This window comes from Trichosurus vulpecula, chromosome 1 (genome assembly GCF_011100635.1).
Source record: "Trichosurus vulpecula isolate mTriVul1 chromosome 1, mTriVul1.pri, whole genome shotgun sequence".
In the NCBI taxonomy this organism is placed as follows: Eukaryota; Metazoa; Chordata; class Mammalia; order Diprotodontia; family Phalangeridae; genus Trichosurus; species Trichosurus vulpecula.
Genome location: NC_050573.1, coordinates 213,281,671 through 213,353,759, shown reverse-complemented (window position 1 = coordinate 213,353,759; position 72,089 = coordinate 213,281,671). Strand labels below are relative to the sequence as shown.

The window sequence follows — 72,089 nt, the reverse complement described above, 5'->3', positions numbered from 1 at the left end:
TACGTGAGCCCATGTGGGAATTCTCAGTACCTCACACCACAGGCCATTGTATTTCAATTTAAAAATTGTTTCATGTCCGTATTATATACATATGCATTGTTAAAGTAACTCCCATAGACTTATTTTACCCTTTAAAATGCAAACATGTTCAAAATCTCTCATTTCTATTTGCCACACATTACTCTGGATGCATTTATGGGACACCATCTCCCCAAACTCATAATCACCCCCTTTGAAGAAGAGAACCATTTCCTCACAGTGGGCTGGCAGAGTTCTACACAATTTCCAAAGCCAGTGCAGCGTGACATTCGGCTGTTATGGTTCTGCATGGGGACGCCATCTGCACACAAAAAAGGCATTTCCTTATGTCATAAAAAATGAAAATAAAAATTGCCCATGCCTGAAAGCTAACACATAGGCTCAAATAGACATTATTCATTCAAAAGTTCTAATGCTACAAGCTAGATGATATTTCTCTTTCAAATGGGTTGGGTCATTTATGTTTGCCTGACATAAATTATTTGCTTTAAGCTTACTATCTGTGGGCTTTAAAGTTTATATAGAAGCTTAAAAGTCTCCTTTGAATAACTGGGATTAAAGGAAGCATCAGGATTCCAGAAATGAACATTTTTGTGGAAGAATACAGTATTTTCTCCCAAAACTGATTCAGGAGGAGTCATTTTCTTTCATTTGATTTTATTTGGGGGACAAAGAGGACAGTCAGTCACCTTGAAAGATGATCACATAGTAGTTTTCTTCTTGGTAAAAGCAATAAAGGGTGAATACAATATTAATAAGTATTCTTTTTCATTTAAAATAATCACTTAAAACTAGCTCCAGTAAGCCATCTCCTCCTTCTGACAGGATGATTAAGTACCTAAAAACCGAACCCTTAGCCTTTCATATTATGTGAAAATTGCTTCAAATTAATTTTTAGTTACTGAATGGTATAATGCTGGTGTGCTTAATAGATTTTATGTATAATAATTTTCATTAACAAAGGTGACTCCATTATTCACCCAGAGCTACTTTCTCAATCCCTTTCCTCTTTTTTTCTATCCATTTCCACTGTGTCCTTGCTGTCTTCCCGTGAGTAAAATGTTAGAATTACTGTAATGCCTTGTCATATTCTGTGGCAGAGAGAATAACTAATGTCTAATAAAATTTCAGTAGACCACATCCCTGTCACTCAGCCTACATAAAAAATAAAATATTGAGTGTTATTTCCATTAAAAAAAGGTGTGTGGGGGTGGAGATTGAGTGGAATATCATTATGGAGAGATTATTGTTAACCTGCCTTAAGTTTGATAAAATAACTTTTCAGTAATTACTTTTATTCAAATGATTAATGAATGGCAGTGGGCATGGTAAATAGACAGGATGGTTTAGGTTCAGATTCAACCTCTAACTCATACTTACTATGTGACTGTGGGCAAGGCAGGACCTCAGAGTACTCTTGGTAACTCTCTAAGACTTGAAGTTGCAGAGAAGTTGCCAAAATGTATATTGTAGAAGAATTTCCATGTGGGAGTTCTCTATATCAAGGAAATCATAGATCCAGCCAGTTGATGTCCCTGTGTTCTAAGACGCTGGGAATGAACATGATAAATTAAGAATGATCCAAGAACAAAATAAAAGTTTGAAACTTTGGGATTTAAAAAGGTTTGAGAGACATAATTTCTGGGTAATTTAAATATTTTATTATTAATTCCAGCATTTTAAAAAAAGGATGGCCATTTAGCCATCTCTCTCTTAGACTAAAGAGAATCCTGGAAGAGAGCTGATGGCTTATATGCACATTGGAAGAGGGGTGTTCCTGAGTGTGGCAATCAACTCTGATTGACTAACACAGTTCTGATTGGTTAACAATTAATAAGAGAATGAATATTACAATGAGGGAATGGATCTGAAATTTGATGGTATCACTTGCTTCTTAAGTTACCCCCATCCTTGGGCAACCTATTCAAAGAATTTATCCTCTACCCAAGCCTGAGCAGAAGGGAATTTCACTTTAGCTTAGAAGTCTGGTTCCAGTTGGGTAAAGTAGCAATACCCAGAATGAAGAGAATGTTCATCCTATCTTCCATCAGCCCTGTCCTTGAAAGACTGGACCAGGAAATAGGACAGGGAAAAAAAAGCTGGGGTCTCCACAATTTTAATAATAGGCTATTAATATGAGAAATAATTGTTTCTCAAAAGCTTATTTCATTCCACACCAGAGGGAGACTGAAAAAGTGCTTAGCAAACCTTAAATCCCTATATACATATGAATTATGATGAGGAAGTAATGGGACATGCAAAGATTACAATTAAACTCTACTTAATTATATTTTAAAAAATAAATATGCCCATTCAAATAGGTTACCATTGTTATTTTGTTTTGTCTCTACTTGTGTTTTTCTGAGAAGAAAATAAGTGTCTTCCTTTTATAAGTCATGGCTTGCTGCTTGACTGCTTTGAAACAGAAACTATAGATACTCATGGTGGATAATAAGACAAATGAATTTCTCAGCTCAAAGGTCCTTTGGGGTTTTGTGAGCAGTAATTATTAACAAGGTCATTGTGTCTTTGTCTTGTCTTGTGGAGAAGAGGATTTAAAGGAAATGCTTCTATCATTTTGTTGAAAACTGGCCCCAAGAATTTTGCAAGAGATATTCACATGAGTCATAAATGACAATGTGTGTGCCTGACTGGTAGAATGTGTGACATATTAATGTGTAAAGTAGAAGCATTGTTAGACTAAGATAACCTCTGATAATAAGAAAACTTTTTTGCTTCACTCTCCCACAACAACTCAGATCTTGCAAAATCCCAACCTTGGATAACTCCTGCCATTAAACTCCTCTGTTCCTATTCATCTGATGCTGAATGAAAACTGGAGAAAGCCACCCACAATGCTAATGAGGACCCCTACAAAGATGTGTTCTCTAATTTTAAATGAATGCTCTTAGTCTTATTGGTCCCCACTTTTACTCTTCCCTAATTCTTTCTCTTTCCTATTACTCACAGTAGCTCTTCTGCAAATTATCTTTCCCCTCAATGTTCCCACCCTACCATCTTCATCATGTTCATAGTTATAGACTTCAAGTCTTATTTTTTGAGTTCATTTGCATGAGTTTTTTCTTTTCTCCTTGTATCTCGTAACACCTACGTATCATACCCCACCTCTTTTACTCCAGAATCTGTTGAAGAGGTGGCTCTTTTTGCCAATGCTAAAGCTTCCTCATGTACCATTTATCCCACCACACTTCCTACACTTTCTCTGGCAAATTGCTTCTACCATCAGGCCATAATCTCTCTCCATTGTTTGCAACCTTTCCCTATCTATTTATTAGTACCTTCTCCATTCTCTACAAATGCACTCAAGTTTCTCCCATTCATTAAAAAAGCTCTCTATAGACCTTGCCCTACTCTCAATCTATCATAATATACCTGCCTGTCTTTTGTCATCCAAAATCCTAAAAAATAGTAGTCCACATTTGTTACCTCCACAGACAGATAGATGGCACAATGGATAGAACACTGGACTTGGAATCAGTAAGGTATCTTCCTTGTTCAAATCCAGCCTCCAATACTAGCTGTTTGACCCTGGGCAAATCACTTACCCCTATTTGCCACAATTCCTCATCTATAAAATTAGCTGGAGAAGGAAATGGCAAACCACTCCAGTATCTTTCCGAAGAAAACCCAAAATGGGGACATGAAGAGTTGGACATGATTGAAACGACTCAAAAGCAACAACACTTGTTGCCTCCACTTCTTCTTCTCACTCCTTTTTCATCTGTTTTTTGTCTGATTACCGATTTCATGTCTCAACTGGAACTACTCTCTTCAAGATAAGCAATGATCTATGAATTGTCAGATACCTTTTGCTCAGTCCTCACCTTTCTTAAACTCTCTGAAGCATGTGACACTATTGAACATCCTCTTTTCTTGATATGCTCTCCTCTTAGGGTTTTCATAACTCTTGGTTTTCCTCCCCCATGTCTCACCGGAAAGAGGCAGATGGTGGCATAGTAAATAGAGTGCTTGGCCTGGAGTGAGGAAGACCTGAGTTCAAATACAGCCTCCGACACTTAGTAGCTATATGATCCTAGGCAAGTTGCTTAACCTCTGTTTGCCTCAGTTTTCTCAACTATAAAATGGAGATAATAGTAACACATCTTCTAGGGTGGCATGAATTGTTGTGGCAACCAAATAAGGATAATATTTGTAATAAGGATTTTAGCATAGTACCTGTCACATAGTAGGCACTATATGAATACTTATTCCCTTCTTCATTCCTCACTCTCCTCCCTCCACTCACTACTACTTCTTGGACTCCTTTGCTAATTCATCATTCATTTATGACCAATAATTGTGACTGAACCCCTGCCCCAAGTTCCTAGGCCTTGTCTTCTTCCTCTACAATTCCCATGAAAATTTAACAATATCTGTTAAACTATATATCACCATAGCAAATAATCTCCAAGCTTATGTGGGAAGAAAAGCTTCCTAAAAAAAAAGATCTAACAAAGGAACCAAACTATATAGGAACAGGACAAGAGATGTTTCATTACCATATTCTTCTCTACTACAGCACTTGTACTAAAGATGCTTTCAGAGAGACTATAGAAAATGAACTTATATTTTAATATATTTATTTGGCTAAAAAAATTATCCAACTATAATAATCAGGAAACTGAAGGAAAAAAGAATAATAGAAAGATAGTAACTTCTCCCAGACCATCTATTTGAACTCCTTTGAAAGATATATATAAGCAGATGAATAATAATAATAGTTGCTGAGTACTACATAATGCTTTACGTTTGCAAATTGCTGGGGCAGCTAGGTGGCATGGTAGACAGGAGCCCAGCCCTGTAGTCAGGAGGACCTGAGTTCAGATCCTGCCTCAGGACACTAGCTGTATGACCCTGGCCTAGTCATTTAACTCTGCCTGATTTTCTCCAAAAAATGTTTTTGAATTGCTTTACATACATTATCAATGTTTAAAAAGATTTCTTTTTTATAAAGACATGCATAGATACCTGAAGCAAAAGCAAATTACTAAAAAAATTGTGGCTTGGACTCAAATTCAAAGGATTCAACTCCTTCCTCCCCCGCAGTCTACCCCGCTACAGTCTGAATAGCAATGGCAAAAATTGGCCAGACAGTCACTCCACAAAGTTAGGGAGGAAGATTATTGTACAAATCTATACACTTTTAGCATCAAAATTAAGAAATTTATTGTGCTCATATTAAAACGCCAAGGCAAATAAGCCAAAATATGCCTTACTTCTTGAACAATTGGGAAGATATTCATCTAAGTCACAAATGTATTTATGACTGGACAGTGCCACAGAACAAAGAATATATGACTGGTCTACTTTGTGCCCTTGTTTAAACATGAAATTGCACTGAACTGCAAAATATTAAATTAGAACTGCTTTCATTACTGCTGCCTCCTCTTCCACCCCAAACCTTGGAAAATCATTGTTTTTTATCTTAAAAAGAGAAGCCCCAAATCCTTGAACTATATTTTCCTTTAATCTGAATACCCCAAAGGGATTGTTTCTTACTTCCTGTTGTTTTCATTGATGAATTTCTTAATAATGAAATGTGGAAATGGCTTATCATAGGAGTAGTACCTGTTGTGCACCAGAAGATTGCCACTTTATAAATAAAGGAACTAAAACTGACAGCCCAAAAATGGATATTTTATTTTATTACACTTTAAAGTCAATGATAAGGATGGTAGCCTGTTATGAAATGTAATGTGCCTGTGAGCTGAAGCTTCCCTTATCTTCCCTCCATTCTGTCAGTAGGGTTGACATAAAATGAGAGCTATATCTTAGATGAAAATCTTCCCATTTATGCATAAAGCAGTGCATTGTTCAAATGCCTCAGTGTTTTAGTGCAATCACAGTAAATTTCTCAATCTTGGTGCTGAAATATAGGGGTTTATATGATTGACTCACTTTGGATGATTTTTTCCTTCCTTTTTATAACTGAATATTCTTAGTTCTTTTATTCTTAACAAACTGCTCTTCCTCTGTGCCCATCCCGCTAAAATTACTCTGGTAGTTGATGTCTAGTGATACATTTTGCTTATAGAAGAATGCAATGTTCTTTATTTCACATAAAGTAATTAATTTCTCCAAATCTTTTTGTCATTTCACTGTTTTTATATATCTCTTCAGGCTAGGAGGCTAGTCAATTCTTACATAAGCATTTTGAGGAGAAATTGTTGTTGTTTTAGGGATTGCTGGCACCTGTGACAGGTTACTTACTTTGAGGTCTTGGTCATTTAATTTCTCTGAGTTTGTTTCCATCTGTAAGATACAGATAGCTTCCAGCATATTTATTTCACAGGGTTACTGTGTGACTCAAATGATATAATGTATGTCAAGTGCATTGTAGAATTTCAAAGTATGGTAAAAAAAAATAGAGAGGTGGGGGAGGGGTGTGCTATATATATGGAATGTTTCATTCACCTTCAGATGAGGTCATTGCATTATTAATTTTACTTAATTGTTTTAATTTGTTACAAGACTGTCCACAAGGTGAGAATAATCTGTAATTGTAATGTAAAAACAAAATATCAATAAAGCTGGGAGTTTTTCTTTCTTTCTTCCTTCCTTTCTTTCTCTCTTCCTTCCTTCTATCCTTTCCTTTTCTTCTTCTTCTCTCTCTCTCCTCTCTCTCTCTCTTTCTTCTTCCTCTTTTTCCCAGTGAAAGTCCTAGACTTTTATATGGCTCCTTAATGACTGAAACTAACATGCTCCTGTGACCTGCCTTTTGCTACTGGCTATAATTACCCTAGCAAAACAACCTCTGTTCTTTCTGCTAGTCCCAGGAAAGGCCTTAACTTGTCTTTTTATTGAACCTTGATCATTTCTGCCACATTATTCCTCATTTACCTTAGAAACAGAAAAATCTTGGCTCCATATATCCTGTTTCCCTATGTCATGTCCATAAATATGATCATAACTTCAGCATGGTTGCTAGTGAAGAGAACTATATCAGAAGTGGCTGTGAGCCAGAAAGGAGTATTGATGCAGGGAACAATCTGAACCTGAGATGCCACACCTATGTTGTGACATGTGATAATCTCTGGGAAATATAATTCTTTAAAAATGATTTCTTTGTCTTTAATTGGTATGTTTAATTCATGGACAAAGATTTATAAACATAGAGAAAGAAAAGTGTCTCTGGATATTTGTGTTTAATTCTTCATTAAAAATACATAGCACATGGATTGAAAGTTGTGCAATTGCTTAAAAAGTTACTTAAAACAAATGAATTATTCTAGACTGCAAACATGTGGCAGAACCTTAATCTGTGACTTGCTAATCTCATCTTTCTGTTAAGGGCAATAGCAAATATATAACTTTCTGGATTTATTCATGCATTCATTCAATAATATGTATTTGGCATCTGCCATATTCAAGACACTTGTTAACTACTATGAATTTTCTATTATTTATACATTTTCTATATAGAAATGACTCAATTACTGGTCTTACTTTTAGGATCTGTTTTGTAAAGAATTCTTCAGTTTTTGCTTTTGTTTTCTGTTCTTGAAAGCTTGACTGCTTGGAAGCGGATTTATACACTTTTCTAAGAAATAATAGTGTTATTGATGATATAGTCCAATGTGTCCAAGATATTTCAGAGGTGAAAATAAGGCACTTAAAAAAGTTTTCACTATTTTCATTTTACAGTAAAATGACTTAACGTTTGTAAAAGAAAATCTCAACAACTATGTAAACATTTAAATAGCTATATCATGTTCAATTTCCTTTTTTTGTTGTGACATCAAAAAGCAAGGTAAAATTGCAGGACATACATTAGCTTTCTTGAAATACAAAGAAAACAGATTCTATTTCCATGTATCATTTTGGTCAAAACAACTATATCTCTGAAGATGGAGGTATTATCTTGATATATGGATACCAAAATGAAAGCTGAGATAAATAGAAGAAAGAGTGGGAAGAATATGAATGGTATTTTCTTCCTATGAAAGACAAGTCTTTTTCCTGTAATAATATGGTATGTAGATCATAAGATGGGCACCCAAAGACTTAGTATTTAATTATCATTGTCATTTCTTGTTAGAAATTGAAAAATGTGTAAGAAGCAAAAGAATTTATATATGTTGAGTTAATTGAGTTAATACAACTGGAGAGCATCAGGCCAAAATAGAGTATAGTTTCCTGTTATAGAAGGATTTTATTTGGAATATTCTTATGCTGTATTGTGTAGATACATTGATTAATCTTCTGTAGCTAGAAATACCTATAACACACAGTAAGTCTTTTCTTATTGTGGAACAACTGCTAACTTCTAACAGATTCCTGAAATGCCTTTTTTGCAAGTGATATAATACTGGGTGCTATATAAAATAATTATAATAATTAAATATTTAAATAATGGCATTGTCACTATTCTCTAAGAGTTTACTTTTCACGAAATAATTAGTATGAATAGACAATAAATTGTGTGGGGGGTGTGTGTGCATGTGTGTGTGTGTGAATTTGTTTTTTCCTGTCTGTACTCTAGAAAAAGCCTCCTATATGTTACTTGTGTCCAATGTCCAGATGTCCTTCTGTGAATCTTCCTCTTCTGTGTCACATTCCTTACATGTCTAACCTCCTAAAATAGGTCAAAATATTCTTCTGTCTCTTTAGATTTGTTATGCCCTACTTTTCTTTTGATCCCCTTCTACATTTTTAAGGTCCACTTTTTTCTTCCAGATAACCAGCAAAGAGAATAGTTTCCTCAAGTCCTCTCTATTCTCAGAGGCAGAAAACCGTGAGTTTTGAGCACAGAATTACTTGAAAGTGATAGAAAGAAAAAATGGTGTATTCTTTCAAGTTCACTACACAGTTCCCTACTACAAGAAAGGTCATCAGTCGTCTGCTCTTTCTGTTTGTAGCCAAGGCTTGAGTTGTATGATAAAACCAGCATTCCCCCTATTTCCCTACAACAGAGATTAGTTTTCCCTTCAAAACAGAAAAGCTGTCCCCAGAACCTGATTGGCCTCTGTCTCCCTTAACATAGCTTCCTAGTCACCTAGTGACAGAAAAAGTTCCTCCTACATGGAATTGTGGCCTCTTGGACTTGGTGGATACAGGTGAGTCAGCATATATTGTGCCTGGACAAACACATCTCTGTAAAGAGGCAAAGGAGGCCACATCTACTGAAGCTGAAGCTACATGCCATTACATCCTTGTTGAATATCCTTGCCTCATTATGGAAAAGTAAATCTCCTTTTGTTAACTGTTCAATGACTTACGTGTGTCTTATTTCATCACAAATTTTAACCTGAACTAACAGGGTACTGCTGTAATGCTAGCCCCATCAGGTAGAAATGCTGATATATTATTCCCAGTTATGATTTAGCATGTAGCCTTCTCTATTGTACTAATAAATTAACAGTAATTTCATAGACAAGATAAAAAGCTACTGCAGTAATTTGTATTTGAATTCATAATGGGCTGTCATCTCAAGGAAAGATTAGCTGAATGGTAAAGGTAATTCTATTGGGTAGTATTGGTTAAGTAATATTAACTGCAATAAGTCCACACAACAAATTGTCATGTTCCTTTAAATCTTCATGTTCAAAATGTGTATGTAGCAGAAAAAAATTATGAATAAAAGAGAAAACCACTGTATTCATGATCATATTGCCAGGAAGGAAGGAAAAAAAAGAAGGGACAGAGGGAGTGAGGGATTTATTAAGTATCTATTCTCCAGTTTGTATCTGCTATTCTACTTTCTACTACAATGAACAAAATGTCGCTCCCAGGATCAAGGCATCACTTCTCAACTCACCATCATGCCGCTAACTCAATTCTTGATACAGATCCCCTCCTTCAGCCTCTTCTCCACTCTGATTAGAAGGCTGGAGAGTAGAATACCAAACTCCTTCATTTACAGAGGGCAGAAATTGGACCGTCACCTTACTCTACTTTGTATCTGTTACATTGCCTAGTTTCCACTCCCTCTCCTCCTGTTCTAGCCCTGTTCTTTCCTGCTTCCTTTTGTGTGTTGTCACCCCCTTTACACTATAAGCCCCTTGAGGGCAGGGACTGTCTTTCTTTTTATTAATTGTGTCATTTAGCACAGTGCTTGGCACATAATAGGTGCTTAATAATGTTTATTGAAAGTGGCTACTATGTGCCAAGACACTGTGCTAAACACTTTACAAGTATCTCATTTAATCTTTACAATCCTGTGAAGTAGGTGCTGTTATTGTCCCCATTTTGTAGTTGAGGAAACTGAGGCAGACAGAATTTGACTTGCCCTGGGTCACACAACTACAAAGTATCTGAGGTCTGATTTGAGCTCAAGTTTTCTTGCCTTCAGACCCAATGTTCTATTCACTGCACCACCTAGCTGCCTCTAAAGTAGATGTGCTATAGGAACAACAAAAATAATGACTTTGTTTTATTATTATTTCATTTGGTTTTTAGTGGTTAATAGTTTGTGGCTCTTCCATTCTTCATTTTCCATCAGTGTGTCTTGTTTTCTACTCCTCAGAATGTTATACTTCCCCAGGTTAAGCAGATCATTGAAAATTTCATCACTAATGCAGTTTGACTCAGTTTTTAATACTCAGCATTTCAGTTATTTTAATTGCTTCTTTCCTCTGATTGGAGGTCTAGAAGGCAAAGCAAAAAAAATCCTCCCAAACCTTTCCTTTATACAGGGCTCAGAACTTTCCAGGTAACTCTCTTTTGTATCAGAGGTTCTGTTTGATTTCCACTCCATGGACCATTGTGCTCCCTGTTCCCACCACCCCTTGCTTTTCAGCCTCTTTTGTATATTGTTTTCCCCTACGAGCTTGTAATCTCCTTGAAGGCATGGACTTGTTTTCTTTTTCTTTTTATATCTCTAATGCTAAGCACAGTGCCTGGAACATAGAAAGTGCTTAACAAATGTTTATTGATTTTAATTTAAATTTAATTTTAACATGTTTTAGACTGGTGCATCTTAGAAGATTGATATTCAGTCCTTTACAATACATGATAACAACCTTGGAGGTGTACTTATTAACTTAGTAAATGACTATTGTACCTCTCCATTATTCTTTCAGTAATGAACCTGTGGCTCATGGATTGTTGGGCTTCCTGTTATGGTGGTTTTCACAGAAAAAAAAAAAAACCTAGGCCGGATATCACTGGGACCCATCAACCTGAGAGGAGTAAATATCTCCAGAAAATCATTAGGATATATTCTACCTTTATTTTCTCATCATCAAATCATACCTAAGCATGTGATTTCATTAAACCATCATTTACTTTAATTTTTATTATTACCAAAGGTCTGTCTAAGAAGGTGAACTTCCTTTTGGGGGATAAGGGAGAAGGAATTTCATATTAATGCACACAGTGTACTTTCCCTACTTGTGAAGGGGCAATACATGTATTATTATTTGCTCTTTACAGATTTGGCAGCTGAGGCTTGGAACAAACAGTTAAGTGACTTGTTCATGATCTTATAGTTAGAAAATATAAGAGCTATAATTAAAATCAAGTTCAAAATCCATTGTTCTTTTTACTTTATTACCATTGTCCAGGGAATAAAGAAAGCATAGGGAATAAGTTGAAAAGTACTCAGAGTTAAAGGATGATATAAATAAAATGAATCCTAGTCATTTCTAGGTTCTTTTTTTGATCATGGCTTTCAGATAGTCCAATAATTTTTAAATTATCTCTCCTGGATCTATTTTCCAGGTCAGTGGTTTTTCCAAGGAGATATTTCACTGTCTTCCATTTTTTCATTCCTTTGGTTCTGCTTTATAATATCTTGATTTCTCATCAAGTCACTAGCTTCCACTTGCTCTAATCTAATTTTTAAGGTAGTATTTTCTTCAGTGGTCTTTTGGACCTCCTTTTCCATGTGGCTAATTCTGCCTTTCAAGGCATTCTTCTCCTCATTGGCTTTTTGGAGCTTTTTTGCCATTTCAGTTAGTCTATTTTTTAAGGTGTTGTTTTCTTCAGAATATTTTTCAGTATTTTTTGGGTCTCCTTTAGTAAGTCATTGACTTGTTTTTCATGGTTTTCTCACATCCTTCTCATTTCTCTTCCCAATTTTTCCTCTACATCTCTAACTTGCTTTTCCAAATCCTTTTTGAACTCTTCCATGGCCTGGGACCAGTTCATGTTTTTCTTGGAGGTTTTTGTTGTAGACTCTATGACTTTGTTGACTTCTTCTGGCTGTATGTTTTGGTCTTCTTTGTCACCAAAGAAGGATTCCAGAGTCTGAGACTGAATCTGGGTGCATTTTCGCTGCCTGGCCATGTTCCCAGCCAACCTACTTGACCCTTGAGTTTTTCAGCGGGGTATGACTGCTTGTAGACTAAAGAGTTCTATGTTCCAAACTTGGGCAGATGCGCGGCCACACCAGCACTCCTCCTTCCCCAAGAACCCCCAACCCGGACTGGACTTAGATCTTCAGCAGGCTCTTCACTCCTGCTCTGATCCACCACTTAATTCCTCCCACCAGGTGGGCCTGGGGCCGAAAGCCACTGCAGCTGTTCTTCTATAGCTGCCCCACCTCTGCTGCCCCCGGGGCGGTGGCTGAACCGCAAACTGTATCCCAGTCCCAAGCAGCTTTTCCCACTAACCTACTCTGTTGTCTTTGGTGTTTGTGGGTGGAGAAGTCAGGTAACTGCTGCAGCTCACTGATTCAGGGCACTAGAGCATGCTCCACCTGGCTCCTGGTCTGGTTATTCCATGCTGTCCATGCTGGGCTCTGCTCTGCTCAGCTCCACTCCCCTCCACTCCCCTCTCCTCCCCTCTGCTCCCAGCTCTGTACAGGATAGATCCTACCCAGAGACTATCCAGGCTGTCCTCGGCTATAGCCCTGCTTCCCTCTGCCACTTTGTGGGTTCTGCAGTTCTAGAATTGGTTCAGAGCCATTTTTTATAGGTTTTTGGAGGGACTTGGCAGGGAGCTCATGCTAGTCCCTGCTTTCCAGCTGCCATCTTGGCTCCACCATCCTAGTCATTTCTGTATCGCCCGTCTCTCAACTGTGGACTTTTCTTCTCTATTTGTATTTTCTCCTGTATTCCCTATTCAACTAATTACCTGTGAGAGGTTAACCAAATACTTAAGGACCATAGGTCACAAGGAAGACAGGAGAAATCAAACCAAGTGTATTTTTAATGGACAATAAAGCCAAAGGTAAAGAATAAGAAAAAGATTTCTGTGTATCAACACCTGAAAGACAAAAGGAATCATTCCCTTCAATGAATAGACAATCCAAGTATTTCTACTCCAGGAAATAATGCTTGAGAAGTTATAGTTCATTGCTCATGGTGCTTATAATCATGGCAAACAGCCTCAGTAAACACAATTGTTATAAAGAACCAATTTCAAACAAATTATGGAACAAATTATCTGGAAGACAAAGCCAATTTATACAGCAATCCATATATAGAGAAATGTTTAAATCTCTGATTTTCTCACTGTGCTAGACAGGAATCTCAACACTTCTATAACTTCATACTTAAGTTTCAGAATTATCTAAGACTCAGAGGGTTTAAGGGACATATCTGTAAATGGAATGTATATAAACTTTAAAAGACCTACCCCAAATTGCATACTGAGGAATACTTTAAAGGAAAAGGGAAATTAAGGAAAAAGGTGAACTATCTTATTTTCTGCAAGGAAACATTTTTCCCTCTCCTCTGGGAAAGATACTTGCTTAATTTCTTGTTCCAAGATAATTTTGCCACTTAGAAATCCTGTTAGATATCCCTGGAGAATGCTCTCCCACATCCAGTTTTTGGCACTTAATGCATTTTATATTCTATGACTTTTGATAATGAGTAGTTGGTGGGTGTTGATCAGCTCAGAAACCTACCAATCTTTATTACATGAATTTGTGAAGGTCTGCTCTTTCATGGCCTCACATATCTGTTAGCTAAGGTGTTGTTATTATCTAGTATTCTATCACATAAAATTGCATTTGGTGTTACAGAAGATTTGTAACTAAAAGGAAAGGACAGAAAGCTTTTTCAGAGGGTTACTGCAAGGTCAATATTTTCAAGGAAGCCTATTTTGTGTAGTGATTGAGGTTTAAAAGTAATACATGTATTAAAAGATACTCACAGATACTGAACACCAAACAAACTTAATCATAGTCTATGGGTTATCTAGGTGAAGGTAGAAGGGACTAAATGGCGAGCTCCTTCTTTTCATCTTTTTTTCCCTCTCTTTCTCTCCTGTCACAAGGATCTGTTTCACCTGTGCTTTCAAACAGGATGAACTTTAAGTATGTGTAATGTGCTTCAAGGCATCCAAGATATTGAACTGAGTAGGTTAGGTTTTTTTTAACTATATTCCACTTTTGGAGGAAAGTCACTAACTCAAGGAAGCTGTGATGCATTTTCTAAAAAGATACGAGTGTATAGATGGAAAATGGAAGGAGGATTTGACAGGTTTCATAGCCACCAATGGTCCTAGGCACAATGGTTTAGTAGGTCTTTGTTCACCTAGTCCCCTTTTCCAGTCTCTGTCTTCATATTTTGCATCCCACCACATGCAATTGAGAGGCCAGGTTCTCAGCCTTCAGGAAATAGATCTGCTAAAGCCAGTGGGCACAAAGTTAGCTCTGTAGGGAATATTAGAATTTTCAAAGAGGAGCAGCTGGAGAAAGCAAAGTTTAATACAAGGGAATGAATTTCTTTATGTGCAGGTAAATTGGTTCAGTCACCTGGGGCCTTGATTTTGGAGGATTTTACCCTGCTGCAGTGATTATTTGAGCTTTTTAAATAAGGAAGGCAGTCACAGGGAGTGGCCAAGAGTAAATAGCTTAGCCAGATGGTACTAAGAAAGGATCCAAACTCATATCCATGCATAATATCAACCAGTTTACCTAAACCTCAAGTAAATGAGAGGGTATTGAGAAAGGGCTCTGTTTTTTTCACCTACATCTTTCAGACTACATTATTAACAGAGAATTTTCCCCTTTATGGGCTGCTCTTAATGAACATCAAATTTTATTTCACATTTATAAATATGATGAGAGTATTGATGACTCTCTTCAAGAGTCTTTTGCTTTTCTTTGTATCACCAGTGTTGAGCACAATATATAGTAGGCACTTAAAAGTTTATTAGCTGCTTGACTGACTGAAGAATAGAGGTATACATGATAATGATCTGCTAAACCTCCCACTCTGTAAAACCAGTTCTGGATCCCTAGAAACACTTTTGAAGACAGACAGGTAAAGAAATACTTTTTTCTTAGAGGATTTTCTCATGCCCTTTAAAAAAACCAAGGAAACAAAAATGAATGAATGAATGATAAAGGTGGCAGCCAACCATAAGGTTGACCTCTTAATTTTCTCTTTTTGGTAAGATGCCCTGGTACCTGAATGCTAATTTTGGCTCTAGTCCATTTGTGCTGCTAAGCAGAGCTGAAAACTATTCAATATTAAACATGTCTTTACATTTTGGCTTGGCCAATTACTCAAAGTCATCAGAAACATTCCTTTCTCCTTTATTCCTTATTACTTGTCTCAAAAAGGGAGGGAAAAATCAGGTGATTATCATCTTTTTGATAGGTAAAGGGAGATTCAAATTATTTTTAGAGCCATGGATATAGGAAAAAAAGTTGTTTGTTTAATTGTCCTATAAATAACATCTATAAAGGAAGAACAGTGAAAGAGACTGAGAAGTTCTTAGTTTTTCTCTGGTTGAGTTGTGCCTGAAAAAGGAGAGGAGGGTTCATAAAATACAGCAATATCAAGGATTATAGATCTAATTGACTTTGTGACCAGGAGTGATCATTACCTAGGCTTTTGATATATTCTATAAGTAAGACTTTAAGCAGCTTATAGAACAATCCTGTGGCACAATCTTTCCCAGGGGCACAAACAATATGGAGAAAGCAATTAGACACAGTGTGCAGCTTCAGAAAACCAGATTACCCAGAACCTCACCACCTTGACACAATGAGGTCTTACCTGACCCTCTTGCTCACTTTTTTTGCTGCTGTATTTGGAATTCTTACAAGCCCTTAGAATAGTGGAGTTGTGAAATTAAAACTGATGGCATTAGTGACTTAGCCATTGTAAAATTAAATGACTAGATTTTATATGACACTACTCGTGGCTTATCATGTGAACAATCTATTATTCTAAGCTTTCCAGGATGATAAAAGAAAGTAGAAGGGTTTCCATCGTGGTGGTAGACCTTTTCTCTTGGGCTTTTAACACTCAGAACTGACCCTCTACTGTAGAAAAAATTCCCAGGAGCTACAGCTACAGACACAGTTCATCTATTTCCCTATTTGGATTGGTGGTCCACTAGTGAAATATACAGGAAACCAGCAGAATATGGTTATGTCCTTCCAGGTCCCTGGAGGATGCCTTAAGTCTAATCCTCTCTCTGTAGATGCCAAATAAGCCCAGAAAGAATTGGGTTGAAGCTTGATTCTGGGTTAATTGATAACAGCAGAGATTCCTCCTTTGCTTAAATATCCTGACTAAACACCAGCTTGGCCACATCCCACCAGTTTTCAGTGCAAGTGCTCCAGACTGATTTCATCTTTCCCCCTATGGAAATGGTAGCCCTGATGTTTGATCCTCATAGTAGATGAGACTATTTTGCAAAAGCTACATTCATGTTGTTCTCTTAGATCAATTGTCCTATCTCTTCATTCATGGTAATAGAAATGAAGGAAATTTTAGCAGCAGTATATGCTTCTAGGATTATTATAGTTTTTACCGATTAAAATAGCTATATTTAATATTTCAATAACCTACTAGAATGTAAACTCTTTAATGACCAGGATATTTTTGAAGGAGGGAGTGGAGTGTTTGTGTGTGTGTGTGTGTGTGTGTATGTGTGTATGTGTGTCCAGAACTTAGACCCATTGGGTATTTGATAAATGTTTGCCAAATTCTGTTGAAGCACCTCTAGTTTCATTGATGTCCATGTTCTTTCAATGTATCCAGATCATAACTCCTTACTGTGTTTGATAGAGTACTGAAACTCTAAACTCAGGGACATCTGTGTTCAGGTCCTACTTTTGATACTCATTGATCCTATATGACCATAGAAAAGTCCCTTAATCTTTTAGAGCCTCTGTTTCCTTACCTATAAAATGGAGACACAAGCAATACCCAGCTTTGTTGAGAGGTTCCAATAAGGCAGGTTGTGTAAATGCTTGGCAAATCTTACTGTTGTATATAAATGTCAGTTATTCTTAGTAATATATGGTCTTCATGAGTTGTTGTGACCAAAAATGTTGATCACTTGCTGGCCAGCCTTCTGATGATGACCCTCTCTCAATTTGACCCTCAGACAACAGAGTAGATATGACTCTACTCAGGTTCTTTCCTTCTTGGAAGGAGTTTCCAGGATGTGTGTTCTATTCTTCAAGAACTCCAGGTCATCTCCACGGCATGCTAAGTCATAAGACGTTCATAGGTTCAGGGACACACAGTTATATGAGGAGAAACAGTTTCAAAGGCTTTCCTCACAACATCCTGAAGAGTTATGGATAGTGCAGGTACAATCCTCCCCATTTTAAAGGAGAGGGTATTGAAGCTTAGGAAGATTATGTGACTTAATCATGACTACATGGTTAGCAAATTGGGAAGCTGAAATTTGAACTCAAATCTCTGATTTCAAATTAGTAAAAAAAAAAAAAATAGGCCTTATTATTTGTTAGGCATTGTACTAAATCTGGGAACATAAAGAAAGACAAAAAACAGTCCCTGACTTCAAGGCATTCACATTTTAATAGGAGAAATAATAATAATTAGGTACTTGCAAGATACATACGGTGACAGTGGAAGGTAATCTCAGAAAAGCAGGCATTACTAACTGGGAACAGGAGTGTAGCTAAGAAAATGTAAGTCAATTTATTATTCAGGGTTCAAAGGTAAACCTATAAATATTGTATTAAATGTTAATTTAATAGACAAAATCTGTGGATTCCTTTATAATAGAAAAATATACTTGTTTCTATTTAAATGAATCTTTAGAGCATATAAAAAGCAAATATTCTAAAAAATCAGATATTTTTGTGAATATAGAAACATTATAATAAATAATATGGGATATCATATTTCTAAAAGAATAGACAGGATGAAATGTAATGAAAACAGTTTATTATATGAAGTTGTAACCTCTAATCTGTATTATTCATGTAAATATAATTTTATAAGTAACAGAATATCCACAATTTGACCCAATCTTTATGTTAAAAGCACTTTATACAAGAATACTTGAATCATAAGGGTCTAATTTACCTTAAACCAAATTATGGAGTCATAAATGGAAAAATTAACTTTTCTAAGATAAGTATAACTAGGTTATATTGATTTTGTAAATAAGCTGGATATGTAGAAGTTTTATGTAGATATAGTGTATAAGAGAACTGCAGATACGGAAAGAAAAGTTGCCTTTTTCATGAAAACCTCTTTTTTTTTCAAATGGCAGTCAAAATTCAAAGTAGTACATTTCTTACACTAACATATATAAAGAGGAAAAGAAAAATATACCTAAATTTTGAGAGTTGTAATAGAGCATTCAAGAAAACTCCTTCTTCCCCAACTCCCTGACTTTAAAGAATGGTACCTTAGAAAAGGAAACAAAAATTTTTGACCATTTTTCTCTGCCATTGTGAATGTATATGTTAAGAGGAGGGTGAGTAGGATTTTTTACATTAAAGTCAGTATTGGTTTGGAGGAAAAAGAGGCCAATTTTGCTTGGCAGCAATCATAGCAATACTAGTGCCAATTTTGTCAATGTAGAAACCACTACTTCCTCTTCAGAATTACTATGAAAGCTGCCAGGACTCAAAGTAATGAAGGAATAGTTGAAATGATTTTCCCCAATTGTAGTCAGAATAAGGACAGAAAATGACATGAAGTGGGAAAAAAGTAGGGCAACGCTTTGTCTTTGTTAAGCATATAGAAAAGTATACTGGGGTGGTTAAATTATTTTCTTTTGAATGTATCTTCATATATTTCAAAATATGCATGTTTTAATTTAAGTGCCTGTCCCTTCCACTGAAAAAGCCAAATAGTTCTGTGCCTCACTTTCATGAATTGAAGTGGCCAAAAATAAAAATAAAAGAGTGATCTTCTCATGGCCCAACTTTTCATAATGAACATTTTGGCATACAGCTAGAATGGCCTTTATAGGCCCATCCTCCTAGTCCTTTCAGCCTGGGATGGCCATGCATAGCTTTGACTAGCCACAGAAAACCTATGGTCACTTCCTTGCCTTGTTGAAACATCATGGTAGGACTTCATATGAGGTACTTTTGAATACCAACTGTAAATTTGTCCTTATAGACCAAGAATGAAACTCTAAATGCTTGAGTTGCCAGCAAAGAACTGACAGACTAAAGAATCAGTTATTAAATAGGGAAAGGCTTAAACCTACTGAATGATGAGTAAGTTCCACTCCAAAACTAAAACATTCACTTCTATAGAATGACAGCAGTAAAACTGGGCAATAGGATACCCGCTTGGTCTTTTCATTTTCCATACCCTGGAAGGATTTATTCATTCATGTACTCATTCATTATTTATTGAGTGACTATAATATTGGATGCATTGTGCTGGGCCCTGAAGGAAACACAAAACTGAAAGTACCTGACCTCAAGAACCTTTCAATCTAACAGAGGAGATAAGGCATGTGTACATATTAAAAAGGAAACAACTAAAATGTAAGGTAGTGTGGTAAAGTCTAAGTGATAACTGTGAGATCAAGATGAGTAAAGACAAAAGACACTGGTAGTCAGACAAGCTACTCTGATCATAAGGCATCATTTATAGAGGTGATCTCAAAATAAGAAGGCAAAATTCTTCTGCTGTGATCAGAAAACATCTGGAGTGATGTTTTCAGTTCTTTTTGCCATATCTCAGGAAAGGTAATGACAAATAGAGGAATGTTTAGCAAACAGACGAGAAACCATGCCATACAAAGAAGAGTTGAAAAAAATGGGCATCTATGTGACCTGAGACAAATCACTTAACCTTTCTTGGTCATTGTTTCTTTATCTACAAAGTGAGGAGGTCAAAATTGTATTTTTTTTCTACTTGGCCTCAAAGAACAGAATTAGAAGTGATAGAAGTTGCAGAGATGTAAATTTCAAATCAGGGTATGGAAAAACTTCAATCAATGAAAACTGATTGAAAGTAGAATGGTCTGTTTCAGAGTGCAGTGAAGTCCCTATTTCTGGATGATTACATGCCAAAAATATTGATGATATTCCTTTGAAGATAAACATCAGTCTACTTGGTCTTGACATCTCTTCCAAATCCAAGATTCTGTGAGGTCATTTTAGTCTTGCCTGTGGCACACAAATGCCTTATCCCAGCCATGACACCAGCTATGATCATAGCCTCAGCCAAACTGGGATACTACTCATTGCCTCTCAATGCCGTTCATTTCCCTGACTATGAAACTTTGATCATACTGTAGATTAAGGTATAATAGTAGTTTTCTAGCTCTTCAATGAAAGGAGTTCAGAGCCTGGAGAGATTGTTTCTGCCCATAAAGGTCATGAATGGCTTAACTGAGGTAGCATTTGATATGGGCCTTGAAAGATAGGAAGGATTTCAATAAGCAGAGGTAGAAGAGGAAACTACAGGTAAAGACAAGAGTAGGGGCAGTGGAAGAAATTCAGCAAAATTGATAGAATTTAGAGGCTGTGGGAAAGAGGTCAGCATGAACATGGTTGGAGTCAGTGATAAGAAAAGGTATTATTTTGCCCCAAGTACAGAAATGGCACCACTCCCTGTGGGTCACTCTCTCATGAAAGTTTTGAACTTCCACTGCAATGCATGAGAATTGTCATTTTTTAAAAAGTGGTTATATGCTATAGAGAATGGAATTTTTCACTTAAAAATACATACATTAATAAAGTATACTTCAATGTATCCCCAAGTCATTCTGTGTTATGCTTGGAGTGACTGCCTACCTCAGTGACTCTGATTCCTAATTCTGACTAGAATATGTGGTGTAACTATGTAGAGGAGTAGAGGGAGATCTATTTGTGTGACCATAGCCAAGTCACTTTACCCTATTTGCCTCAGTTTCTTCATCTGTAAAATGAGATGGAGAAGGAAATGGAAATCTCCTCCAGTATTTTTGCCAAGAAACCCTAAATAGGGACACAAAGAATCAAACACAACTGAAAAAAGATTCAGCAACAAAAGAGAGAGATCGAGTATTAGAGTCAAATTGTAAAGGGCCTTGGGTGAAGGGCAAGACTTTTGAGTATTTAGTAGACAATGGAAAAAATTTTGAACAAAGGAGTGATATGATCAAAATAGTGACAGATAAAACTCTTTTGGTGTGGTGAAAGTGTATAGGATTGGTTGGAGAGATAAGAAATGAGAGGCAGGAAAAATGATTATTTGGGAACTTCAAAGTCTCAGCATGAGGTAATAAAGAACAAGAATAGTGAAAGTAGAAACAGAATTGAGTGATTCATTCATGTGTGATCAGTATGTGTTCAAAAGTAGTTTACCCCTCCTGGCTTATGAAAGAATCAATTTTGTGTAATTCAGTGTTAGAAAAATGAAAAATTGTTAGAGGTTACATTTTTATGTTCTGTGAAAATTTCCAACAATTGATGTTTTAGATGGCAGGTCTATTGTTAAGCATGTGCCTTATAAAAGTGTCATTATTTGAAACTTCAGGCTCATATCGAACAGCATAAGATGAACTTTATAATGTAACTGGATAACTTATCCTTAATCGACCCTAACTCCATTCTTATTCTCATTGAATGAAATCAAGCTGACTAGTCTTTCTGTAGTGAGAGATGAAACTATTCCTGAATGTCGGGGATGTTTTTCTATTTCTCTCAACAACTCAACAAATATTTATTAAGCTCCTAATGTGTACAGGGATGACTGATAGCAATGCAACATATTTTTTTTAATTCCCACATGTTTGCATGCTGGGAGAGCACTGAACATTGAATTGATGACTGCTGATGGTGGCAAAGATGACATTGGCCTTAAGTAAAATGAGCATTTGAAATAATTTCTTTTTAAAATCTACATTGTTCTAAAAGGTGAAAATATGTATTTTCCATTTGTAAATATGAATAAATATAACAGAATTTAAGGACAGGAGGTAATGTGAGTTTGCTTCTACATAACATTTTAATGTTTAATTACAGTTCAGTAATATTTCATCCCAGGGCAGCTAGGTGGTGCAATGGATGGAGTTCCAGGCCTGGAGTCAGGAAGACTCATATTCCTGAGTTCAAATCTGGCCTCAGGCACATACTAGCTGTGTGACCCTGAGCAAGCCACTTAACCTTGTTTGCTTAAGTTGCCTCATCTGTAAAAAGGGCTGGAGAAGGAAATAGCAAATCACATGAAGAGTCACACATGACTGAAAAATGACTGAACATTTTTTAATTACATATTCCTTCACTAAAGTCTTATTACATTGCCTTAGTATGGTATAGAGGTTACTTTCCCTTTGAAATTACCTTCTATTTACACTTTATAATTTTTTTTTTCACACATGGCTATTTGCATATTGTCTCACCCATTAAAATGTGAAGTTCTTCAAGACAGGGACAATATTTTTTCCTTCTTTTTTATCATTTAATGTTCAGTGTCTGGATCATAAGGATCAGTCATTTTTCAGTTGTGTCTGACACTTATTTACTCCATTTGAGGTTTCCTTCACAAAGGTGGTAGAGTGGTTGGTTGTTTCCTTTTCCAGCACATTTTATAGATGAGGAAACTGAGACAAACAAGGTTAACTGATAACTGTCTGAGGCCAAATTCAAACTCATGAAGATGAGTCTTCCTGATTCCAAGCCCAGTACTATACCCACTGTGCCATCTAACTGCCTCTTATCTAGGTCATAGTAAAAATTTTAAACATGTTTGTTGGTTCACTGATTGACTAACTTTGGGTTCTCAGAGGCTATGATGAAAAGAATGAAATTCTTTGATAAGTCCCCTGATTTGGAAAGGACTGGTTGTTCAAGGGAGGACTAGCTAAGAAGTCCAAAGAGACTTATTACCAGTAAGGTTGAGCGGCTGATAATGGATTGTGTTGGCCAAAGCAAAGCATGAAAGCCACTTACTATGGCAAAGGAAGGTATATGGCTCATTGGAGGTGTTAAATAAATGCTTCTTAATTTATTGATGGATTGTGATGTGAATTAATGGAGGAATTGTTAAAGAAATTATGAATTTTTGAAATAAATATAATTTCTGATTAAAAACAAATACAAAAATAAATGGATTAGAAAATGCAGTACATGCAAGAACACTAAATAATCAGTGCTTATTATCCTAAAGCTGAGAATGACTTCATAATAACTTTTAATGGATTTGTTATTGGACAGTTGGGCAGTACATCTCCATTAAAAATAATAAGCAAAGAAGAAATGAACTGGTGATTTTACACATTTGCATTGTAAACAATTAAGAGAATTATGGAATGGGGGTGTGATAATTATAGAAGATTTGGGGAATTCCTTTGCATGGAGATTTTAAGAATAGTGTAGAAACTTATCTGTCCTTAAATATAAGATTATTGTCATTAGAATAATTAAATGTTGATAGAAGAACCCTGTCGTCCGAATTTGGAATGTGTTTGTACGTGTGTATCATTTCCTCCTTTATAAGGAGCATTTTTTGTTGCTTATATTTTTCACAAGCTGTGTGAAATTCTAGTTACTGGTAGTAAACACAATGGTTTGGAGCTGGAGTAACTACACTTTCTATGATAATAAGAGTGTCCTTATAAAGAAATCCATATGCAGACACCAGGCATGTTATTTCCTTTGTTACCAGTTCATACCAGCATAGTTTCCAGAAATGACTTGACTGAACAATTTATTTTGGTTACTGGTGAATCATTGACTAATGTTATTTAATCTTCTCCCAAATGTACTTATGCTTGCAATATAGTTAAAGGCTCTTAATGCTAAAAAAAATGTTCAATTTTAACTGAATTAAAATGTGCCATCTTTGAAGGTAGCTGATAACCAAGCCCCACCCAAGCCTCCCAATTTATGTTTTAATAAGGCATAAAAACCAAGCATGTATGGCAAAAGTTAGGGTAGGGCAACTAGGACTTTTTCCAAGGCACTGATAACTGGGACATTTTTCCTTTATGATATGTGCTTCTTTACAAAAAAAAATGCCAGAGACCACTGTCACCATGCTCTGTAGTCTTCCACCAGCCTATGACTCTGCAGTTCAATAAATAATATTTAAAAAGGTTAGTTTAACCTTAAAAGAAAGCACTTAACACTCTTAAATATGCAGAAATTTAGGATGAGGATGTTTTTTCTGGTGTCATCAGATGACCGCACAAGAAGAAATAGGTTTATATATTAATAAAGAACAAATTCATGTATACAGAATTCAGCTTTTAGGTATATAATGACTAAACTCTGACAAGGGTTCTCAAAGAATATCATGGAATTCCCTTTTCTCAATAGCCCTCTCCACCACCACCACCCCCAAATAATCAAATTAATTTGGTTCTAATTATTTATTGACCTCTCTAAAGACTGGAGAATAGGCTGATTTAGCTTACTTCTAATTCTGTTGTTCTTACCTAAAACTAAAGTCTGTCTATGATCACTCTTTGGTTTGTCATAATTACAGTATTAATCTTGGTGACAATGAAATAAATATGAATAACCTTAAGATAAAATTTATTGTTGTTAGAAGCTTTGTGTTTCTGTGAGTCTCTTCTTGCAAGCCAGAGATCTTTCCTGGCAGTATAGTGCTAGAAATTCTTTCTTTCATTATTTATTGCTTTCACTATTGGGAAATCTGAAGAGGAAATGAAAGCCAAGTCTTCTTGACCAAGGGTATGGTACCTGTGGCTTTGAGGACACATGTGGCTTTCTAGGTACTTGGGTGTGGCCTTTTGACTGAGTCCAAGTTTTACAGAACAAATCCTTATATTAAGGGGACTTGTTCCGTGAAGTTTGGATTCAGTCAAAGGACTGCACTTGAGGACCTAGGGGGCCAAAGTGGCCTTGAGGCCACAGGTTCCCCACCCCTGCTATTGACCATAAAGACATTGACCTTAAGAATCCAAGTGTACAAGAGCTCAGTAACCAACAATGCTGTTAAGCACAGCCTTCCTACTCAGTATGCCATACTTTCTGGCCTGTAATAAGACTGTTCTTTGGTGATTCCTCATGAACATTACATTATGAAGGGTAAGAACAGACTATGCAGAGTAAACAGAAACTCAAATCTTTGTAGTGGTGATGTAGTATATAAAACCAAACACTAAACATATAGGTCTATCACTCTATAAGCGTTTAATAAATATAGATGTATGTGGAAAATGATGGTATTTCTTTTTGCTTTAAATAAAACAAAATAATGCACAGCCCTTATTTTACTTGAAAGAACAGGAATTATTTGCAAATCAGTTTCAATGAGCCACATTTCCTAAGTAATTCCTGCTCTAGAAGAGAAATAAATATAATTTACAGGATGGTGATTTATTTATACCACAGTGTCAAAATGAAGAGAAGGGAATACAGATGAGGATTTGGATTTTTTCTAATACTTCAGATGCTTTGAACTTCAAACATTAAGTGATACACTGCAAAGTAAGAATGATTGGTGAATAGCAAATAAAAACAACCTTATATTTTTAAATTGGCTATGTAATCAGTGGTGCTTACCAGATCATGTGAATGACTATAATTTTATGGTAGGTGATCAAAATCCTTCAGCAACTAGTTTAATGTCTATCCTATATGAAAGAAAGCTGGTTCAGTAAGGAATTAGGGTGAGACAGTACATCAATTGCCCATGCAGATCACAACCCATCTATGACTTCTCATGCTGTGGGATTATTGATCATGCTTTTTTTCATAAATCACGTGAATCACTTCAATATTTGGTGCCTTTAGATTTTGTGGATAATAAGACAGTGTAGTTTTAGCTCTCACCCTTATTACATGACTAGTCTAACTCTTTTTCTGGTGACAATGCCTTTTTGTGCCACATCTTCAATATAAGTCATCATTGGCAATATTCTACTGTTTGCACTCATAATGGAAGATTTTTATTACCCTTGGTCACCAGCAATTCTGATTCTTTTGTGAGCACAGATTCCTATGAGTCATAGCCATGCTTCTTTCAGAATAAATTAGCTAGATTTATTAGGCAAAATAGCAATATGAATAGATAAAGTTATGAATTATAGAATATTTTAAAAAGCATTATTTTACATTCAAGTATATATGGAAACTCAAAGTAGACAAAGAAAAACACATGAGTATTGATCAAGATATAGTAAACTTTTAAAATTAAATTCTTCAATGTTCTAATTGTTAGCTCATTTCCAATAGAAATTCTCTATCCTTAGAAGATTTCCCCTTCATACATTCAACCTCATAGCCAAACTGGCTAAGTTAGCATTCTCTAAACACAAATTGCCATCTCCTGACTCTTTCTACAAATACTTGGAATACATCTCTCATCATTTTACCCCCTAGAATCCTTAAATTCCTTCAAACCTCAATGCATATGACATGTTCGTAGGTTCTATTGACTAGTTGTTAGGGGTTACTCTTTCATAAAACTGTTTTTGCTAGGTAAATGTTTTATTGCCTGTATCATTTTTGTCTTTGTATACCTAACCTTATAAAGTACATTGCACATAGAAAACATTTAGTAAATGCTTTGTTGAACTGATCGAATTCAAACGAGTATAACAACTATTTGTTAAAGGATATTTCTAAAGTGCTCCAACAGTTCAATATATGACCTTATTTGATTAATTTAACTATCTCTGAAATTTGCTTAGGTAAATAAATTCCAAATCTTAAGAGTCTCTATCAATGAGCTTTTATTGTAATATTATTTAGTTCATACCTATATAATATGGCAAGTATTTAGATGGTTTGAAATTTATCACTTACAACTCTAGTGGCAGACAATAATATGCATCTATCACTAGTAGTAATTTTTCCAAATGAAAATTTCTAGTAGCTTATTAATATTATGAACTCTTCAATTTCATCATTAAAATTTAGCTATCCTGAAAATATTTTAAGATTTTTTTGGTCTTTTTTCTTAAGTGAATTTTAACTGAAGGAATTGGTAGCTAACCTTTTTCCAAGAATAATGAAATGAAAATGATTCAGAATATCTTTCTGGGCCATGAATTTGATGGGTTCACCTGGCAAAAAAATTCCATCAGTGACACTTCAGTGGCTGTTCTTCTCAGTCACAAATTCTGTAAAAGATAGGAGATGTTTTTCAGCACTCCTCCCCAGGAGAGATGTCTGCTTCTTTAGCCAGGTTACAGAAAATTAACTTTCTCAGGTTGCCTGACCAGTAAGGACAGTGCAAATCATTACAACTGTCAGCCAGACCAGGTTTTTCCCAGTGTTGTTAAAGGAGAAAACACACTTAAGAAAACCTACCATAGGAGAAAAATTCCCTGAGTCAGCAACTGCAGCAAAGAGTTAAATTCTTTAAGAAGAGGCAATTTTTATAAACGACAAGTGATCTGCAAGTTTGTGGGAGTAACTTCTGTTTAAGGTGGCAGATGATCTCTTAAAATGTGCCTATGAAGGGAAGCTTGTCAAAATGAAGTGAATCTTGACAAGGATTTGCCGCTCTTTCTATGAACTTATATTAATACTACTTACCACGGTGTCAAATTGTCAGGGAACTTGCATCCGAAATAGAATGTAAAATAAAGGGAGGGGGGAGGGGAATCCTAAAGCAAAGGGAGAGTGGGGTTGTGGCTCCTCCAGAAATAGCAGCTATCATCATCCTACTTCTTCTTGACATGAAGGTGACCTTGGATTCTCAAAGGCTATGTCAGCACAGTACAAGCCCTGGCAGAACCTACCAAGTTGGAAAAGATTCAAGAATAGGTCCAGGGTCAGATTATACATTTGTGATCCAAGGATTGTATTTGGAGACGGTTATAGGCAAGTTGGTCACAGGGTGATGTTTTTCCCATCCTAGCAGCTCTCAGACACCATTTTAAAGTTAATTCACAATTTAGAGGAAGAAAGACAAATTCAGATCCTGCTTCTGAAATATACTTGCTTTGGGATTGTAGACAATTCATCAAACCTCTGTATACTCCGTGGTGACCTGCAAGTGGCAAATCAGTGTTGATCAGCATTAGTGAAGGGCGTTTCCTTAGCAGAAATCACAGGACTGGATATATATGGATATATATATGGATATATATGGATATATATATATATATATATATAGGCAAGGCACTAGGATCACAAAGACCAAAATGTAGTGATCCATACCCTCAAAGAGATTGCAATCTATTTGTACCCTTTTGGGAGTATAACTTATCAGATAAAGACATGAAATTCTGAAGAAGATATTGACAACTGTAGGGTATCTGAGTAGACCATTGAATGGAAGCTTTCTAAGAATCAAAGATGAAAGGGTACTATAATTAAAAGAATAGTAGAATAAAGAGAAAGAGAATAGGATGTAGAAAGACATAATGTGATTTGTATGGGTGGGGGGCATATCCAGGGGTTTGTTGGAGCCAGCTGGTACAGACATGGGAGGAACAATTGTTAAATTTTCACAGTGAGTACATCAGAAATCAATAAATGCTACAAATGGAGCTTAAATTAATGTTTCGTTGATTTCTTAACTCAAGAAAGTGATGTATAAAATGTTAATAATACAGGTTAAACTTAAAAGCATGTCATGTGTATTTTTTCTGGAGATATTGTTAAACATTTACCAATATACTCCTATATCTGTATTGATAAAATCATGAATTCTTTAAGTCCTGCTTTTTTCAGAATAGATCCTGGTTTTTAACAGCAGCACTTTAAATTATTATTATTCACCTACAGTAGTTTGGTGTATTCTACGTCATCTTGGAATTTTAAAAAACAGCAAATGAATTTTATATTTCTTATTATGTTGTAACAATGGAATTATCTTTGTTTTGATTCATGGGACACTTGCTCCTTCAGACATCACATAATACTTTATTTTGCAACTCTATAATACAAGCATCATGTAATATTGTGCATTATAATGATCTGGTTTAAAAAAAATTCTCTACCAGATGGCAAGCTCCATAAGGACAAGAAACCAATCTTATCTAAATTTTGTCTTTTCCTTAGCAGGTATCATAGTGTATACATAATACATATTTGTTGAATTAGTGAATGAATGAATATCCTCCAATGAATACACCCCAATGCATTTTCTAGCACTTTTCATGGTACCTGAAATTCTACAATAAGGAAGCATTTCTTCAATCTTGAGGCTTATTGGCCTTTATAGACAAGAGTACTCATTGGAGTACTCTTTTAGAATTTTATTACCCTTAAAAGGGAAGCAATAATAATAATATCCAGTATTTATATAGCAAATTAAGATTTGCAAAGTGCTTTACAAATATTATATCATTTTAACCTTACAACCTGGGAAGTTAATGTTATAATTATCCTGATTTAATCAATCAATAATCATTTACTAAGGACCTACTATGTTCCAGGCAATATGCTAAAACTGAGGCAGTAAGTTGTAAAGAGATTTGCCCAGTCAGATAGCTAACTATATAAGCAAGCTGTGGGACAAAAATATATGTCATATAATCACACCTAAGTAAACACCAGTGGGGTAAGAAAGCTACTACAGTCATAAGCATGAGGAGTCCATTGGATCATTTGAGTGGGCACAATGATAAAAACTCCTTGGTGGCTCCTTTAACAGAAAACTCCCTATGTCCTTTCCTCTATGATTTTGTTGGTCTTTAAATGAGAGTGAAATAGATGGAAAATTCAGCTAGTCCCTCCCACATTTGTGAGGTTTGAAACATTTGATATTCATATTTTTAAATCATTATTTATGTTTATTTTTTGTTTCTTAGTAGTAAAGATAGCCTTTTACTTTAGATAATAATATTTTGTGCATAATATTTGGAAAAACACTACTTGAAATACTGTAGACTCCTCTGTGAAAGAAGAGGGTATTACTCACTTTAAGGAATTTAAATCATTAGTGATTGTTTTAGACACATAGTTGGCATGCATCCTTATTAATATGCAATCCCTATTCTGTTCATTCAATAGTAAAATGTTAAACTTTCTCTTTATCATCAAATAATATCCTACATGTCCTTTGCCTACAAAAACAAAAACAAAAAAAAATGAGCCAAAAAAGCATATGCACTATGTAATGTTTATATATAAAGAATTTCTTTTCCTGCTTCCTTCCATATTACTATACTAAAAGAGATATGAAGTCCTGGGAAATAACACAGGAATATGATTTTTGTTCCCCTTGTTTTACTATTCAATTTATCTAATCTCCCCCTTCCCAGAAAAAAAAAGGGAAATAAGCAGCATTATTTTTCCAAGATATTTAGTCTTTATGGAGACTGGAGAATAACCAAAATGGCAAGGGATCTAGAATTCATGCTTTCTGAAGAACAGTTGGGAGGGAGGGAGGAAATGTTTCGGATTTTTTTTCTCTGACTAAATGCTAGGTTTTATTTTATTTTTTCTTATTTAATACTTTTTATTTTTCCCCAATTACATGTTAAAACAATTCCTTACAATTTTTTTAAAGTTTTGATTTCCAAATTCTTCTCTTCTTCCCTCTCTCCCCTCCCCCTCCCTGAAAGAGTAAACAATCAAATATAGCTTATACACGTGGAAATAGGGATTTTTAGCCTAAAGACTTAATAGAGGCATGATAACCAACTTTAAATATTTGAAGGGAGTAGGCAAGGCTGTGCTGCTTCAGAGGACAGGACTAGCACCCATGGGGGTTAGTTATAGGAAAGGAGATTTGGAATTAAAATATGGATGAACCTTCTAACAAATGGGCTTGTCTGAGGGACTTCTAGGAGCCAAGATGGAGAAGCGAGCAGTGAATTGCTCTTACTCTCATATTTTGACCTCTAAAATACTCAGAAAATAGCCCCCCCAGTAAAAAAAATGGAACAGCGGAGACAGTGGAGAGACAGAGAGAGGCAGTCTTTCAGCCTGGAAAACTTGGAAGTTCATCCAGAAAGGTCTGTTTCACTCAGTAAAAAAGGGAGTACGGTCCAGTAGGCATCCTCGCAATGAAGCACCAAGCCCTACCTCAGCAGACCAGCAGGAGATCTTGAGCCCCAGGGTGGTGGAACTAGCAAACCTCAAAACCAAGACCCTAATCCCCACATGCCTTAGCATAGCCAGGGGAATGAGCAGACTGCGACTCAGAGAACCACCACATGGGCTGGCATTATTTTCTATGATCAGGGTTTTTTTCTGCTTTTTGCTCATTTTATTTGCCTATTTCCTGGCTTTTAAAGTTGAGCTCTCTGCTGGAGCACAGGGGACACTATTCTAAGCTTCTTGTCCTGGGGGCCAGGGGTTTGGCTTTGTGTGTTGGGACCTCAGGTGCCGGCAGCTGGAGGCTATAGGGGTCTGACAACTTACCTGGTGCTGAGCTGGGGTCCTAGTGGTGATATCTGGTGTATGCTGAGGCCAGGTGGGGTTTTTCTACATCTCCCCAGGGCTACACTGAAGTACATGGAGGTCTGGCCCTTAGAGGATGCCTGTTTGCCCTGAACTGTCCTGAACCACCTGGAGTCCCACTGGAGCCCCTGTTTGTATTCACCATCTTGGCTCTGCCTCCAAGAACTTACCATTTAATTAAGGAGGGTGTGGGATAGGACACAGAATATTTAGAAGAGTGGTATGTAAAAAATATAATTTTCACTTGAACCTTGTGAGGATGTTACAAATCAAACTGATGAAAATTTTGAACATCCATGAAGATTTTCAGATTAAAAAGTCATAGACTATCTTTATAAAAATTTTCTTAGGCTGAAAATGAGGACACTCTAAAAGGAATCAGGTCAAGTTGCATTTTAAATTCATTCAAACCTTTGAATATGACATATTTGACAACTTTGCCTACAGTATATATTTTTCTCTCTGGGAATTCCTGAATGAATTAAGAAAAAATAGAATGGGAACATTCATAGAATAAATATCCAAACCATATACCCTTAGGAATCACTCAGGTACTTTGAAAATCTATGTTATTTCTCTCGTCAATGAAATTTAGAAAATTACTGAAATAAGTCATCAATAAAATCCTTATTTATTGCATAACCAGCCTGCATAAAATGCCATTACCGTTGCTGTGGAAAATGAAAAGAAAGCTGTCCCTTGAATTCAGGAGTTGGCAGTCTAGTTGGGGATATGACAAAAGCACACACAAAGATAATGAACAATATAAGGAAATATGTGAAATGGATGAAATAACACCATGGACAAAAGGGATCAGAAAAATCTTTAGTGACAAGGTACTATTTAATTATGGGCTTGATGCATAGAGGCAAGATGGGAAAAGGAGAGAGATCTTGTGTCCCAGGTAAGAAAAATAGCGTACAAAAAGGTTAAAAATGGATAGTTTAGGGAGTGCAGAGCCAAGATAGTGGCTGGAAAGCAGGGACTTGCTTAAGCTCTCCCCCAAATCCCTCCAACCTGTAAAAAATGGCTCTGAACAAATTCTAGATCAGCAGAACCCACAAAATAGCAAAGGGAAGCAGGGCTCCAGTCCAGGAGAGCCTGGATGGTCTCCAGGAAGGGTCTATCACCTGGTGCTGGGAGTGGAGTGCAGCCCAGTGTGGGCTGCGCCAGGACAGACCAGACCTGGAGTCAGCCAGCCAGAATAGGCCTTGGGGCCATGAATCAGTGAGGTGTGGCTGTTACCAGACTTCTCAATCCACAAACGCCAAAGAGCAGGTTAGAAGGAAACCGGAATTGAGTTCAGAGTGGTTGGATTGCCAGCCCTGGGGGTGGCGGAGGTGGTGGAACTGTGGCGGTGGCAGCAGCAGGAATCTCCTGAGGCTACTTCTAGAGCTACAGCATCAGCTGCTTCCTGAGTCCCTGGCTCACATTGTGGGAGGAATCTAGCAGTGGATCAGAGCGAGAGTGCAAGGAGTGCTTTGTGGGCACAAAGAAAGATTCTCTTGCTGTTCCCTCCATGGATCTGTATTGCTGTCCTGGTTGGCAGTTCTTGGGGGAGGAGGAGCGCTGCTGTGACAGAGCCTGGGCTAATGGTGGAGTAGCAGTAGCTCTGAGAACTGCAGTGCTTGGATCCTAAATCTTGGGACAAAGTACTCTCTACTCTACAAGCTGCCATATCCTGACAAAAAGCTCAAGGGCCAAGTAGTTGGCTGGGAACATGAACAGGTAGCGAAAATGAACTCAGACTCAAACTCAAACTCTAGATTCCTTTTTTGAGGACAAATTAGATCTAAACATACAGCCAGAAGAAGTCAACAAAGTCAAAGAGCCTACATCAAAAGCCTCCAAGAAAAATAGGAATTGGTCTCAGGCCATGGAAGAGCTCAAAAAGGATTTAGAAAAAGAAGTAAGAGAAGTAGAGGAAAAATTGGGATGAGAAATAAGAGTGATGCAAGAAAACCATGAAAAACAAGTCAACAACTTGCTAAAGGAGATGCAAAAAATGAAGAAAATAACACCTTAAAGAACGGACTAACCCAAATGTCAAAAGAGCTCCAAAAAGCCAATGAGGAGAAGAATGCCTTGAAAGGCACAATTAGCCAAATGGAAAAGGAGGTTCAAAAGACCATTGAAGAAAATACCACCTTAAAAATTAGATTGGAGGAAGTGAAAGCTAGTGACTTTATAAGAAATCAAGATATTACAAAACAGAAGCAAAGGAATGAAAAAATGGAAGACAATGAGAAATATTTCATTGGAAAAACCACTGACCTGGAGAATAGATGCAGGAGAGATAAATTAAAAATTATTATACTACCTGAAAGCCATGATCAAAAAAAGAGCCTAGATATCATCTTTCAAGAAATTATCATGGAGAACTGCCCTGATATTCTAGAACCAGAGAGTAAAATAGAAATTGAAAGAATCCACCAATCACCTCTTTAAAAAAGAACCCAAAAAGAAAACTCCTAGGAATATTGTCGCTAAATTCCAGAGTTCCCAGGTCAAGCAGAAAATACTACAAGAAGCCAGAAAGAAACAATTAGAGTATTGTGGAAACACAATCAAAAGAACACAAGATCTAGCACCTTCTACATTAAGGGATCAGAGGGCTTGGAATATGAAAACCAAGAATCACCTACCCAGCAAAACTGAGTATAATGCTCCAAGGCAAAATATGGATTTTCAATAAAATAGAGGACTTTCAAGTTTTCTCAGTGAAAAGACCTGAGCTGAATAGAAAATCTGACTTTCAAATACAAGAATCAAGAGAAGCATGAATAGGTAAACAAGAAAAAGAATTCATAAGGGACTTACTAAAGTTGAACTGTTATGTTTAAATTCCTACATGGAAAGATGTGTGTAAGTCATGAGACCTTTCTCAGTATTAGGGGAGTTAAAGGGAATATAGACAGAGGGCACAGGATGAGTTGAATATGAAAGGATGATATCTAAAAAAATGAAATAAATTGAAAGGGTGAGAGAGGAATATATTGAGAGAAGGATAAAGGGAGAGATAGAATGGGGTAAATTATCTCACATAAAAGTGGCAGGAAAAGGAGTTCTGTTGAAAGAGAAGAGGGGGCAGGTGAGGGTGAATGAGTGAATCTTACCCTCATTGGATTCAACTTGAGGAGCGAATAATATACACACCCAATTAGGCATCTTACTCCACAGGAAAGTAAAGGGAAGGGGATAAATAGGGGGGGATGATAGAAGGGAGAGCAGATAGGGGGAGGAGGCAATCAAAAGCAAACACTCTTGAAAAGGGTCAGAGTCAAGGGAGAAAATTGAATAAAAGGGGACAGGATAGGATGGAAGGAAATATAGTTAGCCTTTCACAAGATGAGCACTGTGGAAGTATTTTACATAATGATACATGTGTGATCTATGTTGAATTGCTTTCCTTCCTAGGGAGGGTGGTTGGGACGGGAAGAGGGGAGAGAATTTGGAACTCAAAGTTTTAAAAGCAGATGCTTAAAAAAAGTTGTTTTTGGGATACAGCTGGGAAACAAGATATATATGGAATGGGGCATCGAAATCTATTCCTGCCCTACAAGAAAGTAAGGGGAACAAGGCAAGCAGAATATATGCCATCTTGGAATTGGGGGGGAGGGTAGAAATGGGGAGAAAATTTGTAACTCAAAATCTTGTGGAAATCAATGTTGAAAACTAAAATATTAAATAAAAATGATAAAAGAAAAAATGGATATTTTAAAAGGGATAGTAAATAATAATAGTGTAGTTGGCATGGAGCATTTGTCAAGAGATATGTGTAACAACAATGTTGCTAGCAGCTGCTGCGGAGATGACAGACTGACAACACCAGCACACAGAAGGGCCGCTAGCACAGATCCTTTGAATTGCTTTTCTAAGGACAGAAACTTTAATTAAACATACATATATCATTCACTTAGTTCAGGGGGAAAAGCCAGCACCCTGAACTTCAGAGCAAATACAAACCAAAAATATAAATAGATCAACAAACTGGCTTTTGTCTGATCATAGCAATACATGCACAGTTACCACAGAGAATCTGGGTTTTCAAAGCCAGGTGACTGCTTCAAAGACTATCCAGAGTCTCGTCACCAATGCTTTTAAATGAGTGTGACCCCAAAGGCAAAATGCTAACCTCTGAGTTTATATACACTTCTTCAGGGCCAAAAGGCATCACAACCATGTGACTCAAACCCACATGATTTAGGCCTTCCCTTGCTGTAAGCAAGTCATCAAAGACTCCTGATTCAATCAAAGATTCCTTAGTGCTGAGAAGCACTCCAAAACAAAGGCAACAAAAAGTCCATTTTGCTTGCCATTACATTTGAAAGGCAAAACTCATCAGAGGCACTTAATTACCTCAGCATTCCAAAAGAGAAAATGGTAAAAAGAAAAAAAAAAAAAGAAGTCCCACCTTAATTACCATAACAATGTGGAAAATGCAGATTGGAGCCAACTCAAGGACCAACCAATCAATCAACAATAAAAGCATTTATAAAGTGCTGTATTAAATTCCACCAAAAAAGGGAAAAGTCTGCCCTCCAGAAGAAAACATTCTAATAAAGGAGACAGAATGTGCATATATAACTAAGTGTATATAGCATATACACAAAATGGATTCAAGGTAGTTGAGGGTACTAGTAGCTGGGGAATCAGAAAAGCATTTAAAGAGATGGTAGTGCTTGAGATGTATTTTGAAGGAATCCAGAGATCGTAAGAGGTGAAAAGAAAGAGCATGGACAATTCAGGTAAGAGGGGGAAAGCCTATCTAAAGGCACAGTAAAAGGAAATGAAATGTTATCCATAAGGTTCAGACAGTAGCCCAGTGTTAATGTCATTCTCCTAATCTCCCTAGCTTGTGACTTTAAAATCATATTTGAAGCTTCTGTTAATGTACATATCTAATCAGTTCCCCACATCCAAACCCTCCTTTCCACTTCCCTGGCAACCATCCTAGTATAACCATATCTCTACAACAAAGGTGTCAAATATGGGACACAGTCTGCAGACAACACTCTGAAGTTCTATCTGAACCAGAGTAAAATGTAGTTGAGAAAATTTAACAAAATAAACTAAAGTACAATAGAACATAGATAAGGTTAATATGGGATTTTCTGGGTCAATATACAACCCTTATTTATAGTTTAGTGTCCCCATTGCAATTTGAGTTTGACATCACTTGCTAGATCATTGTAGCATATAGATCACTGCAATCTCCTCAATGTATTTTCAAGCTTTCAGTCTCTTCTTTCTCCAATCCATGGTTCACAACACTAGCATTATTATGTCACTCTTTTGTTTAAATGTCTTCAAAGTCACCCATTGCCTAAAAAATGAAAGATAAACTACTGATCCTGGCATTTGAGGCTCTCTACATTACAGTTTCAACAATCCTGGTCAACAGTTGGTATAGTGGTTAGAGTGCTGGACGTGGGCTCAGGAAGACCTCAGTTCAAATCCAGGCTGTGGCTCTAGCTGTGTGAAGTTGATTGTCACTTAAACTCTTCCTGCCTCTTCCACAGCTATAAAATGGGGACAATAATGGCACCTATCTGTCACCTTTGTCATGAACATAAATTGAGACAATATTAGTAGCATGCTTTGCAAATGTTAAAGTACTGTGTATAATTTTGAGCTAGCCTCCTCATACTACTATTTTTATTCTATATGCCAGCCAAACAGAACTATTCATCTCCCATCATCATTTTGCCCATTCCTTTCTCTATATTAATGTCATCCCCCTCCTTTGAACAAATTTCCTCCCCTCTGGTCTCCATTTATTGGAGTCCTTTCCTTTTTTCAGGGCTGAACTCAGATACCACCTCCTCCATTAAACCTCCCTGAACACCACGCCCTGAACCACAATCTCAAGTAAAAGTTGTTGTTCAGTCATTCCCTACTCTTTATGATCCCATGGACTATACTATCCATGGGGTTTTCTTGGAAAAAGAAACTGGAGTGGTTTGCCATTTCCTTGTCCAGAAGATTAAGGCAAACAGAGGTTAAATGACTTGCCCAGGGTCACATAGGTAGTAAGTGTCTGAGTCCAGATTTGAATTGAGGTCTTCTGGACTCCAGGACCAGTGCTCTGTCCACTGAGGCATCTAGCTGGCCCCAAGTTAATCTCATAAAATTTTTCATAATACATTGCATTAATCTTTCTAAATTTGACTTGCTCTTCCTTAATTAATAATTAGTTAAGAATAATTAGCCTTCTCCTACTATACTGAGTTCCATGAGAGAACTGTTTTATCTATCTTTTGATCCTTAGCCAGTAAATCAGTCAACTAGCAATGTTTTAAGTGCTTACTACATGCTAGGCACTGTGCTGGGCTCTGAGGATACAAAAGATGCTTTTTAAGTTGCAAGTATTTGGTTGATTTTTGAAAATTAAGTTGTACTTATCCTGTAGTTAAGTTGAGTCACTTCCTTCAAGTTTGAGGTCTAGTGGGTGGAGATGCCAAGGACTTGAGCAAGTGGCAATGAGGTTTCAGAGTCTGTCTGTGGCACATAGGTAGATGAAACTCTCAGCTTGACTGAACCATTCTCTAGTCTGTGAATGGCTGGAGCTGAACAGAGCAGCCTAGAGACAGGAGAGTCAGGAACCAAACAGAAGCTTAATTTCAAAGTGAGGGAAATGGCATGCAAGCAAGGAGGCAGATTAGATACATGTGCTGGCGCCCCACCTGTAGGGGGAGGACTTGATTTGGTGTGGCAGAACCTTGATTTATTTCTCTGTGACTAGACAAAGAATCAAACAGTATAGTGTAGTAACAGTGGGGCACAATAGAAACTATGACACAAGGTTGTCTAATGACAAAAACTCCATTTCTAACAAGGCTTTGGTCTGAACCTTTGCATAAGCTGCTTCCACATCTAGATTGCTCTGCCTCTTACCTCTGCCGCTTAGTTCCCCTGGTTCACTTCAAGATTCAAATAAAATCCTACCTTCTGCAGGAGGCCTTTGTACTGTTCCGCACTTCCTAGCTTCACCGCCCCACATCATCTGATGATTTCAAACTGCTGTCCTCTACTCTGTATGTATTCTGTATATTACTAGCTATTTGTAGATTATGTCCATTAGAATATATACTTTTTAAGGGCAAAAATGAGACTGTCCTTATCTTTCTTTGTAGCTCCAGGGCTTAGACCTTGCTTAATACACAATAAACATTTAATGAAAGCTTGTTGGTTGACTGTCTGGATTACTTCTATGGAAATCTCAATCTAGGTTATACAGAGATTCTGAGCTTTTGAGAACATCTGGAAGCCCTACTGAACAAGCTAGGCGTGGGTTGAGGGAAGAGATCGAAAGGAAAATGAAGTGGGTAGTGTCTCGACTTGAAGCTATGGAGGTTGCTGCCAATCATAGGAAAATAGGAAAACAGTCTTCTAGAAGACAAGAAGCTTGGAAAGCAATAGGCTCCATTGCTAAGAAATCAAAATGCTCTCTGCCTTTTTCTGTGCCCTCTACGAGTCAGAGGAAACTTGAAAGAAATGAGTCTTGTTTTACACCATCACCTCCAAGGTCCTGGATCTGAAGGACATTTGTCTTTTCCTCTTCCTTAGCAAGTTACAACAGAAGAGATGCTTCCCTCTCACTCTCCCAATGCCCTTTCATACACTTGACAAATTCACATCCTTCTCCTTTATAAGCTAAATAAACCCAGTTTCTTTATCCTTTCCTCACAGGAGTGATTTCCCAAGCTCTCAGTCAGTCATTTTTGTTGCTTTTCTCTGGAACTCTTCCAACTTGCCCATATAATGCTCTAGTGATGGGGCCTAAAACTGAACATAGTACACTAATAAAACACTCAGTGGTGCTGAGGAGAGGGATGATCACTTCACAGCTCCTGTTTGCTTTAAACTTCCCAGCACTTAGTTTGCTTTTGCAGACACAGACCTTCACTGCTGACTCATGCTCAATTTGAGTTGACTTTGACTATACAAAGCCCATACTGTCCCAGCCTGACTTTCCTGCAGTTTGTTTCTTTTAAAAAAATAAGTCAAATCACAGCTGCCAAGTGTCACCATCTGCCAATAAAGACTTTCTTCACTGCAGGCTACTATAATACAAATGTGAGACCTAAAACATTAAAAAAAAAAACTGGGAGTGGTGTGAGTGATACAATTCTTGTATTTCATTCCATTTCTCTCTTCTTTTTTCTGTTTGGTTTGTCTCTTCTCCAACATTTCCTGAACAGCTAATGGGACTTGTTTATGGATATCTGGTATAGTGAATAGAGGGTTAGATTTGGAGTCAGGAGGTATTAGTTTCAAATCCCACTCCTGATACTTATTTTCTGGGCGACCTCAGGCATCGTCACTTAACCTCTCCAACTCAGTTTTCCACATCTGTAAAATGGAGGTAATAATACCTATACTATCTACCTCATTGGGTTGTTGTGAGGCATGAATGAGATATTATACACAAAGTGCTGTATACATGTCAGTCGTTATCATTCAGGATAGTCACAAACCTGTGCATATTAGAAGCAATTGGAGTATATAATTTGATCAGAATGGAGAACAACCAGGAAATATCCCTGAGGAGTTGACTGAAACTTTCTAGTGATTTAGGAGCTTAAGTGACTTACCCAAGGTAACAAGCATACCAAACTTCAGAAGACTGATTCAAACTCAAGTCTTTCTGGCTTTAAGCAGAACTTTTTATCTACTATGCCTTGCATCTCTATAACTATATAATATTTTTCTTTAGTGTTAGGTATTTTGTTCCTATAAATTTAGGAAAGACAACAATCAGAATAATGATTATTTCAAAGGAAATCTAATCTTCTCCATCATATTCTGAGGCATTATTTGTGATATTGGGCAAGTTACATAACCTTACTGGGTTTCAGTTTCTGCATCTATAAAATTAGAGTTTATGAATGTATAGTTGTATAGTTTATGAATGTGCTCTACAATTATGAATTTATGGACTCTATAGCAAATTTCTTATTTGTTTTACTCTGATTCATAAGACTTGAGGTTGAAGGGAACTTTGGAGGCTGTCTAGTCTGATTCCTCAGTTTGGAGATTAGGAAACAGAAAATTAACTGAATTAAGCAACATGCCTGAAATCATGCAAGGGGAAAATTGTAGAGCTGGAATTAAAACTCACATCTTCTGACTTTAAATCTGATGTTCTTTCAATTATAACATATTACATAGGTCTGACCTACAAAAAATAACAAAATCAGATTACATTTTTATTCAGGTTCATTCTTAGTTTAACTGATAAAAATGCTTTTTCCCTAGTGATTAATTATATATGTAGTTGACAAGATGGATAAATAGGCATCTTTCAAAATATGTTGATTTATTAAGTCAGCTGCACAATACATATAAATTTTCCAAGATTAGATTACCTTTCAAGTAAACATTGTCATGGTTATTTTAACTTCCTTTAAAAATGGATACATTTTCATTTGAGACTTAATGTGGTGTAGTACACAGTAAACAGATCCCAGAACCAGGTTCAAGTTCTTGTCTCTAATGCATATTTGTTTGTGAACTCCACAATCGATTATTTTGTATTATTTTTCATCAGATACAGGCTGAGATTTTAACATTTGAGTGAATTCTATTGGAAGGTTTTTTACTTTGCTTACTTTGTGGAGAGTGTTACATGTATCTTTTCCTTTCAGGTTTTTGTGAAATACTTTTATAAAGCAATAAAGAAAATATAAGCTATTCCCCAACGAGGATGATATTTGCTTGATATTATTTTTGTTGTTTTTTATAACTGATGATTCTGGGATAAACTAATTATACTTCTAGGGGTTCCAGTAATCAGCATTTGTAGAGATAGGTAGAACCGCTAAGCGGACTACCCTCTTATTCCTTACAATGACCTTTATTACATTCATATTTAATGTTTTTCATCATGTTATCTCAAATTACATAGCAAAAGAAACTTGCTTTGCATACGAGACTTTACAAATGCTGTTAATTATTATTATAAATATTAATGTATATTATAGAATTGGAAAATCTTTTCTCTTAGTGTAAAGGAATCAAATCTTTAAGTGGATTCCCATTATATGAGAACAATGAGGGAATTACAATGAATTTACAGGCAACATTTTGAATGAAATGAAAACAAAGATAAAACTGATGGTCTAAGCAAATTTGCTAAATATTGAGTGAGTAAAGGTTTTAAACATTGATGACATAAATCTGACTACTGCTTACAAAGTGTACATGTAAAAATGCAATTCCCTTAACCTTTTTGTGCTTTTTTTTTTCCAAAAAAAAGTGACTGGTAGGGAAAAATAGTAATGTCTAGCTTCAACCTACACTGTACATATTTTATATGTACTTTTTTGTGTGTCTCTTTCATTAGAATGTGAACTGCTTGAAAGCAGAAACCATGTTTTTGCCTTTCTTGTTATCCTTAGCACTTAGCACAGTACCAGGCACATAGGAAGCAATTAATGAAAGCTTATTGACTGACCAAGGGACTGTATGCCAAGTAAGCAGTAATAATAAAATGCATTGCACTTAAATTGTCACTGTGCACTTGCCTCATCAAAGATAGACTCCTCTGGGGGAGGATTAATATTTCACCTATTTGTTTATTGGGAGCTTAGCACTATAAAATTCAGTCCAAATCCATTCAACAAACATTTATTAAGCACCTATTTTATTTAAAGTGCTATACTAGGTGCTGAGGGACAAAATTCAAAGGAAAAAAATATGTCCCTGTACACATGGATCTTCTGTCTTTTAAATGTCTAAGAGATTGCATAGTCTAGTTTTTAAAAAGTGCTGGATTTGGAATGAGAAGACCAAGGCTTAATTCCTTCCTCTAGTGCTTACTGGTATTTTTTTTTAACTCAGAGTTCTGTGGTATTAGAAAGAGTTTTATTTTGTATTATTGTGATCATTATGAAAATTTTTCTCCTGGTTTTGTGCATTGTATTCTGTATCAGTTCTGACAAATCCTCTGAGATTTCTCTGAATCTGTATTTTTCATCATTTGTAATGGTATAATAATATTCCATTACATTCACATACCACAATTTCTTCAGCCATATTACAATTGAGATCTTGTGTCATGGCTTTCTCTAGGTAGGTATTTCTTTTTAATAATGTGGCCAATATTTAAAAGTTTGGTATAAATATGAGATCCAATATGGCAAAGTAAAAGGAGAATTAGATTTGAAAGTCAAGCCTGGTTTTAAATCACAGCTGTGTTGTGTAGTTTGGTATGATCATGAGCAGATAACTAGGAATCTCTGGGCTTCAGTTGTCTCATCTGGAAAATCTCATGTAAGAAATAACCCTTAACATGTCTTCTAGTACTAAGGCTATGGCTAGTATTCATCATCACTTAGTAATAGTTTTATCCTTGGTTCATTTCATTGATGGCTACCTCAGGAATTAAGTGAAAATCTGAGAAACACTACAAAAGCAACATAATATATTTAATAAATCACAGAGAATATTGTGAAAGTTTCAATTAGGCTACATTCTGAATTTTTAAGCAAAATGTAAGTTGTGTGTTCTTTTAGAAGAGAGGAATTTTTATTTTCTTTTTGATCAAAAATAATTTTAATGTGTGTTTTCTATTGGAAATATTTTTGAAAATGAGATCTACAAGCCCTAACTGTTCATTCTGCCTTTTATTTGAAACATGCATAGACATTTTCAGATAGCATTCAGGTTTTCTATTATATATGTCTTGTTATGTAGCCACATATAATTGGATTAGAATCAGAGGTTCCCAACATGGGCTATACCACCTCCTGGGGGAACTGGACTGATGGATAGGGGTGGTAGTAGCCTCAAGTGCAATTGGAGGGCATTAAATACAAATAAGAGGGTGGTGGAAAGGATAAGAGAAGAAAATTTTGCAAAACCTTTCCTACATGTTTAATTTGTCGTGTAACAGAGTTAAAGTCATAGTGATTACATTATTTTCCAAATAAACACACAAAATGCAAGTTATAACTAAGCAGTAGTCAAGTCTGCCAACAGGTCTTAATAAGCAATGTTGGCAGACAAGCATGGTGCATTGTTGGAAAGTCCAGCATGCATCAGCAGGAATATATGCTTCTAATGACTTGTCTAAAATATGATACTATACAGTTACATGATACAATATCACATCATCAAAATTTCAAAGCAGGAAAAAAAACATGAATTTACAATAAAAGTATTAAATTTAAGATGTGTGATTAAAAAATATATATCTCATTTTTTTTAAATGATGCAAATTAAAAAAACATGTTAAAGGGTTCAAGAAAGTAGATTTCTGGGAGGGCAATGAGTAATTTTTTTAAAAGGGGGCAGTAGGCCAGTAAGTTTGGTAACCTTTAACATAAAATCTGACCTTTCTCACTATTGTGAGCAGTAATGGACATGCCTTAAATACAAAGAGAACATTTGATGAAAAATCCTTATTTACACATGTCAAAACTCAAAAAAAAATTTCATTTTATTCACACTGAAGAAAACTTTGCAGCATATGCCACCTTAGATTAAATTTGTAAGTGGTCCATGATTCATTCCAAGCCCTTTTAGAAACAAACTGTACCTAAGATCCCCCTCAGTTTTTAATCCTGTTGTCAAAAATCATTTGATCCCTTATTGAAGGATTAACTGAGGATGTGAGCATAAATGAAATGTTTCTAACTTAAAAATCAAGTAGTCAAATATCTTCATTTTATAGATGGAGAAATAGGCATAGAAGGGTTAAAGAACTTTCCATAGATCATATGGATATGTTGTTTTGAAGTAGAATCCAAAACCAGGTCCAATATCTCTAAAACTAGTACCATTTTCATAACACTATCCTGCCCATTGGGACCAGAAATAATTCTGGGCCTATCTAGAAATTCTTGAGTAATTTTTCTTTTAAAAGCTAAAATCTCTCCTTACTCTCTGTAGTGTATATGTGTAAAGGTGCTGTTAAGCCAAAAGAGATGGTTGTGATTATAAAGTTCAGTCACCATTCCATCCACAATAAATTCATGAATAAAACATACTTGCATACTAACAAAAGAAATACATTACCATGTGTATATGTGTCTTAATTTGTTGAAATCCAATCTAGGTCCTCTTTCTCCAATGGCAACTTTACTGATGTACATTTATCATGTCCCTCACCTTGGTATCTCCCAATTGCTTTTATCAGCTGTTATTCATTGAGGACAGTGCAATGAGAAGAGAATCACCTGTTCTTTGAGTCTGTGCAAGGGAGATTATAGAAATTTCCACTTAGATTTGTAACTACATAGACCAGAAAGTATTAATTATACACCATATTTTCTTATAGACCTTTACTTTCCAAAGTAGACATTGCTCCCATTGGCTTCTGTAATGTTAAGCAGGGTGGGACTGTTTTTACTGTTTTCTCTTTTAGAATGCTAAGGTAATCAAGTGCCTTTGATTAAGTTTCACTAGGTGCAAAGCCCCATGCCCACACCCTTTTGCTGATTAGGTTGAAGCCTTCAGGCCCTAAGAAGGGTATATAAACTCAGAGGTTAGCATTTTGTTTGGGGCTCTCACCCAATTACTGTTGATGTGGACACTCTGGGTAGCCACTGGAGCTTTCTGGCTTTGAAAAAGCCCATGTTGGTGCTTCTCTTTTTAGTAACTATGTATGTCTTGATCAGACAAAGCTGTTTGTTGAATTGTGTTATTTGCTCTGTTCATATTGTCCCTGTTTGTAATTTCTGTTTGTATTTGCTCTGAAGTTCAGGGTGCTGGCTTTTCCCCCTGAACTAAGTGAATGATATATGTATGCTTGATTAAAATGACATTGTTAAACCCTTAAAGTTACTTTCCTTAGAAAAGCAGATCAAAGAATCTGTGCTGGCAGCTTTTCTATATGCTGGTGTTACTGGTCCTACACAGCCACAGTAGCTGCAAGTCACATAGTTGTTACAGCTTCCCAGTGTCACTCTCCACTCTCCATCTTCAGGGATTTACCAGCTTATACAAATTTTTCACCTCCAATAAATTATTCAATGTTTTTATCCATAAGAACTTCTGGAGATAAAGACACAAAAATAATCCTTGCCTTCAAGAACCTTACACTCTAATGGGAATACACAGAGAAAATGGAAAATAATCTCAGAGAGGAAGACTCTAGCAGTTAGGCAGACCTGGAAGGGATGCTGACAGAAGATGGAATATGAGCTGAGTCTTGAAGGAAGTCAGAAATATCAAGAGGCAGAGGTAAAAAGGGAGGACATTCCAAACATATTGTATGATGTTTCTGACTTCTAGATAAATCAACTAGACATTAATTGCATTTTAAAGATGAGGAAACTGTGGCCCAGGATTGCTCAAAGTCGTAAAGATAATATGACCAGAGACAGATTTGAGCCAGGTCTTCTGACTTCAAAGTAAGTGCTTTTCAAAGCCTCAGGTTTCTGTGAGTTTGTGAAAATAAAGAGAATAGGATAATTTGATTATGCCATTAAATCTGCAACACCTCAGAGGAGAAGGGACCCAATTTAGCAGATGATTAATGTTCAAATTTCCTTTCATCAAAAAATTTAATCTTTATCACGCTACATTAAAATGGTAAATGTGAGATGGTTTGAGTGGGAGAAGGATATAGTGACTAACAGTCTGGCATATTTTCACCATGTCTCAGAAAAGCCCCCCAAACCTTTGCCATTTGATCAATAGAGAGCATTGTTGGATTGAAAGCATACATAACACATACACACACACACACACACACACACACACACACACACATGCACACAGAGAGAAAAATAACTTGAAAAAAACCTATTTAATGAATAGTAGGACTTCTTAATGAGCAACATATCAACATATGGACTTCCTAGAGCGATATGAATATGTAGGTCCATTTACATTGAAATTAAAAAATTTTTAAATTACCCTAAATAGAGAGACACATATGCGTCTCTACACATCAATGAATTTCACTTTTTTTGTTATTCAAAGCCAGTGGAAAGAGTAGAAATTCTGACTTATGGTAGAGATTTGGGGATATTCAGGGGTAGAGAGTAAAGAAAGACTAAGAGAGATGAAGAACTGATGCCAAGGAGAGGAAATGATGTGGTGAGGCTTGTGCCCCAAGCAGCTACCTGGTTTTCTTAATCATTCTCAAAGAAAGAAGAGAAGAGAAATGTACATAGCTGGCCAGACATTCAGGAGGAAAAAAAGGAAAAGGCAATCAGATTTATAGTTGGAACTGGCAAGTAAAAAGAGAAAGTGACTACTGAATTTGCCTTATATATCCCACAATGTTTTTAAGTCCTTTAAGATTGAGTATTTGTGAGGCAATTCCATTCATAATCAATTCAACAGATATTTATTGTGTAATTATGCAGCTAGTATGTGCAAAGGAAACAGTTCCTGCCCAGAAGGAGTTTTCATTTCTAGAGTGAAGAACATGTAGATAAAATGATGTGATGCTCTTTTGCATTATAATGCATTTATTGGACTTTGTTTCATCTAACCTATTACAATATCGACTTGATTTTCCTTAATGGACTTTTGTATATGGGACTGTTTACTATTGTATTGGCTTGCAAATCTTTTGAGTTTAACTCTTTAATATTATATTATAATCATTTTGTATTTTCTATTGCTAAATGTAAAAGAAACACACTTTTTAAAGAGGCAAAAATAGATTACGTATATAGATAAGCAAATACTTATTTGAGGGGAGACTAAACATGAACTGATAAGGAAATCAGGAAAGATTTGATAAAGAATGCTGTAACTTAACTGAGCATTTTAAGGAGAAGAATGGAGAAGCAGGGTTTAAGAGAGAGTATAGTGAAGTTTGTGCATAAAATGGATGAATTAGAATAATATGTAATAAGTCTGGAAATGTATATTGGTGTCAGAGAGAAGGATTTTGAATGTCAGGATAAGTAGTTTGTATTTTATCCTGAAGGCCATAGGAAATTACTAGAGATTTTTAAGAAAGAAGGCCACATGGCCAAACCTCAAAGACCTTGTGGTCAAACCTCAGAGAAACTAGAAAGATTATTTTGCTAGCTATGGTGAAGTTAAGTTGAAGGGAGGAGAGAATAGAAATAGGGACATCAATTAGGAGGCGTTACAAGAGTCCAGGCAAGAAGTTACAGTACTTAAAACTAAGTTGATAAGTATGTGAATGGAGAGAATGAGACGGGTATGAGAGATGCTGGAGAGGTAGAAATGATCTGACTTGGCAACTTATTAACTATGAGACTGTGGAAGGATGAATGTTCAAGGATAACTCTAAATTCCTGAACCTGGGCTGTAGGAAAAAGAAACATGAGTTCTATTCCCAGAATCCAGGGAAGATTTTGAAGAAACTTAGGGCATAATTTCTTCCCTGCTACATAAAATACATCCCTGGAAATTACACTACCAAGGTAAGTGAACTTATCCACAGCATTCAAAACTTCTCCATTGGCTGCAACCAATCATCCCACATATGGATGGTGTGGTGGTGGCTGATGGAATGTTTTCTTGGTGTTATTTGTTAGGCCAAATTTAGCACAAGCAGTAGTTATTTGTTTGGCAAAAATTAGCACAAACAGCCGAGAATTGTTCCATACTTTGTTGCATCAGAGGCTGCATTAAGTGCACAATCATCTGCAAACAGAAAATCATGCACCAACACTCCATCCACTTTGGTCTTGGCTTGTGGCCCTTTTCAAGTTGAAGAATTTACCATCAGTGCTGTAGCTGACCTTGATTCTGTATTCATCCTCACTGAAAGCATTTGACAACATGGCTTAAAACATGTTAAAAAGTGTGGGAGCAAGCATACAGCCTTGATTCACTCCATTGGCGATTGGGAAGGCACAAGAGCATTGTCCATTATCCAGAACCCTGGGCAAGTATGCCATCAAGAAATTGACATACAATGCTGATGAGCTTCTCTGGGCAACCAAATTTTTTTTTTTGACAGCCACCATGTTTTTATTTTTTTTTTAATTTTTAAATGCAATTTATTTATTCAACATATTTGGTTTTCAGCATTGATTTTCACAACATTTTGAATTACAAATTTTCTCCCCATTTATACCCTCCCCCCGACTCCAAGATGGCCCATATTCTGGTTGCCCTGTTCCCCAGTCAGCCATCCCCTCTATCACCCCCTCCCCTCTCATCCCCTTTTCCCTTCCTTTCCTGCAGGGCAAGATAAATTTCTACGCCCCATTGCCTGTGTATCTTATTTTTTAGTTGAAAAATATGGAATGCTTCACGAATTTGCGTGTCATCCTTGCGCAGGGGCCATGCTAATCTTCTCTGTATCGTTCCAATTTTAGTATATGTGCTGCCGAAGCAAGCACTGGGCAACCAAATTTTGACATAATTTTTCATAAGTACTCATGACTGACAGTATCAAAGGTCTTGCTCAGATCTGCAAACATCATATACACACCTCTGTTCTGCTCCTGGCACTTCTCCTGGAGTTGTCAGGCAGCAAATACCATATAATGTGGTGTTTGCTACCACATAAAATAAACCCTGTAAAAAGCCTACCAAAATGCCAAATATACACCAATGACAACAGTAAAAATGAAAGAGCCCACCATAAGGAGAAAACAGGTAATAAGCAGGTGGAGTGAAGGATGATAAGATATCTGATTGCAAAGGTTTCTCAGTGTTTTCCTTTTGTAGGTAGTGTCCTAGGGAATAAGTGTGAAACACACAGCCAGCAGTAATTCCAACTGCTGCCTAAACCAGATTAAAGTCTAATTAGAAAATATTTACTAAAATAAATAAAAATACAATAGAAAATAGATAACTGTATCATGTGGTTTTGTAAGCAGCCAGCAGTGATAGTTATATATGAATTAGTACCCACCCATTTCTATTTGAGTTTGACGTAAATATCTTAAGGCATTCTTCCTCAAACCCTTTTTAGCTCTCTGGGATTATCCTTCATACTGGAGAAAGTCAACCTCAAAGAAAAGGATAAAGCCTTGAAGACTAGGACTTGTAAAAATGAAAAAAGACTATGCTGCCGTTCAGAGTCTGAAGTAGTATTCCAGTTGGTCAATTATTCAGTAATCATTTATTAAGCACTTACATTGTGCCAAGCATCGAACTTAGTGCTGAGAACACAACATAAAGCAGAAACACTATCCCTCTTCTCAAGGAGCTTACATTCTAATGGGGATGACAACACTCAAACTCTGTTGAGGCAATGAAACAAAAATGCTGAATTCAGAAAAGGAATATAAAGGAAGTGACCCAAGAATTATATTTCTGGAAAAAATACCATGAAAAAGGAAACCTGAATGCCATGCTTAAAGAAATCACACAGGAAAAGTACCTAGAAATATTTGAAGCAGAACGCAAAGTATATAGCAAGAAGAAAACTACAGAAGTATTGAGTTTAAGTAATTAAGAATGATCACAGTCAAAATTTAGAATTACTATGTCAAACAACAAATTTTGTAGACAGCAAGGAGAAAAATTTTCATATCCAAAGGACAATCAAAAAGAATAGCTCAGGGTTATTCCTTGTTTATATGAAAAATCAATGAGAAATTCAGACTGTGATTAGTCTAAGAAACAAAGGCAATCAATTATCACTTCAAAATTACATATTCTGCAAAGATAAGCCTAAGCATGAAAGAAAATGCTTGGACCTTCAGCACAAAAGGAAGCAGTTGAACCATTCTTCCAAAGAACCAGAAGTGAATATTCATTAAACAACTGAACAAAAAAAAAAGGAAAAAGTTAAATATTTTCAGATAACAATGAAATGAACTGATCACTATGAAATGAAATGTTTCTTTTCATGTGGCTAGGGCTAAATAAAACCACACATGTAATATGATGAGTCTTCTGGTTTGTTCTTTTTTAAATTTTCTTTAATAATAATAATGATGATGATGATGATGATGATGATGATGATGATGATGATGATAAAAACTTTAACCATTGAGAGACATTAAGAAATTAAAAGCATCATTGAGCTATGAAATATAAGAAAATATAAAGAAATGGTGGGGGAGGTGGAGCCAAGATGGTGACTAGAAAGCACAGACTTGCTTAAGCTCTCCCTCAAATAGCTCAAAACACCTGTAAAAAATGGCTCTGAACAAATTCTAGAGCTGAAGAACCCACAAAATAATGGAGGGAAGCAGGGCTCCAGCCCAGGACAGCCTGGATGGTCGTGGGAAAGTGTCAATCGCATGGTGCTGGGAGTGAAGCTCAGGCCAGCATGGGCTGCGCCAGGACACACCAGACCGGGAGACAGCCCCAAGCAGGCCTTAGGGCCATGAATCATTGAGCTGTGGCAGTTACCAGACTTCTCAACCCACAAAGGCCAAAGCCCATGGAGCAGGTCAGTGGGAAAAATGCTAGATCAGGTAGAAAGCGGTCCGGCCACCAGCCCTGGAGGTGCTGGTGCATGGTGGTAGCAGCAGCAGCAGAAAGCTCCTGTGGCTGCTTCCAGAGCTCCAGTGTCAGCTGCTTCCTGTGTCCCTGCCTCAAACAGTGGGAGGAATCAGGTGGCAGACCAGAGTGGGAGTGCAGCGCTTGCTATGCCCTGCTTGGACCTGGGTCACAATCCTGGTTGGCAGTTCTCAGGGGAAGAGGAGTGCTGCTGGTGCACAGCTTGAGGTGACAGTGGTGTAGAAGTAGCTCTGAAAACAGCAGCAAAGCCCCTAAAGTTTGGGACAAAGCACACTCTACTCTACAAGCAGTCATACCCTAACAAAAAGTTCAAAGGTCAAGCAGTTGGCTGGGAACATGGCCGGGCAGTGAAAAAAGATGCAGATTCAGACTCAGACTCAGACTCTAGAATCTTTATTTGGTGACAAAGAAGATCAAAACGTACAGCCAGAAGAAGTCAACAAAGTCAAAGAGACTACAACAAAACCCTCCAAGAAAAATATGAGTTGGTCTCAGGCCATGGAAGAGCTCAAAAAGGATTTGGAAAAGCAAGTAAGAGAAGTAGAGGAAAAATTGGGAAGAGAAATGAGAGAGATGCAAGAAAACCATGAAAAACAAGTCAATGACTTGCTAAAGGAGACCCCCAAAAATACTGAAGAAAATAACACCTTAAAAATAGGCTAACCCCACTCAGCGCAGCAGCAGCCCTTCTTTCTCCGCAGTGGTCGCCTACGACCCCCTCCCGACTCCCCAGCAACCATGTCGAAGGGACCCGCAGTTGGCATTGATCTTGGTACCACTTACTCCTGTGTGGGAGTCTTCCAACATGGGAAAGTGGAGATCATTGCTAATGACCAAGGAAACAGGACCACCCCAAGCTATGTTGCCTTCACCGACACTGAACGTCTAATCGGTGATGCTGCAAAGAATCAAGTTGCAATGAACCCCACCAACACAGTTTTTGATGCCAAACGTCTGATTGGTCGCAGATTTGATGATGCAGTTGTACAGTCAGACATGAAGCATTGGCCTTTCACGGTGGTGAATGACACAGGCAGGCCTAAGGTCCAAGTGGAGTACAAAGGGGAGACCAAAAGTTTCTATCCAGAAGAAGTATCTTCTATGGTCTTGACCAAGATGAAAGAAATTGCTGAAGCTTACCTTGGGAAGACTGTCACAAATGCTGTGGTCACAGTACCAGCCTACTTCAACGATTCCCAACGCCAGGCCACCAAAGATGCTGGAACCATCGCTGGTCTCAATGTGCTCCGAATCATCAATGAGCCAACTGCTGCTGCTATTGCTTATGGCTTGGACAAAAAGGTTGGTGCCGAGAGAAATGTGTTGATCTTTGACCTTGGAGGTGGTACTTTCAATGTCTCCATTCTTACCATTGAAGATGGCATCTTTGAGGTCAAGTCCACAGCTGGGGACACCCACTTGGGTGGAGAGGACTTTGACAACAGAATGGTCAACCATTTCATTGCCGAGTTCAAGCGAAAACACAAGAAGGACATCAGCGAGAACAAGAGGGCTGTTCGCCGTCTTCGCACCGCTTGCGAACGTGCTAAGCGTACCTTCTCTTCCAGTACCCAGGCCAGTATTGAGATTGACTCCCTCTATGAAGGTATCGACTTCTACACATCAATCACCCGAGCCCGTTTCAAAGAGCTGAATGCTGATCTCTTCCGTGGCACACTGGACCCTGTGGAAAAGGCCTTGAGAGATGCCAAGCTAGATAAATCACAGATTCATGACATCGTCCTGGTGGGTGGTTCTACTCGAATCCCCAAAATCCAGAAGCTTTTGCAAGATTTCTTCAATGGCAAAGAACTCAACAAGAGTATCAATCCTGATGAGGCTGTTGCTTATGGTGCAGCTGTCCAGGCTGCCATTTTGTCTGGAGATAAATCTGAGAATGTGCAGGACTTGCTGCTGTTGGATGTCACTCCTCTTTCCCTTGGAATTGAGACTGCTGGTGGAGTTATGACCGTTCTGATCAAACGTAATACCACCATCCCCACCAAGCAGACACAGACCTTTACCACCTATTCAGACAACCAGCCTGGTGTGCTTATTCAGGTTTATGAAGGTGAGAGAGCAATGACAAAGGACAACAACCTGCTTGGCAAATTTGAGCTCACAGGAATTCCTCCAGCACCCAGGGGTGTTCCTCAGATTGAAGTAACTTTTGACATTGATGCAAACGGCATCCTCAATGTTTCAGCTGTGGATAAGAGCACAGGCAAGGAGAACAAGATCACCATTACCAATGACAAAGGGCGTCTGAGCAAAGAAGACATTGAGCGCATGGTCCAGGAGGCTGAGAAATACAAGGCTGAGGATGAGAAGCAGAGAGACAAGGTGTCTTCTAAGAATTCTCTGGAGTCTTACGCTTTCAACATGAAGGCCACCGTAGAGGATGAGAAACTGCAAGGCAAGATTGGGGATGAAGACAAACAGAAGATCCTTGACAAATGTAATGAAATAATCAACTGGCTGGATAAGAACCAGACTGCTGAGAAGGAAGAATTTGAGCATCAGCAGAAAGAATTGGAGAAGGTCTGCAACCCCATCATTACTAAGCTGGACCAGGGTGCAGGGGGCATGCCAGGAGGCACGCCTGGTGGGTTCCCAGGGGGTGGAGCAGCCCCATCTGGAGGTGCTTCTTCTGGACCCATCATTGAAGAGGTCGACTAGACACACCAGAAGAAAGAGCATTCCACGCAGCTTTCCAAAAATTGAAGGACTCAAATTTGTAGCCAAGGCAGTAGCAGTTTAACATTTAAGCTACTGTGTAAATCTGGGCATTCTGAATACTTGAATGTGTGCAGAGGGAGAGAAGTGAACAACATTGCACTTTATCAGTACTGTAAACAAGTGGAAATGCAATTCTTGTCCTGGAGAATAAAAAATCTATTTAAATTGGCACCATAAAAAAAAAATAGGCTAACCCAAATGGCAAAAGAGCTCCAAAAAGCCAATGAGGAGAAGAATGCCTTGAAAGGCACAATTAGCCAAATGAAAAAAGAGATCCAAAAGACCACAGAAGAAAATATTACCTTAAAAATTAGATTGGAGCAAGTGGAAGCTAGTGAATTTAGGAGAAATCAAGATATTATAAAACAGAACCAAAGGAATGAAAAAATGGAAGACAATGTGAAATATCTCATTGAAAAACTGATGACCTAGAGAATAGATCCAGGAGAGATAATTAAAAAATTATTGGACTACCTGAAAGCCATGATCAAAAAAAGAGCTTAGATATCATCTTTCAAGAAATTATCATGGAGAACTGCCCTGATATTCTAGAGCAGAGGCTAAAATAGAAACTGAAAGAATCCAGCAATTGCCTCTTGAAAAAGAGCCCAAAAAGAAAACTCCTAGGAATATTGTGGCCAAATTCCAGAGTTCCCAGGTCAAGGAGAAAATACTGCAAGCAGCCAGAAAGAAACAATTTGAGTATTGTGGAAACACAATCAGGAAAACACAAGATCTAGCAGCTTATACATTAAGGGATTGAAGGGCTTGGAATATGATATTCTGGAGGTCAAAGGAGCTAGGATTAAAACCAAGAATCACCTACCCAGCAAAACTAAGTATAATGCTCCAAGGCAAAATATGAACTTTCAATAAAATAGAGGACTTTCAAGCTTTCTCAGTGAAAAGACCATAGCTGAATAGAAAATTTGACTTTCAAACAGAAGAATCAAGAGAAGCATGAAAAGGTAAACAAGAAAGAGAAATCATAAGGGACTTAATAAAGTTGAAGTATTTTGTTTACATTCCTACATGGAAAGATGACGTGTGTAATTCATGAGACCTTTCTCAGTATTAGGGTAGTTGAAGGGAATATACATATATATGTATATATAGAGGGGGGGAGAGAGGGGGGGCACAGGTTGAGTTGAATATGAAGGGATAATATCAAAAAAAATCAAATTAAGGGATGAGAGAGGATTATATTGAGAGAGGGAGAAAGGGAGAGATAGACAGTAAGTGGCAAGAAAAAACAGTTCTGTGGGGTGAGAGGAAATGAGTGAATCTTGCTCTCTTCAGATTTGACTTGAGGAGGGAATAACATACACACTCAATTGGGTATCTTACTTCACAGGATAGTAAAGGGAAGGGGATAAAAAGGAAGGATGATAGAAGAGAGGGGAGATGGGTGAGTAGGTAATCAAGAGCAAACACTTTTGAAAAGGGACAGGGTCAAGGGAGAAAATTGAATAAAGGGGGACAGGAAAGGATGGAGGGAAATATAGCTAGTCTTTCAGAACATGAGTATTGTAGAAGTGTTTTACATAATGATACATGTGTGGCCTGTGTTGAATTGCTTGCCTTCTTGTGGAGGGTTGGTGGGAAGGGATGAGGGGAGAGAATTTGGAACTCAAAGTTTCAAAATCAGATACTCAAAAGAAAAAATTGTTTTTGCATGAAACTGAGAAATAAGATATATAGGGAATGGAGCATAGAAATCTATCCTGCCCTACAAGAATGTGAGGGGAAAGGGGATGAGGGAGGAGTGGGGTGACAGAAGGGAGGGGTGACTGGGGAATGGGGCAATCAGAATATATGCCATCTTGGAGTGAGGGAGAGGGTAGAAATGGGGAGAAAATTTGTAACTCAAAATCTTGTGGAAATCAATGTTGAAAACTAAAATATTAAATAAATAAAAAATATTTAAAAATATAAATAAGGAAATTAGAAGGGATATTAGAGGAAGAATAGGATTAATATTTTGGGGACAAAAAAATTCTCATTCCTTCATTAGTAAATCAATATTACCTGTAATGAGATAATATTAAAGGATTCCTTTCAGTGGAGAGAGAAAGCAGAATAGGGAGGCTCAGAAAAAAAAAAAAAACTGGTCAAGATTTAAGAAGAAAGGTGGATGGAAGGTATTCAGTTTCTCCCCCTACCTTTGGAATCCTAGAAAGCAAGCAAAGACTTTTGGGAGTAGAGATGGGGACAGATCTCAGGGGGAAAAGTTGGAAATTGTTGTCTATCATACCAAAACAGGGCTGTCATAAAGAAAATACTTTATCAACTTTATGGACTACATAAACATAAGTAGTTTATTATTTTATGTGAAAGTGTTTTGAAAATTATAGCGCTTTGTGCCTTCATTAAGAAGCGTTTAATGAGTGGAGCAATGAAAATTGAGAATTGCTTTTCCTATAAATTCACTATTTGATTACCAAATTGTTCCCTAGATTTAGACATGGTATTTTCAATTGCTTCTCAAGACATCTACAATTTAACTATGAAACATGTTGCTGGCATTTCTTAGGATGTTTCACTTTGATGAGATAAGTAATCAAAGGCTAAAACTATCTCAGTAAAACCCATTGTCCTAGAAAAATACCTATAACTAATGCCCTGAAGAAGACAATGACATTATCAAAGCACAGGAATGAAAAACAGTTTTGGCAGCAGCAAAGAAGCTTCACTCTATTGGACTATTGAAAAAAGTTCAGAAAAGCAAAGGAATAAGATAATTCAATAAGTGCAGTCAATCACTAAGCATTTATTAGGCTCCTATAATGTACCAGGCACTATGCTAAGCACTAAAGATACAAAGAAAGGCAAAAGTCAGTCCCTGCTCTCAAAGAGCTCAGAGTCTAGTGGAGAATACAACATGAGGACAATTATGTACAAACAATATATAATGGAGATGGTTAATAAAGGGAAGATGTTAGTATTAAGAGGAATGGGGAAAAGCTTCTTGTGGAAGGTGGAATTTTAGTTGGAATCTGGAAACTTGAGAAATCAGGAGGTTGAGATGAGGAGAGAGAGAATTCCAGTAGCTTGAATTTTTATAGGATTTTTGTTTCCAAAGAGTTTTAATATCCTTGCTCTCAACTGATTCTTATGCTAATCTTGTCTATAAGTATAACAGTATAGTATTATTACTTCTTGTGTATAGATGAACAGATTAACATTCAAAGCAAAAATCAAGGGAGGGGAACCTGTTACCTGGAGGCCATGTCTGCCCTTCTAGGTCCTTGAGTGTGACCTTTTGATGGAGTCCAAGTTTTACAGAACAAATCCTTTTATTAAGGGATTTGTTCTGTTTAGTTTGGATTCAGTCAAAGCGCTACACTTGAGGACCTAGAAAGCCATATGTGACCTTGAGGCCATAGGCTCCCCACTTCTGAATTAAGTGAATAGTAAAAGTTCAGGTGTCAAAACAGAAATAGAATTGGGAGAGATCTCAGTGATCTTCTAATTCAACTTCCTCTTTTTATTGATGGTAAGTATTGGAGCCAGAACTAGAGTCGTACTTTCTGATTCTTGGTAATTAAGTTAATAAATCAAATCACCAGTCCCATATAAAGTAAATGTTAAAATGCTATGCCCTCATTCCTTAAATAGGTGAGAACAGTTCTCTATTAAATCAATAAGTCATAGGCTTTAGACTAATGGTGAATGAACCCTTTATCAATTAAGATACCATTGCACGAGCTGGAGTGACTTCACACAGAAAGTATGTTAGGACTGGTGAAAGAAACTTTGTTACACCCTATGAGTCATCTATAAGTCATCTTTTGGTTTGGAACCAACGATTCAAGAGTGTCAAACAATTTAGTCGTGGAAGCCAGTAGCCAAGATCCTGAGAAGGGATCAGTTGTCAGGGGGAGAGGAAGAAAGGAGGAGAGAGAAAAGTATCTCAGCTTCAATATGAGTCTCTTCCACCCCCTCCTCTTGACTAAAAGAGAGCTTGTGACTTTGGGAGGGTCAGAAGATTTGAGCTTTTCTGAACTTAAAACCTCATCCATTCAAGAAGCTTGTACTTCTGCTGAGGAGAGGTGAGTGTAACAACAATCCTACGTGCGGCTACTGTGGCTGTGTAAGACCAATAAAACCAGCACACAAGAGGGCTGCTAGCATAGGTTCTTTGATCTGCTTTCCTAAGGAAAGCAACTTTAAGGGGTTTACAATCTCACTTTAATTAAACATACATATATCATTCACTTAATTCAGGGGGAAAAGTCAGCTCCCTGAACTTCAGAGAAAACACAAACAGAAATTACAAGCAGAAATTATATAAACAGTAAAATAACACAAATCAGCAGACAGGCTTCTAGCTGTCTGTCCAAGACATTACATATATCAGGGCTGCCCAACCTTAGGTTTTTATTGAAACAATAGACAATATATTATGATTTGCCATGTTAGTGAGAGCTCTGCAGTAGCTCAGCTTCATTTACTAAAGCATTGATGTAAATTTCTATGTTTGTAGGCAGGCCACATAAATTGCACTGCGGGCTGCATGTGGCCCATTGGCTGCATTTTGGACAGCCCTGACGTACATAATTACCAGAGAGGGAAGCACCAACATCTGAGTTTTTCAAAGTCAGGGAGTCCCAGCAACTACCCAGAGTTAATCTGGTCAAATCACACAACACTCTTCCAGTGAGCGAGCCCCAAGCAAAATGCTAACCTCAGAGTATGTATACACTTCTTCAGGGTCAGAGGGTGTCATGACCATGTGACTCAAATCCATGTGACCTAAGCCTTCCCTTGACTTAAGCAGGTCATCAAAGACTCCTGATTCTATCAAATACTCTTGATTGAAACAAAGGCACTTGATTGCCTTAGTACTGAAAAGCACTCCAAAACAAGACAACAAAAAGTCTCACTTTACTTGCCATTACAGTAAGGTACGCACACAGAAAACAAATAGAATATTATATACATAATGGTTTGTGATTAATAGCTAAATTAAACTTATCAAGTGCCAATAACATGTAGGAAAATAGTCAGGGAACCTATGACTTCTAAAGTGGTCAGTAATTTGACTATAAGAACTTATATGCATGACTACAAAAATGCAAATTAAGTTAAGATTAATAGAGTGAGTGATGATGATGATACCCTGGATTGTTAGAAACCACTTTTATCAGTGCCTTGGAGGAAGACATAAATGACATGTTGTTCTCTTAGATGACACAAAATTACAGAGGTTAATTGATATATTAAGTGTCAGAAGCATTATCCAGGCAAACTCCAATAGGTTAGAATGATGGGAAAAATCTAATAAGACAGAATGTAATAAGGACAAATGTAAAAAGCCTTAAATTTTGTTTTTAAAAATATGTAACTATGAAGGAAAAGATAGAGCAGAGAGGTAGGAACCAATAAATGATGCAATTGAGACCTGGTGGAATGTCAGTCATGTAAATTAAACCCCCCCAAAAAATTAATGTGACCTCACATATTAATAGAAGCATAGAAGGCAAAATGAGGAAGTTTATATCCCTGATGAATGCTATCTTGGTTTAGACCATTACTGGCATATGACTTTCAGTTCTGGGCACCGTATTTTTGATAATTTAAGTATGTTCAGAGGACAGTGATTAGTACTGCAGAGGTACTTAAAACTATAACATGAGAGGATGGGTGGGAGAAAATGAGGATGTTTTTCTGAAGTGCTTCTGGGAAAGCCACTTAACTTCTCTGATTTGGGCAACTAAATCTGTATGAGTATAAATTAGAGAAGTGTTGGGATTTGAGTGGCTAAAGGGAGTGCTCCCACCAGGAGTTTCCATAGCTACAAAAGGATGCATTTGCAAGGCTGTTGTTTGGAAGGGGATTAGGCTTGCTCTGGTTGGTCCCAGAGATAATTAGGAAAAATTGGTAGCAATTCCAGAGGCAGATTTTAGTTCAATATAAAAGAAACATTCCTAACAACTCAAGATGTCCCAAAGTGGAATTGACTTCCTTGTGATGTAGTACAAAAATGTCATAATTGGCAGATCCTTGTCTTGTGCAAGTGGCAAATTGGCCATATGCCTTGCTTTTCTCTTCTCCATCCCTATCTTGAGGTAATTTGAGTACTTTTTAACATCTCCATTCCAAGAGTGTATTTGAGAAGGAAAGAAATAATCGAAATAAAGGTTAAATTCAAAAGTTTGTACAAGGAGGTTCTGAATTTCACCTATGAATTCCACTTATTCCTAGTGAAAATAGAAAATTTCACTGAGAATTGTATAAAATGGCTCAGAAGGAATGCAATATTTATATTACGATAGATAAAATATGTACAGGCATTTTAATATATCCAAGTTGACAGAAGCCAACATGTTGGAAAAAAAATGGATGTTCTCTCATGAATTCACAAAAGGTAATTTATGAGTTAAATAATCTTTTTTAAGTTTCTGTAGTTTTTAATGAAAAACATGCCAAAGAATGACAAAAAAATTTGCTGCCTTAGAGAGAAATGCATTCTTTATCAAAGATAATTTTCTTTTATTGGAATTTCTTCACAATGGATTAATTGAACCATACAAATCAGGTTTCTAATGCTAATAAGCTTGTTTAAGCAAAAGGGCTAATGGGATTCCTTCATTTGCTTGCAGATTTTCAGACGTTGCTGGTTGGTTTTCAAGAAAGCATCCAGCAAAGGACCCAGAAGGCTCGAAAAATTTCCAGATGAAAAGGCAGCTTATTTCAGAAACTTTCATAAGGTAAGTCATAGTTTTCTGAGGCCATTGGGAATAATTGAACCTTTGACAACAACTGGTGGAGAAATTTCTTTTGATAGATGAAATCTGCAGAGGCAAAAATACCATCACCAGGATAAAATGTCCCCATTCCGATAAAGTGTAAAAGTTATTTTTCCCCTTTACTTTAATCATCTGGTCTGAATGCCAATAGTATCTTTGGAAAAATGAAAGACCTACTTTTATTGCTACTTTGCAAAATGAGATGACTCATCAGTGGACCAGATCATTTGTAAAGGTGCTAAGTAGGCACATTTCTTCTGTTCAGGTTAATTGTGAATTTGTTACTTTGGTTTTAACTGTAAGCAGTGCTTGAGCTCTGCAATACTTTTAGCAATATTCTTAATATGATGAGGACTCTATTTCTTCCTCCCATCATTTTTCCTGTATCAACTTTTATGAATATTTACTAAACTCACATCATAGACTGTCACTGTCACAGTGACATAAAATCCTCTCTAGTCACTTCAGTGATCTGGTGTGTAGCTCATTAGCCTGGGTACCACTCCCCTTTTGTTTTTGTCATTCTTTGGGAAGATGGCCCTATCATTGACAATTAGAGTTGATATCTTTTTACTTCAAAAACTTCCATCGCATATAGCAAGGTATTAGAGTTCAGTGCCCTCTCTTACACAGCAATTAAAAACCTGTAGCTAGGGCAAATATTGAGTTGCTAAGTGGTGCAGTACATAGAGTACTAGGCCTGGAGTCAGGAGATCCTTACTAGCTGTGTCATCCTGGGCAAGTCTCCTAACCTTGTTTGCCTTGGTTTCCTCAACTGTAAAATGAACTGGAGAAGGAAATGGCATACCACTCCAGTTTCTTTACCCAGGAAACCCTGTATGGGGTCACAAGGTGTCAGGCACAACTGAAATGACTTACAACAACTTTCAAACAGTAGATAACCTGTAGAAAGTTTGCTTCTGAGTAGCACTTTAGACAATTGTTATAGGTAGTCTTCCTGTCCCTGTATGTACCTTAACTTCTCCCTTTCTTCTCCTATTTCTTCTCTCTTATATTCTCTTCTGTTCCTTTCTGTTTTTCTTCTTCATTTTTTCTCCTAATTTTAAACTAAAAGTATTGTACACAAGCATTGCTAACCTCTAATAGTGATACATGGGGCTACAAAATGACTTATCCTTGGTCTAGACTAGAGTCTGCTTGATTGGAAATCACTAGCAGTATTCTTGGCTGTCAGTCAATGAACAAACCTTACCACTGAGTTACTCTGTAAATAGCCAATAAGTCTGATTGGCTGAAGGCCAATATTCTGAGCTTGGATGATGAATACAAAATTCATACAAGTAAGCTATGAATAAACAATGCTCGCAACAAAGATACACATGTGTTTGGTTTTGTTTTTCTGTTTCTCCCTAGCATGTTGTCAATGGGTAGTAAGAGAAGATTAGAACCAATAGAGATAATTTTAATGACATAGTTTCTTAATAGAAGGTAATGGCATAGATTTCATTGACTTTCAAGCAAGGTTCCCCAAAGCAACTTAATAACTGGAATCATTACACACAGCCCCTAAAATAATATTTTTATCATGTCAGGATTATGAAGATTAATGTTTTATTATTGCAACTTACTCCTGATAACCCAGAGTGGACTAATTTAGTTTGCAAGTGATTTAGGAAACCCTAAGGAATTTTAATTTATTCTGACTGCTATGATCAATTGTGAAGGAAAACACTAATGTTAAACCAGTTCTTCCATGTTAAACAGTGGAACATGAGTCCTCATGGAGAACAAACATTAGGGGCTAATTCAGGAGAATAGTTAACTGGGATTTTTTTTGCCCTTTTAAGAAATAGTGGGGGATTTTTAATTTTACATTGAAAAGTAACATATTGTGGTGGATAAAGATAAATCCAACTTTAAAGTCTCACTCCTTACACATAAAGTTTATGTGACTTCATCAAGTCACTTAATGCCCCAGGCAACTTTCAAAGATTATAAATTTCAGAGCTCAAGACATTGGCATGGGTAGAGGAGATTTTTGCACCAATAGTTCCCTATATAAATGAAATCATGGTCCAAGCAAAAACATTAACTATATGTGGACAATACAGATAGATACATATATACATGCATACATGCATGCATACATATATACACATACGTAGGCACATAAATACATAGATATACAAAAATCTATGTTCAGGGTTTTTTTAAGTTTTGCTTTTTATCATTTTTGTCTGCCCTGATCCACAATAATAGCGTCAACATCAACCACCCATGAATTTAAAATTTTTATGCCTTTTGGTTTCTCTTACCTGAACCTGGCTGAATCTCACCTATTTCTTTTCTCTTCATAAGAAAAAGAATAACTTGTGTTTGTGAAAAGGTTAATGCTGGCAGAAAACTCTACTTCCACAATCTCATTAGACAACCTTTACAACAATTCAATGAACTGGGTAATGTATTATTGCCCTTACTTTACAGATGAGAAAATCTAATCTCAGAGAAATGTAATGACTTACCCACAAGTATCTACTAACATGCAAAGCCAGGGTCAAAACAGTTTATCTGACTACTAGGCCTTTATTCATTATGCTAAACTCTACAGACTTACATGCTCTAAGAGGCATAGTTGGTACTATGTTCCTCATCCTTCGCACAGCTTTACTTTTCTCCTTCCTCAGTATCTTATGTCTCTCATCCGCTTGCCTTAAAATGATGTACAATGAATCTCCTCCTAAAATAGGCACCAAACTACTTATTCCAAGTCAAACAATGCATTTACACAAGTCTCATAGTAAAGTAGTAAACAGTACTTTTAAGTGATATTTGACTGGGTTTGAAAGAAGGCACCAATACAATGGAGACTTTAACACTTCTGAAAACAAACTTCAAAACTATCAAGAGAAATATTAAATTTACATTGCTGAAAGGAGAGTCTCCAATTTGATATGCTTCCTAAAGGCAAGAATGTGTAATGCCAGTTAGCAATGTAAAGCCTTCAGATCCCAGCAAGGTTTTATCTTCCATAAGGAAGACAGTTCTTTCAAATGATCCTTATAAATCATGTTCTCTGGAACTTTTACCACTCAGACTTCCCTCTTCTGGATATTACACAAAAAGGCAGTAGAATTCTTCCTATTTATTTTATTGCTTAGATTGAAAACTATTAAGGAACAAGGATATTTGTCATTAACTAGATTAAGCAAATCATTTAAGTCATTTAACTCTCTAGGCCTCAATTTTCTCACCTATAAGATGAGAGTATATGCTTCCATGCTCTCTAAGGTCTTTTAGAGTTCTAATATTTCTAATATTCTGTAATTTCTTAACACATCATTTTGGAAAAGAATTTATTATTAAGTGAGTCTGTCATGGTTTCTGTACAAAAAGCATCAGTCTGTGAAGTGTATTACACCAGACTTGAGATATCTATCTATCTATCTATCTATATACATATATATACACACATACACATATATATATATACGTATGTGTGTGTACATATGAGTTGAAAGCCTTTTGTCTATTTTAGTGTGGAATGCAAATTGTCATTGATCATGACGATGAGGCAGCATGGTGGCACAGAAACTAGAGGATTAGCCCTGGAATCATTGGGAAGACATGGGCTTGAACCATGCTTCAGACACTTAGTAGAGCCAAGTTACTTAACTTCTCTGTGTCTCAGCTTCCTCAACTTTAGTCTCTAAGGTCAATACCATCTCTGAATCTATGTTCCTATGATTTTGTTATCTCAAACTTGGATCATCTAGAGAGCTTTTCAGTGAGCTATCCTACTTCATACATACTCTGTTCCAGTTAAAATATCTTTCCATGTTGGAAAAGATTTCCATCCTCACCTCTGCCTCGTAGAATTTCTATCTTCCTTCAAGTTAGCTCCATTAACACCTGCATGAGGCCTTTCAGTATTTCCCCATCACTAGTTATTAGCATTCTCTTTCTTAAAATGACTTTTTATATACTTTGGATTTACTTAACTGTATACATCCCATGTGACCTCAATATCTTTATGGTAGGAACTTTTTTCTTTTTATCCCCAGTACACCTTTAATCAGTCAGTAAACAAATATTTACTGTACCATGTATGAGATAATGTTCTAGGTGCTGATCATACAAGACTGGCCTTCCAACTGTGATTTTGTAATTCCATGATTCTTTTTCTTCACCCATTGTTATATTATGAATGGCTAGGATTTTTCCAGAATCCATGCCCCAAATTCCAGGAGTTTGGCAGGACTTAAAGATTGTCTAGTCCTCTTCTATTTTTTTTATGTTTAGTACTGAATTATTTGTTTTCCTTTTAAAATTATTATTAAAGATAAAATCTCACTCTAAAAAAGATTGTCTTTGTAGATTGAATGATTTGATCTTGAGATAAGTTTTCCTGAAAGTAGTAAATTAATCCCCACAAATTAAAGTTTATCATCATAAAGGACCAATACATATGCCTATGGTAGGCATGAACAATGTATTGTACATCACAAACAAGTGTTGTTAGGAAGAAGTCATATAAGGGATATGTATCTGTAAAAGAAGATGGGCCAGTCACAAAGGGGAAGTGAAGAATGACCAATTGATTATCTGTGTGCTCAGCTGGCATTCAAACAATGTCAAGACGAAGAGAGGAAGGCACCCAGCCCATTGGGAAGACATGCCTGAGGGCGGTAATCTATGCCTCTGGAAGGAATGACTACATCTTTGTGACCATAGATCCATTGTAGAATTGGAATAATCATTTTTTCCTATTCTGGTTAAATTGCAGCCCAATTTATAAGAAAAACTCTACACATGAAGCCTTGCAAGACATGTTCTATCCATAGACAGAAGACCTGGGCTTCCAAGATTAAGGAAACAACTTTTCTAACAATTGTGGTGGAAAATATGCGCAGATCTTTCAATAGCACCTCTACTTAATGTTGCTAGATATGAACTTGAAGGAATTAGAGAAAAGATTCCTTGCTCAAAAAAAGTTGCTCTTTTCTGTATCCTTATTCCAGCAGTATAATAAACCTCCAATTTCTTGATTTCAAGGATCTGGCAAAAACTTCTAATTTTCAAAATGACATGCCATTCAATTGAATTCAATAAGCATTTACTAAAGACAAAGTGTTATGAATATAAAGAGAAAAATGAAGCCATTTCTGCCCTAAAGGAGGTTACATTCTATTGGGGACAGGAGGGGAACATGTACCTATATAAGTAAATTTAAAATGTTTATAAAATGCATACAAAGTCATCACTAGAGAAAGCCCTCACGACAAGAGTAATCAGGAAGTAGCACTTGAGTTTAGTCCTGAAAGAAGCAAGGGAACAAAAAGTCAAGGAGGGAGGTCACCGTAGACACAAGTGCAATGGCATGGAGGGAGGTGATTGAATGTACTGTATAAAGAATCACAAGTAGGCCAGTTGGCTGGAATATAGAATAAGGGGGAATAGTGAACAACAAAATGGTTTAGAGCTAGACTGTAAAAGACTTTAAATTCCAAACAGAAATGTTTGTATTTCACCCTAAAGGCTATAATAACCCAATGAAGCTTCTTAATCATATTACTGACTTCATCAAATATTTCATTTAAGAATTCCAATTTGGATGCTATATGGAGAATGGATTTTAAAAGGAAAAGACTGGAAGTCAGGAGGCTACTGAAATAATCCAGATGAGAAGTGATGAAGGTTATAAACTGGAATGTGAGCTGCATGAGTGGAAAGAATGGGATAAATGGAAGGGATTTTGTGGAAGTAAAATATCTATATCATTTTGTGAACTGATTAGAAATGAAAGTGAAGCAAAGTGAAGAGTCAAGGATCATTCATTCCAAGGTTTCAACCATAGGTGACAAGTAAAGTGATTATACCCTTGAGAGAAATATTGGTATTAATTGGAAAATTATACTTGACAGAAATGGTAAAATTAAGAAGAGAATTGTGTATGTGAGAGTGGGAGAAAGAAACAAGCTTTGTTTTGGAACAATGAACTTAAACTGTCTATAGAACATACAGACAGAGATGTCTAGCAGGATATTAGCTATGTGAGACTGAAGTTCAAGAGAAAGAGAAGGTGGACATGGATATTTTGTAGTCCTCTTGAAAAAAATGAGCCTATGGGTATTGATGAAATCTTCAAAAGAGAATATATGGATGAATGAGTTATAATGAAAGACCTAAATGTGTTCTCCATTTCCTTGCTTTAGATTAAAGCAATTAGTTTGGTGTTCTGTAGAACTTCATGCCATTTTAAAGGATTTTTGATCCACGTAACTTTATTTTTTCTTTTTTTTTCTTTTTTATTTATTTATTTTTTATGTAATATATTTAGTTATCAGCATTGATTTTCACAAGAGTTTGAATTACAAATTTTCTCCCCATTTCTTCCCTCCCCCCCACTCCAAGATGGTGTATATTCTGGTTGCCCTGTTCCCCAGGCAGCCCTCCCTTCTGTCACCCCACTCCCCTCTCATCCCCTTTTCCCTTCCTTTCTTGTAGGGCAAGATAAATTTCTATGCCCCATTGCCTGTGTATCTTATTTTCTAGTTGCATGCAAAAACTTTTTTTTTGTTTTTGAACATCTGTTTTTAAAACTTTGAGTTCCAAATTCTCTCCCCTCTTCCCTTCCCACCCACCCTCCCTAAGAAGTCAAGCAATTCAAAATAGGCCACATGCATATCGTTATGTATAACCCTTCCACAATACTCATGTTGTGAAAGACTCACTATATTTTGCTCCTTCCTAACCTATTCCCCTTTATTGAATTTTCTCCCTTGACCCTGTCCCCTTTCAAAAGTGTTTGTTTTTGATTACCTCCACCCCTATCTTCCCTCCCTTCTATCATCCCCCCTTTTTTTGTCTTCTTCTTCCTCCTTTTTTCCTGTGGGGTAAGGTACCCAATTGAGTATGTATGGTATTCCCTCCTCAGGTCAAATCGGATGAGAGCAAGATTCACTAATTCCCCTTCACTTGCCTTCTCTTCTCTTCCTACAGAACTGCTTTTTCTTGCCACTTTTATGCGAGATAATTTACCCCATTCTATCTCTCCCTATCTCCCTCTCTCAATATATTCCTCTCTCATCCTTTAATCTTATTTTATTTCTTTTAGATATCTTCCCTTCATCTTCAACCTCACCCTGTGCCCTCTCTCTCTCTCTCTCTCTCTCTCTCTCTCTCTCTCTCTCTATATATATATATATATATATATATATATATATACACACACACACACACACACACATACATATATACATACATACACACTCACATATACATATATATACATAAACATATATATATATATATACATAAACATATATATATATATATACATATATATGTGCAGATTCCCTTCAGCTACCCTAATACTGAGGTACTGAGGTCTCATGAATCATACACATCATGTTTCCATGTAGGATGTAAACAAAACAGTTCAATTTTAGTAAGTCCCTTGCAATTTCTTTTTCTTGTTCCTTTTCTTGATTACCTTTTCATGCTTCTCTTGATTCTTGTGTTTGAAAGTCAAATTTTCTATTCAGCTCTGGTCTTTTCACTGAGAAAGCTTGAAAGTCCTCTATTTTATTGAAAATCCATATTTTGCCTTGGAGCATGATACTCAGTTTTGCTGGGTAGGTGATTCTTGGTTTTAATCCTAGCTCCATTGACCTCCAGAATATCGTATTCCAAGTCCTTCAAACTCTTCATGTAGAAGCTGCTAGATCTTAGGTTATTCTGATTGGGTTTCCATAATACTCAAATTGTTTCCTTCTGACTGCTTGCAGTATTTTCTCCTTGATCTGGGAGCTCTGGAATTTGGCAACAATATTCCTAGGAGATTTCTTTTTGGGATCTATTTGAGGAGGTGATTGGTGGATTCTTTCAATTTCTACTTTGCCCTGTGGCTCTAGAATATCAGGGCAGTTCTCCATGATAATTTCTTGAAAGATGATATCTAGGCTCTTTTCCTGATCATGGCTTTCAGGTAGTCCAGTAATTTTTAAATTATCTCTCCTGGATCTATTTTCCAGGTCACTGGTATTTCCAATGAGATATTTTACATTGTCTTCCATTTTTTTCATTCCTTTGGTTCTGTTTTATAATATCTTGATTTCTCATCAAGTTACTAGCTTCCACTTGCTCCAATCTAATTTTTAAGGTAGTATTTTCTTCAGTGGTCTTTTGGACCTCCTTTTCCATTTGCTAATTCTTCCTTTCAAGGCATTCTTCTCCTCATTGGCTTTTTGTAGCTCTTTTGACATTTGAGTTAGTCTATTTTTTAAGGTGTTGTTTTTTTCAGTGTATTTTTCAGTATTTTTTTGAGTCTCCTTTAGAAAGTCGTTGACTTGTTTTTCATGGTTTTCTTGCATCCTTCTCATTTCTCTTCCCAATTTTTCCTCTACTTCTTTAACTTGCTTTTCTGAATCCTTTTTGAGGTCTTCCATGGCCTGAGACCAGTTCATGTTTTTCTTGGAGGCTTTTGTTGTAGGCTCTTTGACTTTGTTGACTTCTTCTGGTTGTATGTTTTGGCCTTCTTTGTCATCAAAGAAAGATTCCAAAGTCTGAGACTGAATCTGGGTGCATTTTCGCTGCCTGGCCATGTTCCCAGCCAACTAACTTGACCCTTGAGTTTTTCAGCGGGGTATGACTGCTTGTAGAGTTAAGAGAACTATGTTCCAACCTTGGGGGGATGTGCCAGCTTTGCCACACCAGCACTCCTCCTTCCCCAAGAACCCCCAACCTGGACTGGACTTAGATCTTCAGCAGGCTCTTCACTCCTGCTCTGATCCGCCTCTTAATTCCTGTCACCAGGTCGGCCTGTGGCCTGAAGCAACTGCAGCTGTAGTTCTGTAGCTGCCCCACCTCTGCTGCCCCCGGGGTGGTAGCCAAACCAGGAACTTCTTCCACTCCTGCAGCTTTTCCCACTAACCTTCTCTGTTGTCTTTGGTGTTTGTGGGTTGAGAAGTCTGGTAACTGCTGCAGCTCACTGATTCAGGGCACTAGGGCACACTCCGCCTGGCTCCTGGTCTGGTTGGTCCATGCAGCCCACGCTGGTCTCGGCTCCCCTCGGCTCCCCTCTGCTCCCAGCTCCGTGCAGAAAAGACCTCACCCAGAGACCATCCAGGCTGTCCTGGGCTGGAACCCTGCTTCCCTCCACTATTTTGTGGGTTCTGCAGTTCTAGAATTGGTTCAGAGCCATTTTTATAGGTTTTTGGAGGGACTCAGTGGGGAGCTCACACTAGTCCCTGCTTTCCAGCTGCCATCTTGATCCACTTAACTTTAACAAAGGTTTAAAGCAGCTTACAAAACTAAATGCAAATTAAAAAGATCAATTATAAATAAAAAGAACACATAATTTAGTTTGGAGGAGAAGAGAAATAGATGTTGTGAGGCACCTAGTATGAGTAATTTAATGTGCCTGAGTACAGAATTTACTTTTGAAGTTTCTGATATTTAAAGCAAAAAAAAGAAGGAAGGAAGGAAGGAAGGAGGATGGTCATTGTAATTTTTCATTGTCTTATGAAAAGAAGTATATAAGTTCATTTGGAAGGACTACTGATTCCCCAACACTAAATTAAAGGAGAAATATATCAATGGAACTTCCATTTAAGGGGATTAGAAGCATAATGGATAATGGCTTAAATTATCCCAACTCTGATACTTATTAACTGTGTAACCTTCAATAACATTCTACATCTCTTGGAGCCTCAGGGTCCTCAAAAGTAAAATAGGGATGATAGGACTTAAACTTCTTCATTCCTACCTAAAACACTTGTTATAAGGAAAGTATTTACCTATGTGGAGCAACCAATAATGAACTAGGTATGGAGCCAGGAAGATGAGTTCAAATGAAGATTAAATGGGATAATATTTGTAAAGCACTTAGCACAGTGCCTGGCACAAAGTAGATGCTATATAAATGCTGGCTGTTGTTACTACTACTATTACTACTATTTTTTCTACTACTTAGTAAACTTTTAAAATTAATGGAAAAAAAGCATTTGTTAAGGGCCTACTATGTGCCAGAACTTGTAATAAGATAAAAGTGAAATAATACCTGTTCCCAAGGATCTTATATTTAAATAAAAGAAGATAAGATGTATAGGGCAATGGAGTCCAGAGGAGAGAATTTTTATCTGGACAATCCACAAAATGATGAGTGGAACCATAAGACAAGCCACTGTCATTCTCATTCCAGAAACAATAGTTGTATTGATTTAATCACTAATCCTGCTGGTGCATTGTATGGGCCACAAGTTGGGTGGATGTTCAATGGCAAGATGTTCCTAGATGTCTGGGAAGATAAATGTGAAGCATAGTCTGAGGTCCACTAAATGTAATTCATTAGATGAGTTTGGGCTTACTCATTAGGTAATAAAGATTATTCCTAGGGCAAGAAGTCCCAAAATGCACAGAGTAGAAGGATGTGTTTTGACTCTGTTTTCGCAAAAGACACAAGCATTTTGGTCAAATGTATTTCTCCTAATTTTCAAAATTATGTCTAGAAGGAAAAAAAATATGTGTTACTTCCATTTTCCTTTTCTTAGATTTTTAATTTATTTTTAAACTTTAATTTCTTTTCAGTTATTGTTGCTATGCCCTTGAGCCTAATGACAAAGGGTACAGTGGCAATAAATCAAGGGTATAAATAAACTGAATAAAATATTTCCTGTCTGAATTAAGGCTCTATGTGGAATGAGCTAGGAAAGCAAATGTTTCTTTATCAACTCTAACATTCTACCATGCTATATAGGGAACATAAATATTACAAACCTTATGGGTATTAATGGGCTCGTTTAAACATTTGATATGTTTACTGCAGTAGAGATCTTGTTGCATAAATCATTTTTTTTAATATGAAATAGCTATAAAAACGGTAATTTTTACTTCTTGGTAGAAAGAAATTTGAAATTCAAATCACTAGCTGCTGAAGGAAGTTATTAAAAATGCATTAGGGTTGAAAATGTAGCTGTATATAATTGTCATAACAGATATTCAAAACAAATTTATCCTCAATGAAAACTGAACTAGAGGAATTTACATAAATTCAGCTAATAAATTTCCCTTAATTTTCCTAGTAGATGAAAAAGATGCAGTTTAAAGAAATTTTAATAAAATAAATACTAATGCTGTCAATAGGGGGAAAGTCTAAATGAAATCTATTGAAGGAAGGAGGGCGAAAGGATGAGATTGCAATTTGAATCTTTAGGAATGAAAGTCAACCAGGCTACCAAAGAGAGGAAAGATGAGTTATGAACATTTGCTATTCTGTTTCTCATTAATCTGAATCCACAGCCAAGCAAAAGAATTGTCATATTGATCCTGCTTTCATATAATGTGGAAATGTTGCTCTTTATACCAAACTTTATGGCAAATTAAGAGTGTTCAAACAGCAGAGACTGTTGTAATGAAAATAATACTCTGTTTTTAATTGGAAGCCCTGGGTTCTTATCCTGGCTCTTCCATTTCCTACCTTATGATCTGAGGAAAGTCATTTAAGCTCCCTGGGCCTCAGTTCCCTCATCTGTTAAATAAAGGGCTTAGACCTGATAGTCTTTAAGGCCCCTTCCGGCTTCAAATCTATAATCTAATTGGTTCTTTTGTGGTAATAATCAACTATCTATAATTATGCCACTAATTACTCCATAGTTTCCCTGTTTTATGCCAATACTGCACCACTCCTTGTTAGTCATGTCTGGATACACTGTGAATGGTTCTTAGAAGACAGTCCTTTGAGAATCAGCAAGTGACTCAAAATGTCCAAAATTTATCTGAGAGACAAGTGACAAAGAGACTTCATGGAATAT

The 72,089-nt window shown here is 36.8% G+C and overlaps 1 protein-coding gene and 1 non-coding gene across 2 annotated transcripts; one reads left to right on the top strand and one right to left on the bottom strand.

Moving 5' to 3' along the window:
- Positions 1-48,640: 48,640 nt before the first annotated feature.
- Positions 48,641-48,747, bottom strand: LOC118835143. The gene has a single exon (XR_005009477.1). It is a non-coding gene; the product is annotated as a U6 spliceosomal RNA (small nuclear RNA).
- Positions 48,748-51,500: 2,753 nt separating this feature from the next.
- On the top strand, positions 51,501-53,506 carry LOC118850408 (heat shock cognate 71 kDa protein-like). Its single transcript, XM_036759777.1, has one exon. The coding sequence runs from the start codon at positions 51,566-51,568 to the stop codon at positions 53,504-53,506; it is 1,941 nt and encodes a 646-aa protein (XP_036615672.1). The 5' UTR covers positions 51,501-51,565.
- The last annotated feature ends 18,583 nt before the right edge of the window (positions 53,507-72,089 follow it).

What these genes read in the sequence shown, in the direction of transcription:
- LOC118850408 (XM_036759777.1), top strand. Translation starts at nt 51,566, where the DNA reads ATGTCGAAGGGACCCGCAGTTGGCATTGATCTTGGTACCACTTACTCC.